We start from the raw sequence: 71,525 nt of genomic DNA on the forward strand, positions 1-71,525 counted from the left end.
GTTTAAATTGAGGGATTTACTCGAAAGGGTAAAGTTTATTGTAAAGGAAAACGGCAAACAGTTTTTTCTCCCACCAAACACAGTAATTTGCATCCACACTTGAGAAAATTTTCGCTGATTGGTAAACACAAGTTTGATTTTGCGTTCTGACCTCAGTCGTTAATGAGCCTATTACAACTAGAATAATAGAGGGATTACATTTATCGAAATAAAATTGCCTTATTTTTGGCCACATAACAAAGTATTTAACTAAATGACTAAAACGGTAAGAAATAATAGCAATGAGATGTCGCCAGGTGGTGAAAACAGTTATAAGCAAAAAACACACTTTGTAAGAACACAGTTTTCAGCTGACAGGAGAGAGAAAGCTTCGCTGAATTCTACAGCTCAGTAAGATTAATCCAAAAAGAGAAGCGATGAACGCGACAAGGAGCCAGCCAGGCCAAGAGATGATTCCACCCGCATGCAGCTTGTACATTTCATTGGGAGGTATGTTGCCACCGTCTGCCACTGAAGCTAGAGCCTTTCTTATCTTCCTTGCAGTGATCAACATTGTCACATCTCCTTTCACCGCTGCCTTGAACGCGTTGGTAATAATGGCTGTGAAAACGAAAGCCCGACTCAGAGCCAACAAGCCTAACATACTACTGGCGTGTCTGGCCACGACTGATTTGATGGTGGGTGTGATTGTTCAACCCCTGTTTGCAGCGTTACTAATAACTGTCGCTCTCGGTGAGACAACGGCTGGATCGTGTGCATTACAAAATGTCACAACTTACGTTTCGATGATTTTGTGTGATGCATCCCTTATCCACCTGGCGTTAATAAGTGGGGAACGATATCTAGCCATGAAGCACGCTTTCGCGTACAGTACTGGACTTGTCACCGAAGCTCGTTTGCTAACTGGTTCTGCTCTAGCGTGGCTATTTTCCCTTATTTTGTTTATTCCTCTTTTTGTTAACATGACTGTATTTATTGTCCTCATTAACACATTTATTAGTGTGTCTCTTGCCATGATCACTTTCTGCCAAATCACGGTTTACAGTGAGGTTCGCCGACACGAAAAGGAAATTGCAACTCAGCAAGTTACAGAAGAGGCAAGGCAGAAATTTTTGAAAGACAAAAAGGCCTTTAAACTGACTGCTATCGTAGTTTCAGTGTTATTTCTATGTTATGGACCTATTATCGTTTTAAGACTCGTTTTTATAACATATCGGAGTTACATGTCAATACAAACAGCTTATGCATGTTTATTGTCAACTGTATTTGTGACAATATTGAATTCGTTTCTAAATCCACTTATCCACTCGGTAAGAATGAGACAGTTTCGCGTAGCGTTTATTGAGTTAACTTGTAGAACTGCAAACATTGCTGAAGCCGAAGAAATTGAGGCACGAGTGTTTGGATCGCCAAACAATGTGGTCAGATTTGAAGCAGGGCAGGGACAGCAAGAAGATAAACAAAACGTGGAGCAGGCAACTGCGAATAACACTAACAATGATAACAATGAGATGCTGACTCAGCAAGAAAATCATATCGAACAGCTAAATTTGAACTGTACATCGGCGCCTTAGTACATAAAAAACACCACTCAATTTTGAACTCAATTTGTAAATATCACGTTGGCATTGAAGAATTCTGCATTCAGGAAAATAAATGAATTAAACACTATCTAGTTAAAATTTCAACTCTCTGTTTGTCGAGGGTGGGGAGGCGGACGGGAATTGACAATTGAAATCAATCAAATAAAAATCACGAGACGGAACTCCAGAAACGCATACTTTTTAACGAGGGTGGTAAAGGAGGTGGGGCCCCAGGGGCGGAGGAGCTAGATCACGTGCCATTTCACGATTCACGAGGGGAAAAGGCCTTGGTGAAGTTTGCAGTAAACCTAACACGTCACAGTGATTCTATCGCGTTCTTGGTGAGCGAGGGACGTGTGTATGTCACATCGATTAGATTGGGGCTTGTTTCACAGAAAAACCAATCAAACTGCATTTAAAAAATGGAATAGTATCTGCATTTGTGCAAATATGTTAAATGTGATCTGTCAACGATTTAGGTTACAGTTCTTAACCGTACCAACCAAACTTGTCACCTAAGAATTTTCATTAGCACCTAAAAATTACTATTCTTTTTAACACTGTCAAACATGTGCTAATTCTTGCCCACTACTAAAGTCCATTATCCAACAGTTCGAACAGTTTTTCGTTTGACACCAACTCCCCCGCAAAAACCTCTTGCACGTATTGCGTGCCTATGTTTTGTGCAGTTGACGTGGCTTGATTATGAATTCAATTCTTTGTGTGTCATTTGTAATTTTTTTAAATTTTTTTTGTTCTTTAACCATGTAGCAACTCTGTAAATGTGTGATCAAGATCCCTCATCAGAAAATATGAACATGTTTGAAGTCATAAAAACAGAGTATGAGCTACAAAATGACTACATCACCCAGGGGGCAATAATACGATCTCGTGCCACCTGGTATGAACAAGGTGAAAAAAATAGTAAATATTTCTTAAATTTGGAAAATGCCAGAGGTAAGAAAAGTTCAATTCGGAAATTATTTAAAGATGATGACTCCTTAACTTCAGACCCTCAAGTGATTATGAAAGAACTTCGTTCCTTCTATTCTGATCTTTACCAAAACAAGAAGCTTAAGGAAGCTTAAAACTGGGCGGGAAATGACGTCTACATTAGAGATATCATATTGTTTGTGTTGAAATGAATTGGCCTTTCAGTGTATCGGTTTGAGACACTTTGAAAGATAATTGTAAAGGTGTAATTGTGATTTTTCTGAATGCTTTCGTGTTCGTCCTGAGGCGAAATTTTGATGATATTAGTTACCTTTAGTCTGAAAAGGCGATTCTTTTTGGACGGAGGTCATTTCGTATATTTTTGTATAGAAAGGACGTTTCGGTTGCCGGTAAGGTGCGGTTAGAGAAAGTTTGAAAAAGGGTTTTAAATTTTCTAAGTCATTTTCATCGACGCTTTGTCAAGTTATTCATGACGTCGTGAAGTTCTTAGTGTATTATACAGGTCTATATATACATGTATGTCGGTACAACGTGAAAATGGTAGGTTTTTGGCCGTGGTTATTCTGTATATTCGATTAATATAAGGAGTTGTTTCAAAGGAGTAAAGTCAGTTGTGCAAGTCATACAGAAGAAATGGAAAAGTTACTTTTGGTTTGCTTGATGGTGAGTGTGGTTGCGAGCTTTATGTAGGTAATCGTTGGCTGGTTTAGACGAGGGACAAAACGTGCGGTTGTGTGACTTGCTGGGAGAGAGACGCTTTTTTTTAGGTTTGTAAAAAATTTATGGGGAAGATGGATTATTGTCATGGATTGTTGTCAGGCACAGTTAATGGCTAGAGTGTGAAATATTATGGAAATAGCAATATATAAGTAATATATTATATATAGAGTACAATCATTGCTTTTCATTGTAATCACCAGCTGTGAGTACAGTTCATTGAGATTTTTCATTTTAAATAAATAAAAAGTGTATTTCATTATGTAAGTCGAGTGACGTTTGGGCCGTGACGTTGTTAGACAAATCACATGGCTTTAGTTAACTTCAAGTGAGTTGCAGAATTTACAAACTGAAGACTTTTATCCCTGAAACAGAAGTACGCGATTGCGTATAGTTCGTGTGTCGATTAAGAACATTTTTATTTTAAAGCAGAAGGCAAATGGAATGAAGCAAGAAGTGTAATTCCTCTACAGATTTTGTTTACTTTGTTTTATATTTTAGTTGCTTCGCGAGTGTGATGCATTACTCTGTAGAGGTGAAACGTCAAATCAGCTGATAAAGTTGAGTCAGAATCCATGAGTTTTGTTTGAACTATAATCCTTCTTGATAATTGTGAGATGGTTCTTTCTTGTGGATCCATTTCGTTAGTTGTTGCCTTTAATTCTTGTGTACTTGACTTGTTGTGAACCATGTATTTTCTTGCTCTGCAACTGAATAAAATGAGAGAAAGATCCTTTTAAGTTTTAGAACGAAGATAAGTTGAGTTTGTAGGAGGCTAGTAAATTTCTTTAAGATGAAACCGGCTGACATTTAATATTTTGGTTATCAAGGACTGGATAGCAAATTGATTTTGTTAACAATAGTTAAGTGTCTGAGAATTATGTTGGAGATATAGAGACCTAGAGTTAAGGAATGGAATGGTGTTGTTGAAGGATAACTGCGTTAGAGTATTCCAAATATGTGAGGCAGCGGGGTATGCGAGGCGAGGCAGTGAGGCATGGGAGGCGTGTAATCCCAATAAAAGGTACAGTAAAATAGAATAAAAAAGGGGACCAACACAAAAATCAAATAAAATGCGCAACAAAGCACCTGTCCATATATGTGTCCGATAAAAGAGTGTGTACTGTAAAGCAACATTTACTGTCATCTACCATAGGGGGGGGGGGGGGGGGGGGCTTATATCCGGATGTTTTTTTTGTTTCCATGTAGATGAGCTTATAACTAGACACGTTATAAGCAGGAGCACTTATAACCCTGATTTTTCGGTATGCGTTGATACTGTTGCATACACTGGTGCATCTAATATTAAGTTCCCAAGAAATTGTCAATTTACCACAAAGCTTCCCATACCTTTCACATCCTGATTGATATGCACGTAGCCACTAGTACTATCATCAGGTTACGGTATTTATTCGAATAAGCGCGGCGCTGTTTATTATATTTTTTTGCGCCTCAGATGCAGCGCTTATTGGATCGCGAGTGTGGCGCTTATTAAAAAATTGGATGCGCTATCTGTGGTGGTGTCACCATTCGTCTACTCCCGGCACTTCCACAAAATGCCACTAAAATTGTAAGTAAGGCCTTCACAACGGAACTATGTATTGCAAGAATTCTGAATAGAGACCTTAAGGTAATTCCCTTGAAATAGAACTGCTCATAGATTTCCAACCAAACTTTGCCAGTTGGTTGTTTACCTTAAGGGAAGTTAAATTTTGAAATAAATCAAAGATCTCTTCGAGATATCGACTTTTTTGCATGAAGTTAGTATGAGTAGAAGGTTTATCCTGGGCATTGTTGTTCGAACATATCATGGAAGAATGCAAACGTCTTTCAGTTCAAGCACTTTTTTTTATTTTCGCGGAGGAAATGCTGTATTTGTCAGTCGCGACGGCTTGGCACTTTGCAACTTTGGCTTAGTTAAAAATGGTAAACTGACGTTTGCCTTTAATCGAAATAGCCTTTGGGGATTTACAAACAAGAGGAAAACATAACTGGCAACACGTGAACAAAAGCAGATTTTAGCGAACAGATGAAATGCTTCCACACACAACAAGAAAAATTTTGTTCGAAACAACACAATGTGCTGTCCCCCTCCCCTCCATGGGTGGCCCCCATAGTAACAAAAATATCAATAACTTCGAGTCCAAATCAACATAACTTGATCTATTTATCATGCTGGAGAACACGGTGCAAAAATGTATTTTTCTTGGCGTTTACTGTCTTTTTATACCACAGCTTTGTGCATAACTTAATTCAAATTGCAGATTTTAGGAATGAGAAACTCCGTTAGCCTATAGCCTTCTCAGCCAGCAATCACTACCAAAGAGCTTTATCAATTTCAAGTCTGAAGCAGCTTAACATAAGATTCCAAACAAACCTACAAAAAAATCGCACTTGACATTAGCTTCATACATGTACCTGAAACTTTTCGATATTACTCTGATGCTCTACCATTATCAAAATTATCAAGGCATGCAAAATTATCAATGTTGGTTCAGTGGTATCTAAAAGCATCATACAGTACTGCATTGATAAGACCAGGTTCCAACTTTAAATCCCATCTTGAGCCTAATCCTTTTAGCTTACTATTTTAAAAAGCTAACTTTATAGAATCACTGCAAGTACCCACAATTACTTATACAAATTTTACTCGATATAATGTTCGCTAAGACGTAATTTTTTTTTAAACAAGGTTAAAAGGCTATAATATGTACAAATAAAAACCGAACGTTTTTTTTTTACTATAACGTCTGTTTTCCACTTTTCTATATTAAAAGAATTTTTTGTAACATTTTTATTAATCATTAAGTGAGAAAAAAAGATACAAAATCAAAAATTCTTTATTTTATTGTTGTAGAAGTTGGACCACATCATCCCCGATGTTTGTTGTTGATAATTCATGATTTAGACAAAAAAATCCCTTCTATTACCCCACCAGAGACAACAGGAAACCAAGTGATCTTTGGGAATGGGAAAGGGACACTGTGCATCTTTAGTTCTCAAAGGGCCAATTACTTCAGCACGTACCCTTCAACGGAGTTTACACCCCACCTTACCCACCCCTACACATGGTCTAACAAAGAATTCAAACAATTGTTATCGCTTTTTGCTTCAAGTTGATCATCATATTGTTTTCAGCAGTTAAAAATATTGTCATCTGACGCCCTATTTTTTTTCTATCAGAAAATAATATTTTGCTTAACTGAAGAAAAATGATCCATAACTCCCTCACAGAAGGAATTTTTCCTAAGACCCCCCCCCCCACCCCCACCCCCAACCTAAGGGAACCCTCCGGAAATCCAATTTAGCTTCATACCTTTCCTTACCGTTTTGGCCTTTGAGACCCCTCCCATCACCAGGAATTCCCAATCCCTTCTGTGGAGGAAGTATTGACATTTTCTGTAAACACAATTGAGAAATAAATTATAACATAAAACAGCCTTGCAATTAAATTCGGCACATGTGACCGGGCAAAAAAGCAACAGTTCACGCTGATATACTGCTAAATAAAAGAATGAGTAAAGCACTTTCTCTATGCAACATTTTGGTGTATTAGTTTAGTTCCACACTTCCAGTGGCAGTGAAAAAGCCAAACAATATTGGATACTGTAATGATTCTATTAAGCGCCCTCCTTCCAATAAGCGCCCCCCTTCGAATGTGTTTTTGTCAATAAGCGCCCCTATTCCAATAAGAGCCTCTATTCTAATAAGTGCCCCATTGTTATGAGCCTCTATTCTAATACCCCCCCCCCCCCTGTTGTGGATAACCATCCCTATTGAAGTCATCGATGCATTCTCCTTCCCAAAAGGATTGCAGCCTCTGGGGATGAAAATGTCATCAATGTCGAAAAGATAAACTCACAAACATTCACCGGACCGAACATGTATATATTTACTGCTAAAATAAACAATTCTTTTAAAAGTAACTGAACTTTCAACAATTTGTTACTGACAGTTTCTGTTATTGTTAGTTATTTCAATATATATTTAAGTTTTGTTTTGAACATTTGGTTTTTTCTCAAAAAATTAAATAAGTGCCCTGTCTCAATAAGCGCCCTTCCATGAGGTGCCAAAAGTAAATAAGCCCCCCGGGTGCTAATTAAATCGAATCATTTCGGAAATACTATTAGCTGTGCACTTATGAGTTATGCAGGTGCACTGACATGAAAATTGTATGCCAAAGCATCAACCAATTCATATCTAACCATAAAGTACTGTCGTCAATCTGTAGAAATTGTCCAACAGTTCATCGGATTATTTGAACATAATACATATGGAAAATCTGCCATATAAATGCATTTATTAATCATTATTAGCTGTTTTGTTGTTATCTGCTCACTCACAAGAATTGTGATAGCTGTCATTTGCATACTGTAGTGAAGCAAGTAATTCACTAAGACACCTTTCAATACTAGTAGAGAGGCTAATTTCTGTATTCTGAAGCTTGAATATCAAGTTTATAAATCATTTTAATGATTTATTAACTTGATATTCAATAATTAAAATTTTTAATGACCTTGACAATTGTAGTTAACACACCACAAGGTCAAATTATTTAAACAGCAAAGACACAGAAGCACCATTTATCCCATTGACCTCAATAAAAAAAATAAAATTCAGTAAATTATTTATAAGGTGGTCAAGGCATATCATTATCAACTTCACTGGTTTTGATCAGACGGACTAACTAATGGTGAACTTCACTTCCATTTCATCTCTCCCTTCAGGATATCACCTCCATATGATTGACAGAAGAAGATATATCATGTTAATTAATAAGTGTTGGATACATGAAAAAGTTAAAAAAAACTTGTATTGAAAATAATTAACTGGTTAGTAACAGCATACAATAACTGCTAGTAACACTTACCTGTCCCTGCCTCCTCCTCAGGCGCCTCGATTTTCTTTCTCCGACAAAGCGAGAACAAGAGAGGCGTCTGGGTACGAGGCCGTACCTGTTCTCCATTTTAAATAACGTTCCGGATAACAACTTTTCCATGGGTATCATGTGGAGCAACATGCCTGTGCTGTAAAGCCAAAATCTCTGTAAGCCATTGCCAACCCATCGCCTTTATCTTCACATAAAAAGCAACCTTTTTCTCCCTTCATGTGAGCTAATACAGCCTTTCCAGATTTAGGTATGCAGATGATAGCAGCAGTGTTCCTTGCACCACTTTGTTCCCATCAGTTGTTGAAACTATTATAACTCCTTAAATAAACAAAAACAAAATTGAGTTATTGAAAAAAACTTTTCAGTAATTTTACTTAATCAAAAAACAATAATAATGGGCCAAGTCCATTACCACCACCCCATTAATACAATCACCTACCTATAATAATTATAAAGCCCCTTCAAGTTGACCTGAGCAAATGCTCAGTACCAGTCATTTTCTTGTTTAAACTGCTAGAACACCTAGCTTTAATATTGTCACCTTGTGGCTCATTGGTGGCCACATGAATGGAATTACAATGTATTTATGATGAATGAGATGACTACATTGAATATATCAAACTCAAATGACAACACTACAGTGTATTGATTCTGTTGTTATCTACTGTAAGACAGCTAATTAATATATCTTTTTTGCCTAATCATGTGGAATTACCACTTCAGATAATATGCGTAGAGACCTAGAATTAGATGGGATTCCAGCTGAGATCCTGCCTAGAACTAGTTAGGATCCCAGGTGGGATCCCCCCTGGGATCAATGCACATGCAGCTAAAATTCCATGTGGAATTAGCAGCAGGTATCTCGAGTGGGATCCCACCTGGAGTAATTAGCAGGATCCTAGGTGACACCCCACCCAGGTCATTTTAGAATCCTTTAGGCAGCATCCCACGTGGGATGAACATACAGCAACCCAAGAAGGACTCACACAATCTCACCTTGCATTTTTACGTGAGTTCACCTGTCAAATATTCTTTTTAAATTTTCACAAGTCCAAATAACACCTTTAAAAAAACAAACGATTAAGTATAGTAAATATCTTGAAAGCACCACAATTGAGAAGGTAAGATAAAGAATTCATTTCACAGCTACCAACAATGTTATCATCCCTTATCCAGGGCTGTCATTAAGGGCTGTAACCCGTAACACCTGTTACGGCTGATCATGAGCTCACTCAATGTTACAGGTAAACATTTTGATTGGTGTTACTTTACAAGTTGCATTCAGAATGAAATGCTACGGGTGATAACTTCAATGTTTGGCTGCATAAAAACTTAATGACAGTCCTGCAAGTTATTGTCATCCACCTTTACACTTGATTGGTATTATAAGTATTTTACAAAGGAGTTCCATGGTGGGAGAACATAAGAGGCAGGGGAGTCCCCCCACTCACTTTTCTCCCAGGTACCTGGGATTTTACTTTCTTTCACTTGCATAACAAGTGAATGGCCTGCTAATGCCTGAGGGGAAGGGAGGAAAAAAAATCACTGGTCACAGTGCGTACAAACAAAACAACACTAAACAAATAACCCACTAAATGCAGTGAATTTTTCCACACACGAGTACTATGTATACACATGAACACAACACCAAAAAACCTTGCTGTAGTGATCTACAATTTACAGTTCTGTGATATCCATATTTTGAATGACGACTTCCACCGGGTTAGTAAAGACAGTCGATTATAAGGGGTCATACAGCAGGTCGTCACAAAAGTGCGAGGCAGCAAGGTGTGCGATCCATTCTAGTAAGCCAGCTAAATAGCAGATCAGAAAGCTTAAATATAGCACTCCGATTTAAACCTTTTCATTTGGAGTAGGGATTTTTGCCTCATATACCTCGCTGCCATGCCTCACACGCCTTGCTGCTTGCGCATGAGGGCCTATTTACATATAGTTCCAGAATGACTTATATTTCGGAACAAGTTCACAATGAATTTCGTTGACTGCATACATTCCACATGACATAATCGACCAGCTCAACCAAAGTCGTTTTCACGTGCGTAGTTTTCACTCAAGATCAAAACAAGATGGCGCATGTTTTGAGCAAACATGTTACCGGTATTTTTAATGCTCATGATGGCTATATCTGCAATTTTAACAAGCAATTTGACCATAGGGCTGCTTCTTCGGGCTAAACAGTAAACGCTATAATTTACATTTTTTTGCTCTGAGTTCAAACTGTGACCTCTGTATGTGGTTTCACAAGATGCGGTTTCATCTCGGAATCAAATTCATTTAAAAACCGGAATGAACTCATTCGGGAATGACTTGACTTTTGTCTTGGTATCATGTAAACAGATAGAGTGAAATATATCGGGATGGGATTAACTTGTTCCGGAATGAGTCATTCATGTGTCATGTTAACACTGGCCCTAAAACTCTCACACAGCAGCAAACCGCCAGGTTTTTTTCTTTTTAAAGAACAAATTGCTTGTATCGGTGTATGACCAATATTCAATAGGCTATCGGTTTTTAAACAACTTCATTCCATTTCGTAGCAGATCTATATGTGGGTTGTCCTAAAACCCGGAATGCCGGAAACCCGGAATGCCTGAAACCCGGAATGCCGGAAATCCGGATAAGAAAGCCCGGAATCTTAAAACCAAGAATGACCTTTTTGTGTACGCCTTTTTTCAATAAAATACGTGGAAATATGTTATTATTTATTTATTTTTTTTTTTTGGGGGGGGGGGGGATTGGGAAGTTTGTTACGAGTTTCCAATTACGTTGCGAGTTAGCGAATCAAATTGTCAATTTCGATACAAAGTTGCAAACTTCGGCCCGACTGAACTTCGCAATTTAGCTAGTAGAGGAGAAACAAAACATGTTGTTTCAAAGTAATGGCCATATCTGAACTCACTAAACAGTTCAAGTTGTTTTAATAATCGGATCGCCGGTCCAAAATCAAAGCGAAAGCTGGCAATAAAGGTCAATAAACATAGGAACGCGCAAACTACATTCTATTATAAACACATGTCATACCTGAACTCGTCTCTCATTACCGTCTGCCTTCAGTGCACAGCCTAATTCAACCTCCTCTCACAAGAAATTATTCCTGTCATCCTTACAAAATTCCTTTTCGGTTCATTTGGATTCCAAACGCACATTCAGGCGGCGACTCGCCATTCTCGTCCCCAGAGTCCACGATCCCTCTAGTCTCCACCGGTCAAATATGTCCGCTATTATTCAAAATGGCGTTTTTGGCACAACTTTTTTAATCTTTTCGTCTCGAAAACTTCGCATTCACCTGCTTCCTCCCCTGTCATCCAACTCATTCCTAGCGTTCCTCCTAATTCTACACAACATCGCATGACGTCTCTCCTTTTCCTTCAAAATATACGCCAACAACAAAACCTCATTAACGAAACAGCAGGGAGAATGAGGTATAAATTGTATAATGAGCTACCGAATCTATGAACTGGACTAACCGCCCAGTTAATAAGCCCGATGAAAACAGCAACGCCTTGACAGATTCGCTTCTGAGTAAAGTACATATCCCCAAATTAACGGTAGAACAAAGGAACAGATGTGAAGCAAAATTAACGGTAGGGGAATGTTTTAACACTTTAAAAACTTTTCAAAAGAACAAAACCCCAGGGAATGACGGTCTCACGGTAGAATTTTATTTAGTGTTTTGGTCGCTTCTGGGCAAACATCTGATCGATTGTTATAATTATGCACATGAACATGGCGAGCTTTCTAATTCTCAAAAGCAAGCTGTAATTACTTTGTTGGAAAAGAAAGACAAGGATAAAAGGTTGATTAAAAACTGGCGTCCCATTTCACTTATCAATGTTGACACTAAAATTGCTTCCAAAACGTTAGCCAAACGACTGGAACCAATTTTACCTGAGTTAATTCATTACAATCAAAATGCGTACGTGAAAGGAAAGTCGATTTTTGACGCGGTAAGAACCATCAATGATATTTTGGAATACACTAAATATAAGAAAATGTCGAGCATTCTTGTTGCTATTGATTTCGAAAAGGCTTTTGACTCTCTTGATCATACTTATCTTTTAAAAGTTCTGCACGCATTTAATTTTGGGCCATCCTTTATCCAATGGATCCGTACTTTTTACTCAAATATATCAAGTTGCATTATCAATAACGGCTTCACATCAGATTATTTCACAGTTGGTCGCGGTGTGCGGCAGGGAGACCCGTTATCACCTCTTCTCTTTATATTAGGTTTGGAGATTCTTGCATGTAGTATTCGACAAAATGAAAAGATTCAAGGTATTCAAATTGATAATTTTGAGGTTAAAGTGTCACTTTTTGCGGATGACCTGACTTGCTTTCTCCGAAACAGGTCCTCTTATGATTACTTAAAAGTTTGCCTTAGCGCTTTTTCGAAATGTTCTGGTCTTAGAGTTAATGAGGAGAAGACTGAATTTTTCAGTTTAGGCACGAGGAAATTAGAGCGTGAAATGTACCCTAATGAATTCAAAACTTCAATTAAAATTCTTGGTGTGTACTTTGACTACAATAACGTATCGAGGAATAAATCAAACTTTGAGTCTGCCCTTAAATCAATAAAAAAAGTATTAAACATGTGGAAGTGGAGAGGTCTGACACTCATCGGCAGAATTCAAATTGTTAAATCATTTGCCATACCCAAAATTATGTCCAAGGCTGGTCTAATTCGATTGTCAAGGGAATTTATTAAAGAAATTAATAAAGAACTTTACTCTTTTATTTGGAAGGGCAAAGATAAAATTAAACGTTCAGCCTTAATTAATGACATAGAGCATGGAGGTTTGAAAATGCTGGATCTTGAATCTATGATCTCTGCTCAACGAATCATTTGTCTGAAGAAATACACTGAGAATTATGACAGTCCCTGGAAGTATGTTCTGGATTTTTATCTCAAGAAGGTTGGCGGGAAATTTTTATTACATTGCAATTTTGACTGTCGTAAATTGTCCATTTCACTTCCTGACTTTTATAAGGAGTGCTTGCAAGCCTGGTCTTCTAAGGCTAATTATGATTTGACAACCTATAACGGGATAATGAACCAAATTATATGGAACAATAAGTATATTTTGAGTGAGGGAAAATCGATTTTTCAACCGATTTTCTATACGCAAGGAATTTTTAAGGTTGGCGATCTTGTTTCGAAGGAAGGTATTTTTCTCAAAAGTGACAAAATTCTCAGTTCTTCTTTATCTTCTGGTCACATTTTTGCTCTAATGGGGGTTATTGATGCTATCCCAAATGAATGGCGTTCTATAATTAAAACAAACCCTTATTTTGCTCCCTCTCCTTTGGATCAAACTTGTCTTGTATTAACAATTGCTGGTAAAACTATTGACCTTACTAATATCACATCTAAATTGGTTTATAGGGAATTTCGTTCTTTTAAGCAAACTTCACCCACCGCTAAAGCTAGAATTTTGACTAAATATCCGGATCTTTCTATAGACTGGAAAAGACTATATTCTTTGGCTTTTGAAACTACTCTGGATACAAAACTAAGAGAATTTCAATATAAATTATTAAACCTTATAGTTTTCACCAATAAAAAACTTTACCAGTTCAAAATGGTGGAATCCCCCTTATGTGTTTTCTGTAATGAATAAGAGGAATCCCTAGAGAATTTATTGTACTTTTGTAAGTCATCAACATTTTTTTGGAAAGAGCTCTTATCTTGGCTCGCAGATGAAGTCAATATTTTGCTTAATGTCTCTCATTTAGACATTTTGTTTGGAAAATTTGACCTTGACAAAGATTTTCTTTTAGTTAATCATATTATTTTGCTTGCTAAATACTTTATCTATAAATGTAAACTTTCCAAGAACTGTCCATCACTTATAGTTTTCAAAGCTAAGTTAAAAGCAACCTATAAATTGGAATTATATATAGCAAACAAGAATGGAGTTCTAATTAATCATTACAAAAAGTGGGATCATCTTCTCTTTTGGCTTTCTCGATGTTGATATTAACAATAGTTAAGTAAGCCTAAGTTGATGCTTTTGTTTTTGACTTTTTGACCTTAGTTAACAATTTTTCTTTGTTTTTTAATGCAGTTTTTCTTTTCTTTTTTGTCTTATTTTTGCACATAATTTATAACAAATATTTATATACTGTATCTTTTAGTAGTGTAGCTATATTTTGTAAGTAGAGTGGCATTTGTATCAGTATTGTAAGCCGAGCAAGAATATGTAATGTATTGTAATTAGGGTACCTGTATTAGTTCTTTTTTTTTTTGTTGTTGTTGTCTTTTTTGGTTTTTGTTTTTGTAAGCTTTGTGTAAAAATATCAATAAAAATGAAAAAAAAAAAAAACTCTGTAATGGTCCCAGGAAGATTTGCTTAGGGGTGGTGGGAGGGTAAACTTCTTGGAACCGTTACGTCGAGATTTGCAAATCATGCACTCCTACTCGAATGAACAGTTTCAACAAGTTTCCCTTCTCACCTCCCCTTAGGCGACGCTGGCAATTCCCCATCCTTCAGCTCACTTATGCAATTTTTTCCTACTCGAATTTTTCTCTCATAAGGTGCGTTCTTTGCCAACGCGTTTTTCCTTTGTTGCCCATTTTGCCACCTTCAATTTATTTTGCTTTATGCTCATTCTATAAGTGACTCAAAAGACGAGTCAAACTGAAAATAAAAACCTTCATGCATCCATTGAAATTTGTCTCCAGTTACGATCTGCTGGGGTTTTTTCGGAGTCGTGAACGAGAAATAGCCACTATGGTCTTCATCGCTTTCCTCATTGGCCTACAAATCGAAACATGGCGTTGTAAAAAGTCAAAATTCGATAATTTTCACTGATCTTCACTACAGATGCATACAACAACCGTAAAATAGCCACGTTGAGGACCCGTTGGGTTTGTTGGTGCTGTTTTTTTAGCCTGCGAATACGTAGTAGCGCGAGCGAATGAGAGGCGGCTGTATTCGCAGGCTACTGTTTTTTTTTTTTGAAGAAAATTTCTGTCTTTTTAATCGATTTTAACTCCATTAAAAAAGCGTGTGACCTTTAGAAGGAAACAGTTTCTTTAATTTATTTTCGACACGAATAATGTCTGATAACGGAAGATTTTGAAAAGCATTTCAGAATAAATGCTAACGCTATAGAAACATAATGTTTCGGCGACGACATGTCAACATTATCAAATACAAATTTTACAAGGTACGTAACGATATTTTAAGAAAAAAAAGTGTGAAATAAAACTACATTACAATAAATGAGGCGTGGAAAACAGAAAATAGTACATAACTAAGTAAACAACCGTTTAACTGGAATGGAGTCAGTTTGAATGTTAAAAGATGATTTCTTTTTCCTAATTAGGATCATTTCGTAAATTAAGCACTCAAACTTTCCACGTCATTTCTTTAGGATGGCAAATTGGTTGTGAAGATTGGTTGGCTTTTGATTGTGTTTTATTTCAATAATTGGTCTGCTTTGAACTTGCAAAAATAGAGTGAGTTGGTTTCTAAAACGGTTGTCAAATTTCAGAAATTTTGAGACGCCAGATTGCGAAATTAAAATCCGCAAACTGATCCTTTCGTTTTTCATCCTTCACTTGAATTGTTTATCAAAACGAAAACTGTTAATTTAAATGATCTGAAAATGCCTTACAGATGTCAGGTTCGCGCGGGATCACTTTACCTGTTAGCAGTTGTTGAAAATTTTCAACTTACAATTATATGACAAAAGAAACAAGTATAAAGCGGTTTTCAATTGAGTGTCGAAAGTAATCCGCGTTTGCTCTTTTTTGGTAGAGATTGTTATTACTGTTAACATAGAAAGGACTGGGAGGGGTAGGCTAGGGGAATGTTCTATTGCATTACTGCGCTTAGTGATTGGTTCCCAAAATCCGCGCCACTTTCACAACCAATCAGAAGTAAAACCAAAACCAATCGTGACTCGTTCGCGCACGTTTTTTCGCGCTTCGTGCCGGTTACATGCATTTGCTTCGCGTTTTGATTGGTTCACTGTCGATCACTGGATTGCCTGCGTCCTTTGTCATTGGCCAGAGTGATTACTTTAGCTTTCAGAAAGCTTAAATTTTCGAAAGTTATTTTCTCCATGCAATCTTCTATACAAGGATAGAGAAGAAAAACTTCACATGTGTAAAATGATTTCGGCTTGCTAGCTGTTGCTTGTTTATTTCTAATGCTTGTTGTGCAATCAGTGAGTTTTCTCAAAATCAGTTACCTGATCTTATTCGTTTTAACTTCTTCGCTTGTTGATTAGAACAAGACTAAATAGGCTAAAAATAACTTAGAAATGCCTTGTTCGCGCAGCTGCTGAAAAGCGGCAACTAAATTATAGGACTAAAGAAAGAAGTGTATATTCTGACACTATATTCTTACACCTTTGATCTGAATTTCTACTCGCGCTATTTTTCGCTTCAAGCTCGAAGGACTACGAAAAAGAGAAACTTCTCGTAGTCTATATATGTCTCGTTCGCGGAAAAAAGTTCAGTTGTTTTAAGCTGTTGAATAGTGGCAACTAATTAATTTTATAGGAGAAAAGAACAGTTTACCCATCTTAAATTGAAGGATTTACTCGAGAGTGTCCATTTGTTATAAAAGCAGAAAGAAAACGCCCACAGTTGAGTACCTTTTCGCTGATTGGCCAAAACAAGTTTGATTTTGCGTTCCGACTTTATTCGTTACTGAGCTTAATCAGCTTATTAAAACTGGAACAATGGAGAGGATTGCATTACCGAAAGAAAGTTGCCTTACCTTTCGGCCCAAAGAACAGAGTATTATACTGAATTACCTACTTCTATAAAGAATAGCCATAAAATAATTCTAAAATGCAAATGAGAGAACGATAAATCAAAACATGAGTTAACATGAAAAATGCCAGGTGGTTAAAAGAGTTATAAGCAAAAACCGCACTTTGTAAGAACACAGTTTTCAGCAGACAGGAGAGAGAAAGCTTCACTGAATTCAACAGCTCAGTAAGAATAATCGAAAAAATAAAGCGATGAACACGAACGGAAGCCAGCCAAGCCAAGAGGTGATACCATCCGCGTGCCAAGTCTATCAGATCTTATTGGGAGGAATGTTGCCGCCTTCTGCCATTGAAGCTAGAGCCTTTCTTATCTTCCTCGCAGTTATCAACATTGTCACATCTCCTTTCACTGCTGCCTTGAACACGTTGGTGATAATAGCTGTGAAAATGAAAGCCCGACTTAGAGCCAACAAGTCTAACATACTACTGGCGTGTCTGGCCACGACTGATTTGATGGTGGGTGTGATTGTTCAACCCTTGGTTGCAGCGTTACTGATAACCTTCGTTCTCGGTGAAACAACGGCTGGATCGTGTGCATTACAAAATGTCGCACAATTTTTGTCCATTACTTTGTGTAACAATTCCCTTATCCACCTGGCGTTAATAAGTGGGGAAAGATATCTCGCCATGAAGCACACTTTCGCGTACAGTACCGGACTTGTCACGGAAGCTCGTTTGCTAATTGGTTCTGCTCTGGCGTGGTTCTTTTCCCTTATTTTGCACATTCCTCTTTTCTTCGACAAGACTGTATTTTTCTTCAGCAGTAACATATTTATAACCGTGTCTCTTGTCATAATCTTCTTCTGCCAAATCACGGTCTATAGTGAAGTTCGCCGACACGAAAAGGAAATTTCAACTCAGCAAGTTACAGAAGAGGCAAGGCAGAAATTTTTGAAAGACAAAAAGGCCTTTAAACTGACAACTATTATCGTTTCAGTGCTAATTCTTTGTTTTATACCTCTTTGCGTTTTTAGACTTCTTTTAATAAACTATCAAAACATGTCTATTCAAACACGGTATGCAGGTATGTTCTCAGCTGTGTTTATATTAATTTCGAACTCGTTGCTTAATCCACTTATCTACTCGGTCAGAATGAGACAGTTTCGCGTAGCCTTTATTGAGTTAACTTTCAGAACTACAAACATTGCCGAAGCCGAAGAAATTGAGGCGCGAGTGTTTGGATCGCCCAACAATGTGGTCAGACTTGAAGCAGAACAAAGAGAGGAAGAAAATTTGGATGACCAACAAAACGCGGAACAAGCAAATGTAAACAGCATTAACAATGATAATAAGATTCTGCCTCAGCACGAAAACCATATCGAACAACTGAACTGGAACCAGATCATGAAACCTTTACAGCGCCGCCATAGTACATAAAATGCCCACTAAACATTGAAGTCAATTTGTAAATATCATGAGCAGCATTTAAACGTTGGCGTTATAAAAATAATTCTGCTTTTGCATTATTAAGTCTATTAAAAATAAAAATAAAATGGTATTCCACCGTACCGAAAAAAATGTCGACTGGTACATCTACCCTATAATTCGTAGCGCGCGAAAACGCTAAAAACGCCCATAAAAACGCACAGAAAAGCTCTAAAAAATTCTAACGCTGTATGGACAACGTCGTTACTACAAGAAAGAATTTCACAGAAACGTGACTGTCTTTTTGCCCTATTTGCTGTGTAAGGTTTGCAAGGAATTGTGGTAAAATGTATAAAAATGTAAAATGCCGTCTGCTCTCTTGCCATCTTTTTCCGTATGGTAGATTGAACGCTATTTATTTATGAAATAATTTCTGCAATACTTCGAAAAAATGGGGAAATCCTCTGCATGCGTTTGTTTTTTTTTTCCGGCTGATTCTCGCATGACCTTTTGGTTAATAATGAACTCTATGATTAGTGGGGCGGATGAGGGTTACTAGTCCATCACCCACCAGAATTTGGAAATTGAAATCAGTTAGATAATGGAACAAACTCCAAAACGCAAACTCTTTAACTCGAGGCCGGTGTTTATGTCCAGTTTCATTAACATGAAGCGACTAATGTAAATCCTGACGATTGAGGGAGTAAACTGGCTTCCAAGAACACAACACACTTAGCACAGTGACCCAGGCCAGGACTCGATCCCAGTCCGATTGATCCGGAGTCCAGATCACTATCCACACACTAGCAGTTAGCCATCGCTGTGAAACAGCTCCCCACCCCCACCTCCTAAATAAAAAGGTCCTTTTAAACTCCTGAATGACAGCTTTCCGTATCCTTTTGTATACTCCGCTTTCAATTCAACCAAAAATTCAGGAATAGGACGGATATATCCTGGATTGAAAATTTCTAGAAAATCGGAACAACCGGAAAATACCGTTCCATTTGACCATTCTCAGTTTTTTCGAGCCGAAATAGAACGTTTACGCTTAGTCAAGGGCGATTTCCATTCGACCAAAGTGAGCTCCAACCGAAAAAAAACTGTTCCATTCGCCACACGGAATAGTCCCCGGAGTCTTCGCCGGAATTTTAATCGAATGGAAAGCGCCCAAGATGTTTTGGCCAGCGGTTACTAAAAACGAAAGGGTAGGTACTTCATATATGGTAAAGTAGGAAAAATGGCGCCGAAGAAGCAGACTTTTAGGCATATCACAGACTTTTAGGTCGTTATACTTGGCCCATTGTTGACATTCACAGGCAAAAAAGGCTAAATATGCTCTGAATGGAAGAAACGCTTATTTATGATGTCAGAAACAGCTGTAATGTCGTTCGAAGACGATAAATTTCGTTGGAAGGACGCGGCTCACAGAATCTTGAACCTGCAGCAGTCATCTTCCGGGGGGACATTAAACACAAACTTGAATGTTATACTGGATGAGCTTAATTCTTTAGACTATGCAACAAGTATCGTCGAGAACGAAGAGGTGAGGACACTAAACAATAAGAGTAGTCAGCTTGTTGAATGTTTCACATTTAACCAAGAACACATTTCACCAAAGACCGAATATAATTTTATTTGTGTTGAGCTAGCGAGGCATTCGACATTTTATTATATATGGGTAACTCTTCACCTCAACTGAGGTAAGTTTAAGGTCAAATTCCCGCCTAATGGAAATCAAGTCTCCTCCTACGGTCCCCTTGCCTCCTAAAATAATATGTTTTAGGACAGGGGTATTTTGCCAGGTTGCAGAATGCAGAACGCTTAACACAGAATAATGGTGACGGAACGGCAGTAGTATAACGTTCTGCGACATTTGCAGACTGCAGAATAAGAGAATATATTGTGTTACCATTACCATTATTAAAAGCTTACCATAAACAGGCTAACCGAAGTGCTATTCAGGCTAACTGGAGTGAATAGTAGGCTAACCGGAGTGCTAAGTAGGCTAACCTGAGTGAAAAATCTGCATTCTGCAGCCTGCAAATGTCAGACACCGATTGTATAATGTCCTAACTGACAAATACATGTAAAAGCTAACCTCGAGCAAACTGGAGTGAAAGCTAACCAAACCACAAGCAAACTGGGGGAAGCTAACCGCATGCAAACCGGAGTGAAGCTAACTGCAAGCAAACCGGAGTGATGGGGGTGAATAGGTTCCTGGATCATTGGATTTGGCCTCAAAATGCACCCAGAATGCGTGGACTCGCAGACTTCAAAAATACAGCAGATTGGGGATTAGCTGAGATCATTGGCAGATTCTGGACTCTTCATGACAGCAAGCTCTGATTGTGGACTCCAAAATGAAGTTCGGATCACTTTGGTCCATCTTCGTCAGGATTTGTTGCAAAAACAAGCAATAAAACGAAATATCTTAAAAAATTGGCATAAAAACAGCATCTATCCTCAGTAGCAGGCAAACTATACCCCACATAGTTTTCAAGTAATGTGGATTCAGATTTGAATGACAGTAGTGGTGGATTTACAGATTTGGCAACAGATCAGCAGATTTGCCTATCCTACTCACCCCCCTTCATAAAGACACTATCAAAAAACAACATGACAATCTTTTTTTTAAATCCTCAGGATGCTTTACATGTGTTGTCTAAGTGTTGCACACTTGTTCACTCCAGTGGAAATGACGATTTCCTAGTCACCAAGTTATGTCAGCTTATAGTCAATGTAATAGCAAAACAAAAGGTATGTCAACTCTCCCAGATCCGGACCAAATCTCCTGGTCTCTAGTCTTGTAAAGTAAGTACATGTAAGTAGAGTCTCTGTTCGAGCTTAGTGGCCCATCAGGCTGGAGCTTTTCCCGGTTTCAGTAGCGTGAAGCGATAAGGAGTATTTCTAATCCCCCCTGATTGGGATGCTAGTCCCTCTCAGGGTTACCCTCCAGCATTAAATTCCATATACACCTGGGTGGAGAGAGGCACTATGAGAGTTAAGTGTCTTGCCCAAGAACACAACACAGTGACCCTGGCCAGGGCTCAAACCAGGACTGTTTAATCCAGTCTCCTGTACAGGTCACTCAATCTCTCTGACATTCAGGTTTTTGAGCCACAGATGGCAACCTGAAGGCAGCTATTATTGTTTTTGGCATGTTCTCACCTCCGACAAATGAGTTGGAAAGCCCCGGTTTTAGCATTCATAACATGATGTTATGGACAATAAGTCAATAATACACACCAAAGAAGAGATAAGTTGACTTCCAGTTGCTGCCTGTTGCTCAAAAACAACTGCCTAGTTCCCTAGTTCTGATCCCTGTTAACACACAGGTTAGTTTGATTGAAGAGAGGTCTGAAATTCAACCAGAAAAGTTTGTGCTTATGACATAGGGTGCTTTCCATTAAGCCAAATATTTTGGAAATTTCAGTCAGAAGTCAAATGGGAAGGTTTGTTTTGGTTTCAGTCTGACCTGAATATTCGTGACCACCACCTCTGGACGTGGTCCACTTTGACCGGTCGGCCCAAAATTTACTGTTCCATTTTGACAATCTGTTCAGTTGTCTTACATTAGTTCAGTAGCTTCTCACAGATGCGGGGAACTGGGAAAGGAATGCAAAATGGAAAGGACCGTTCCACTCGGTTGGCATAGATAAGGCAGATGTTGAACATTCCATATTTTAACAGTCAGTTCCTATTGGTTGGACCGGTCACACTATCCATCCAGTCTTGAATTGGTTGTTACTTGCAGATGACAAATTAAAAATGGACACTAACCAATCAGTTCACTTTTTATAGTGCCTCTCTACACCCAGGTGTATAAACGGGTACGAGCAAATTTAATGCTGGAGGTAACCCTGCAGTGGACTAGCATCCCATCAGTAGAACTACTTCTTATCACTTAATGTTACAGAAAGTGGGATAATAAAGTCCGGCTGATGGGCCACTAGGCTTGAATACAGACTTTATGTTCACATATTCCATCAGTGTAAATTTTTGGGTTGAATTCCATACATCTCTTAAGTGAGGTAATAATTGATTGCATAACAAGAGACACCTGTTTGCTCAGGTCATTCACAGTTGACACTTGACTTTATTACAGGTCACACTTAACCAAGAAACACTGAATGACCTTGTGAGCTTCCTTGTAAACTGTATCAAGACATGTAAAAAGTGGACACTATTGAACATTACAAGGGCTTTAGGAACTACTCTCTATGAAAAAGGATGTCTGTGTGAACAGGTACGTATTATTTTACATTTTACATGTTGTAGTTCAATTTTAACCTCTGGTTTATTTTATTTTTTCAAACCAGTTCATTTTTTTAACCAGCTTATTTATCAGCTGTCTGAAAAGGGCTTTTATATTTTGGTGTGTGGTGAAAAAAAAATGGGGTGGGGAGAGGGGGGTGAAAGGGTATGTTGTAAGTCTACCATGAGCTCTGAGTGGAGATGTAGACTACATATCTGTCTAAAATCAGGTGGTTGTTGTCAGCATTTAATTTTTTTTGTCCAAAAAAGGCATAAACCCTAAACTGTGTGGTCATTTGACTTACTTGTAATCATATGATAATTCAATATGCCAACAGCAAACAATTTTTTTTTCTTTCTTTAGTTTGGTGACAGCCTATTGGGTACAGATGGTGTCCTGGTAAGGCTGTGCAGGGATAAGTCACAGGATACTGATGTTCTATGCAGTGCTATCCAGTGTGTTGCAAATGTTTGCATGAGGTACATGTCATAAACATGTTGTGGTGTTAATTTATCTTTGGTTTAAAATTAATAATTAAAACCAGTTATTTCTTGTTAATTATTTATTAACATTATCTGAAGCAAAAGGAAATAAAGAAAGAAAATTTAAACCAAAGAAACATTTCAACCACAACATAGTGACTGCTTATGTCGTGCAGTCTTGACAAGCCAGTGATTTCTGAACTCAATGTCCATGGTCAAGTAGGGTATTCTTGTACTGAATTCCGTTTCTTAATGTAACCGTCTGAATTGATTCATTTAAGTACTCAGGAGTGTATTTGTCCGCTGCGTAACATATTACGGTATATTTTGATCGCTTGATAAAGCAAATCAGTTCAGATTAAATAATTCCATAAAAATATAGCTTGCAGTTGCAGTCTCATTAATTGAGTTATTTTTTCAAAATAGCTCTTTAGTCGGCGCGATGTTCCGTGACTCAGTGGGTCAGTGAAGTACGTTTGTTTGTCACACCAAATGAATCAGATTTCAGGTACTATCAGAACCAATCAAATTGCAGTTTATAAAGGCGAAGTAATCTGACGAAATTATGTGTCGCAGCGTGTCGCAGTTCGTTTTCGTTGAAAGATTAATTGGCGAGTTCTGAATTATCATGGATTTGAAACGTATTCGTAGTTTGCGAATCAAATTGTGAGCTTCGATACAAAGTTCCCAACTTCGGCCCGAATCCTTCTGTAGTTATGTTATCAAAAAGGGCTTTGCTACGCTAAACTGTTGGAAACAAATGTCATAAAAATAAAAAACTTTTATGTTCAGCGAGCCGTAAACATGTTGTCTCGAACAAATTAGTCTTCCCTGTCGCGTCGCGTCGCCTTCGATTAAAATCAATTTTACATATGGTTAAACCATCCAGTTTCATCCGGTTTACAAACGCAGAAGACTTGAAATTGAAGACAGTGAAGATTATGCCTCACAGAAATCGTTAAATATGTGTTTTCATACAAAAAAGTTAAAATTTGACCAAATTTCTACATGCATGATATTTATTTATCGGCAAATCACTTGCGTGATCGCTGATGCGAAACGTTGTCTTGCACTTCAAGCTACTTTCCTTGACAAGTTCTAAAATCTTTGAGTTCAGAAATCGCCATGACTTTCGAGCAACATGTCTTGTTTCTCCTCAACTACCAAACTTGGAAAGTTCAGTCGGGCCGAAGTCGGGAAATTTGTATCGATGTTTGCAATTTGATTCGCAAACTCGCACCGTAATTGGCAACTTTATTACAAAGTTTTCAATTTCCCAACAAACTTCGCAAAGCGGGCGGCCAAAGTAAAATGAAATCAACTGTAAAACATTTCGTTCAAACATTTAACATTTAACATTTCGTTCAAACATTGAACCGGTACAAGTAACTTTACTGTTAAAAGCAACTACGATCGATAGCAAAAACAGAATAAGAGCGTGTCATTTCGTGACAACTTGATAACTCAATTAGTTCTTGTTTGTTGAATAGAATTTACGTTGTGAATGAACAAAAATCTTTGTTGAACAGTTTTGACAGGAAACAAATACTCCAGGTGTACTGCGCTTTAAAGAACTTTTCCGAAGAGAGTGATTTTTTATTTGATTCGTTTATTACTTCGTTTATTATAGTACTTTTCGTTCAATGTCTATATGGAGACGTGGCTTTTTCGAGAAAAACAAGGGTATCGTGTTACGTTCGTTTTAAAAAAAACAAAGGTATCATGTTACAAAAGTGAGAAAAACAACGGTATCATGTTACAGTGTTTGGCAAAAAGCCAAAAGTATTCCGTAACAAACAAAAGTAACCCGTTACGGTTGCTAAAAAGCTAGCAACAAAATAACCGCTTTAAACAGAATAAGAATGTGCCATTTTGTGACATTTTGACAATTGAATTAGTTTTGTTTTTTAATTAAATGATGAAAATTAACGAATTAAATAAAACAGTTCTGAAGTATCAAAATGCATGTAAAAATTATTTTGTTTGCAAGCAAACTTTGTGCAAAAAAGTGACTCCGTAGGGCGCCATACACAAATAGCTCAACCCATGGCATAAACCATCCCAATCACCCAGTTTCACCCCAAGCCAACCCATAAATTGAAAAAATAACTCCTGCACGCTTAGCGTGCCTATGTTTTCTCTCAAGCTTTCAATAGTTTACTATTAAAATTATACAATTTTATAACCTGTAATCCTTTATTGAAGTGATTTTTCTCTCACAAAGTCATGGTAGTAATATCTTTTTTAGTAATATTTTTAGTTTACCGGGTAATACCTGAACCTGACCCCACAAGCATTGTGCTTAAAACCCTTATCATGTTTAAATAAAGGAGATGAAGATGGCCTCAACAGAAACCTTTTCCCATGAATTAAACCAAAGAGTAGTGATAACACCAGACAGCAGTAGCGGCAGATTTTTTAGACATCCTTTCTGGAAGCATGTGACCAGAGAGGGATGTCTGAAATTCAGGCTAATGAAAACCATCATAGCAGCTATCACAAATATGGTCTATTACACTGCTCACTCTTGGTTTGTATCGGCTTTTGATAGTTGGTGAGGGGCTTTTCGCACCAACTATAACCTGATGGAGACCTCAAGTTTGCTGTCTAATATTGTTAGTTAGAACTTGAAAATTGATCCAAGAAACATTAACTTCCATTTGCTTTTATGTGCACATGTAACATTAGGTCATCTGATGGATTGTGCCTGGAAGACAACTTTATTACCAGTGCATTCAACCTTCTTTTGGACCTGTTGCAAGTCTCATCTCCAAAACATTGTGGAACAGAGATTGACCATTTTAGGGTTAGTATTATATACTTTTTTCATTTAAGAATATAAGCCAAATAGTAATAATTAAAATTTCTGTGGAGAGATTTAGATGAGAGGCAAATCTGTTACCTGAAATTACTGTATTTAAAACTAAGCCTTGATTGGTTTAGTTGTTTGGTACAGAAATGTGGAACTACAGTGTAGCTTTCAGAAAATCTATTAAAAAAGATATTTCACAATTCAATTCTTCAGTATCATTTATCTTTCAACGTACTTATCTTTCAACGTACTATTTTATCCTGTTAGGATAAAAAAGTAGTCAATCAGTGGTAATAACTTACACATACATGTAATAAATCCAAAAAGATTGTCAAAAGTCTAGTCTAGTCCACTAGTAGTCTAGTCTACTAGTCTAGTCTAGTCTAGTATTTGCAGTGGAAATGATTATGAGAGGTTGATTGTGAACAATAGGTGCAGTTGTCTTTGCTGTTTTTTATCAGCAAAGAGCATGTGAGAAATTTTTTTCCAACAGGCGCTTCGCTGATAAAAATCTGCACTTGTATGTCCTGCTGCAACTTTTAGAGACAATAGTGACTGTTTTGTGGTCTGTTAGGATATAAATTAGTAGTTCTGTGGTAATAACTTACACGTAATAAAGCCAAAAGCCAAAAGGACGTCTAGTCCTCTATTACAGTAGTAGTCTAGTCTAGTCTAGTCTAGTCTAGTCTAGTCTAGTCTAGTCTAGTCTAGTCTAGTGAGTGTAGTCTAGTCTAGTCTACTAGTAGCTTAGTTTAGTGTAGTATAGTCTAGTCTACTAGTAGTCTAGTCTAGTCTACTTGTAGTGTAGTCTAGTGTAGTCTAGTCTAGTCTACTAGTAGTCTAGTCTAGTCTACTTGTAGTGTAGTCTAGTGTAGTCTAGTCTAGTCTACTAGTAGTCTAGTCTAGTCTAGTATTTGCAGTGGAAATGATTATACAATGACAAATAGTAATAACTAATAGTGGTTCTGTGGTAAAAACTTACATGTAATAAAGCCACAAGCCACAAGGATGATTAATAAAAGACCTTATATATAAACAATTCACCTTGTAAAAATAAAAAATACATTTAAAAAAGATAAACAACTACACCTGAACCACTGTTTGTGACCTTCTTAAGGAAAACGTACATGTACATTAAGTAAATTATGCTTATTCATTAAACTGGTAAAAACTAATGCCTAATGAACGGGTAACTGGTGACTTTTCAGAACGTCTGAAAGATTTGGTGAACGCTTTTGAACAAATCAGGGAAGAATGCTTTAGTGAAAATTTCTAACAACTTGCAAAATCCTTCTAACAGGTAGCCTTGATTTTCCAAACGATTTGTTTAAATGTTTTCAATGAGTAGCTCAACGGTTGTGGTAAACAAGTAGTATCTAACGGTATACTAAATCGTTTATAAGTAAAATATCTACCGGTAATGTCTTGATGTTTATTTTCACTCTCATTTGGCAAACATTGAAATATATATGCCCTTTCTTTCAGCTTGTCAACACAGTTCTACGTGTTTTTCCACATGTCCTTATACTTGGTTGTTCAGGCCAGAATCAAAATCTTGGGCCTCTTTTGGCTGCACTGAAGGTAACTACACTACAACAGTCACTGTAATTTATACCTTCAGCATTGTTATTCTCATTGTACTTCAGAAGAGCTATTAACTAGAAAGGATTTTTTTCAAAATTAGTGAGGATTTTCATTATTTTTTTATCCCCAAAGATCTTCACAGTTCTTAGAATATCTTGCACTTATTCTTAAAGTTCCTGTAAGGATCTTGTGTGATCCTTGCAAAGATCTTGGTAGAGATCTTTGCTAAGATTGATCTTTGAAAAGGGGAGTTGGCAAATCATTGTAAGATCTAAAGCTGGGTTAACATGGGAAATTTTTATGTGAAAAATGTATTTGATTGTGTAGATGACACAACAATTATTTGTCAACAGTTCAAAGTTTAGTGCGCCTGTTATGACCTTGGACAGTAGAGATACGCAAAGAGATATGCATGCGCAGTGTTCAGTGGGAGTTTAGGAGATTGGGGACCGCACATGCCAATGCAATATTTGCCACATTTTAGTATGTGATGAGTCATCTAGACACAATAATTTTTGTTTGTGACAACTTTTATTTGTCACATTTAAACTAACTCACCAGCTTGTCAACAAATAATTTATATTTGCCACGTGAAAATTGACCAATTTTTCTCATCTACAGGAGCAAATGAAAGTTGTTACAAAAATTGACATAAAAATTGCTTGTGTAAACTGGACTTGAGGTTTTTGCCAGAGAAGTCTGTTGCATTCTGTATTTTAATAATATTTTGAAGATTTCTGACCCCAATTACATTTTTGGGGCTCTCCTTTTTTGGTTGCTTCTTGTGATGATTCTTCTTAAGGGTAATTGGCACACTGCAGTGGGCAATTGCAAGGTAGAAGCTAGCGTTAAATTAAGTGACAGTTGTGGTTTATCTGTTCTGTTGAGTTAAAACTCTCCTATTGCTTTGTTTAGAACTTTATGTTTTGTGGAATGCCTGGCTACAAACCAGTGTATAGTGAGAAGAGCTGCCAGCAATTAGAGGACAAATCAGGTAGAACTGCTTGTTTATTTTTAAGTGTGTGTCTTCCATTTAATAGAGCTTCCATTTAGTACAACCCTAGTACATAGGAGTGTGGAGACGCGGTGGCCTAATGGTTAGGGTGCTCGACTCTGAGTCGAACGGCCCGGGTTCGAGGCCTGGCCGGGGCGCTGCGTTGTGTTCTTGGGCAAGACACTACTCTCACAGTGCCTCTCTCCACCCAGGTGTATAAATGGGTACCGGCGAACTTACTGCTGGGGGGTAACCCTGCGATGGACTAGCATCCCATCCAGGGGGGAGTAGCAATACTCCTAGTCGCTTAATGCTACGGAAACCGGGATAAGCTCCGGCTCTATGGGCCACTTAGGCTCAGACAGACTTTACTTTTACTTTACTTAGTACATAGGAGAAGTGCGGGGCCTAATGATTAGCACGCCAGACTCTGGATCGAATAATCTGGGTTCGAGCCCTGGCCAGGGTCACTGTGTTGTGTTCTTGGGTAACACACTTTACTCTCACAGTGCCTCTCTCCTCCCAGGTGTATAAATGGGTATCGGCAAGATAATGCTGGGAGGGGGGGGGGTACCGAAACTGGGTATCAAAACTGGGATAAGCTCTAGCGGTATGGGCCACTTGGCTCGAGGCTTAACTTTAGTACATAAGGGTGCACAAAATAAGCATAAACACAGGTTAACCATTTTGCTGAAAATGGAATAAAAATTAATAAAGAAGAATGTCAGCTGAAATATTTCATTATATGAAACACATTTATTATGTACCATCCAGAATTTTGCCAAGTTACCTGAACAGTTCAGAAAGAGGGTATTTGTCTTGATTAAGAACACAGCACAGTGACTCACCTGATCAAGAGTCCAGCATGCTAACCATTAGGCCACCATGCTGCCTACAAGCTACGGGCAAAAGTCTTTGTCTGGGCCTAAAGACTCGCCAGACCGTAGACTATCCCAGTTTCTATAGCCTTATGGAGTACACTATCTACCAGATAAATCCCTATCCGATGGATAACGAAGTTTGTTTTGTAAGCACTTATCCACTGGATAGCGATTTATCCAGAAGAAGAAATATCGTTTATTATTAAAAAACTTTTACACTTGGCAGTCCCTAGACTGAATTACGTGTAAATGAATAAAAACTATATATATTACAAGATTTAAAAAATATTAAAAGCTATTTACATTAAAATAGCATTATCCACCTTTAGAACAACTGAGCCCTGGGTCGAGAGAAACACTATGAGAGTAAAATTTTGTTGCCTAAGAACCCGACCAGGGCTCAACCTAGACTCGCCTTCGTCCCCCCTCGTTTTTTTCTCGCTCGCCCGCGTTTTTGCGCTTTCCCCTTCAACTACCGAGAGCCTGGAACAGGCTAGGCTCAACCAAGACTGTCTAATCTGGAGTCTAATGCATTAATCATAAGGCTACTGTGCCACAAGCTGTGGAAAGCAAGTCTTTTTATTCTGATTTGTCTTCTTTCCTACAGGAATAGAGCCTGATGATTTATCTTCAGTCCACCTAAACACAATACCTCAAAGGGATCGCCAATACTCTATTCTCAGCAAGAAGAAAAAGAGACGGACGAACAAAAAATCTAAACAGACTACAGCACCTTTAACACCAAAGCAAATTAATGTTGGAAGCTCCTCTATGGATGCTCTGACGCCAACGTTTGCGGCATATAACTTAAATTACACTGTCCCAAAAGTATCTCCATGTAATGAAAATCAGTCAGTCAGTCTGAGACCAAGAAACCTGCCAAATGCAAGACTTACAACTTATCATACAGGAAGCAATGTTACTCAAAAGAGAGACAGTGCAGCAACAAATGCCAACCATTTTGATGGATCAGGTGCCGAGTCATCAGGTTATCACAGTGCGTCAAGCTTGTCCACTGCAAGTTCTGACTCAGAGCATTCTGATAGTGAAGCAGGGCAGACTGCAAGGCTAAGGTATTGTACATAAGTTCTTTGTAATTAGCACCTAATCATTCTAAAAGAATTGATCCATAGTATAGTGCTTACATTCTATTGGCCAGTTTACCAAGGAGTTCAAATTAATCTAGGGCCAGTCTCTTGCAGCCCTTAGTAAAATGTAAGGTAAAGTCTTCGTCAAGCCTAGTGGCCCATCTTGCTGGAGCATTTCCCAATTTCTGTAACATGAAGCAACTAGGAGTATTTCTACTCCCCCCTGGATGGGAAGCTAGTCCATTTCAGGGTTACCCCCAGCATTTGTTTGCTGATACCCATTTAAACACCTGGGTGGAGTGAGGCACTATGAGAGTTATGTGTCTTGCCCAAGGACACAACACAATGACCCAGGCCAGGGCTCAAACCCGGACTGCTCGATCCTGGGACCAGCACACTAACCATTAGGCCACTAGGCCTCCCATGCAGTCCCCTGTGGAAGGTAAATGTGGGATCTGGCTTCTTATCTCCATCTCTCTCTCTTCCCATTGTTCATCCTCGTTCTCATTTATAGACTTTCTAAAAGGTCTTGAGAACAGCAGACACATAAAGATTTTAAGAAAAACAACAATTTTTTTAAGTTTCAAAGACATGTTTCGACAGAGCATCTGTCATCTTCAGTTAAAAACTTTCTAAAAGTCGTTCACTTCTCGTTTCTGGTTTGGTGGTATCTCATTTAGTTATCTGACACCAATAATGTTTTTTTTTGACTGCATGTTCGTAACATGGGGGTTTTTCTTTCAGATCAATAACGTCAAAAGTTCGGCTTAATGTACTTCTTTGCCTTCAGGCAGTTATTAAGGTAAGTACCATTTATGACACAGACATTTTTGTCATTGAATATATGTGGCAATTTAATATTTTTCACCATTTTACATTAGATGTACATGTAAGAATACTGTATTATAAAATTCTCTACAACAAAGCACAAAATCATGCTATGCAGTTGTTTAAAGATGAATTCCAGTCCGTACTGCGCAATCTTGGTTGCAATTTTTATGTGAGCCTCACACGCAGGAATGTTTACAAGCAAAACTAAAAATTCCACGACAAACTTACCTCTTTCTTCATTATTAGCACCAGATATCCTTGCAGAACAAATAATAACCAGTAGAAGAACCTGATGCTATTCAAATGACGTTTCAGCTCACGGAAATCTTGAACAAAACAAACTGTAATGGCGGACTAAAAAACTCATGTATGCTGTCACCGAAGTGTAACGTTTCAACGAATTCAAAACAAAAACGAAAACAAACGCCGAGTCTGCGCAGTACGGACTGGAAATCAGCTTTAATGGACACCAAACTTTACTGAACTCATTGTACAATAAAAAAAAATAAGTATATTATCCTTACCTAAAAACATTTTTTTTGGCACATAGGTATTTTGAACAGACTTCTAGCTCATAAGACGCGACGTGGATAAATAAATAATTGATTGACTGACTGAGATTGTTGGGCTTACAGTGTACGTCCGTTGGGGATATGGGGTGGGGGTGGGGCAACTTATTAGTAGAGTCGGTGGGCCGCAGTAATTTTGAGGGTTTTTCTTTTTTGAATTGCATTGGAATGCAATTGAAAGGTAAAGCTCACTTAGGGGTCTCAAGATTCAAACAAAGAAGGGGAAATGTATCTCTTGTGCTTGGGAATAAGGCGGTAGTCTGATCCATGAATTACTGATATCTTTCTTCTTACAATATACAGTCAACTCTCTCTTAACTGACACCATCTATCAAGATGGACACCTCTTCAAGACGGACACCTCGGGTGATTTGGTCCCGTCCCTGCCATTTTTCAGTCATTTCTACTAAGTAACTTAAACTCCCAGTGGTAAGATCTAGGACACCTCTCTAAGATGGACAGTTTTGCGTGAAGTCCTTAGGGTCGCGATGGTGTCCGTTTTAGAGAGAGTTGACTGTAATTTCAAGAAGATAGGTGATAAGTATAAAGAAAATCAGATACCATCCACATACACAGAACTAACATGAAAAGAAATGTAGCTCAAGAATATTGATTCTCGCAATATTATTTTGTTTTGTTAGAGCACAGACAAGAAGGTTCTGTTTGGTTATTGGTCGTCGTTTGTTCCTGATAATACAGTGTCATCATCTTGGTCTCTATTTACTACAATTCTGAAGGACCCTACTCCTAAGGTCGGTGGAACTTGGTTTCTACAATCTTGAAATACCCTTAAATTTCAGCTTCTTTCTTGAAAAATCCTTGAATTTTGTTTGCCTAAAATTTGTGTGAACCAGGTGGAAGGTATTTATTGTATTTTCCCCCCGGCATTTATTTCAAACTTAGCCTGGTGGACCTGGCGTTTATTTGACTCCTGCAGTTTATTCAAGCCCGATTTTCATTAAGCAACGGGTTTTAATTCAACTTTTTTTTTGACAAAAATGTTTCTTGCTAGTATATCTACAGCTTTTTATACCTCAAATAAATACCTATTTTCAACTTCACCTTGGAGAGCCCGCGTTTATTCTGTACCTGGCATTTAATCAAGAAAATATGGTAACCCTTGTGATTTCTGAGAGTAATATTTAACATAAAATAAATTTTCCCTTACAATTTGTCTCTCTGAAATTCAGAAGCATAGTGGTTCCAAGTATGCAAACATAACCACACATGTCACTGTAGCGTTAATTAAATATGAAAATACCAAATACGGGTATTGAGAGGTCCCCTGTTTTAGGAGTCAATTGATTTTTGTTTTGTTATGTTATAGTATGGTCAGTGTTTTTCACAAAGTGGATTTTTTTATTTTTTTTTTATAATATTTTACTTTCTTTTTTTTTTTTTTTTTTTTTTTTTTGGTTTTCCTTTTTTTTTTGGTCCTTTTTTGTTTTTTTTTTTTTTTTTTTTGTTTTTTTTTTTTTTTTTTTTTATAAAAAAAATTGTTTTCTTACTGATATCCATGATGAATTCATCAGGGCCGTGCTGGTGGTGTAGCAGTTCTGATGGACTTGCTGGATGGCTCAAGACAATTCTTAGTGGCTGCTGAAGACAGGTATGGATAGGAATGGAACAAATAAAGCTTAACAGTAGTCAAGGTTTACATGCACTTTATCGATGGTGAGAACAATAGCAAAATGGAAACCCTCACAGAGCGTGCCATAATGACTGTTAATAAGAAACAGTTTATCTTGTTGATAGTTTGCCGTTTCATTTGCTTTCGTCAACAATGCCCCCTTCTGTAGTGTGGTCTGACACTCTAAATGGTGTGCATGTAATTATGTAATCTCATTGCCATGATAAGGCCTGATGTTGAACTGTCAGTTATGGTGCTGGTACTTTTCCTTGAAACTGACAGTCCTGCCAGGTTTAAATTCAAATGGTGCACGTTGAATTTTGTTTCTTGTTTTGGATTATTGGAACTAAATACTGCTGACAGCGTACTGACCTGAGACCAAAGCTAAGCCACACACAGATTTACCAGCACTGTGGTGAGTTCCTTATGGAACTCATGTGATCCGAGAGCAGCATATTGACCTCGTTCTGAATTATTCATTCTTACTTGTGTGGTGACTTCCTTATGGAACTCATGTTATCTGAAAGCAGCATATTGACCTCGTTCTGAATTATTCATTCTTACTTGTGTGGTGAGTTCCTTATGGAACTCATGTTATCGTTATCTGAAAGCAGCATATTGACCTCGTTCTGAATTATTTATTCTTACTTGTGTGGCGAGTTCCTTATGGAACTCATGTTATCTGAAAGCAGCATATTGACCTTGTTCTGAATTATTCATTCTTACTTGTGTGGTGAGTTCCTTATGGAACTCATGTTATCTGAGAGCAGCATATTCCTCTTCTGTATTTTTCTTTCTTTTTTTTGTGGTGTTTTTTTTTATTCTCTTGTTATCTGAAAGCAGCATATTGACCTCGTTCTGAATTATTCATTCTTACTTGTGTGGTGAGTTCCTTATGGAACTCATGTTATCTGAGAGCAGCATATTGACCTTGTTCTAGAATTATTCATTCTTACTTGTGTGGTGAGTTCCTTATGGAACTCATGTTATCTGAGAGCAGCATATTGACCTCATTCTAGATTATCCATTCTTACTTGGGTGGTGAGTTCCTTATGGAACTCATGTTATCTGAGAGCAGCATATTGACCTCGTGCTGGATTATTCTTTCTTACTTGAGTGGTGAGTTCCTTATGGAACTCATGTTATCGGAGGACAGCATATTGACCTCGTTCTAAATTATTCATTCTTACTTGAGTGGTGAGTTCCTTATGGAACTCATGTTATAGCTGAGAGCAGCATATTGACCTCGTGCTGGGTTATTTATTCTTACTTGAGCGGTGAGTTCCTTATGGAACTCATGTTACAGGAGGGCAGCATATTGACCTCGCGCTGGATTATTCATTCTTACTTGAGTGGTGAGTTCCTTATGGAACTCATGTTATCAGAGAGCAGCATATTGACCTCGTGCTATTAACATTGTGCGAGTCATATATTTCTAGTAAAGTGACTGTATAGTTGATGTTTTAAGTTGATTTCTTGTTTCAGAGAGCAACATAGCTCGTCGCCATCAGCACGTCCTTATACCTCATTCTCTGTAAAACTGAGTGGAATTGTTCACGAGCTTCACAGATGTCTCTTACAAGCTTTAATGGCTGAGACATCTTCCACCACCAAGGCTCAGTTACTCAAGGTATATTTCAAACTTGCATTTGTACTTTTAACTGCCTGGAACTCTTAAAAATGTATGGAAATCGGCAAACTAATTTTACAGACCTGGAAAAGTTTGGAAAAGAAAGATAAGGTCTGGAGAAAATGGACAAAAGTCTGTTTTACCGGCTGCTCGAATTTTATGTAAATATCGTCTTAACCAAAAAACAGATCGAACTAAGTTGTTTCTCAGGACAAGTATGAATTCTTCAGTTGTTGAGAATTAGCAGACACGTTCTAGCCAATCAAAATGCATACCGTACAATTCCGGTTATAAGCCTTGGGCTTATACAACTTCGTAAGGGGTTTTGGATGGCTTATAAGCGGAGGGGCTTATATCGAGGGGGCTTATAAGCAGAATAAAAAGACCGTTTCAAAATGAGCTACAGCAACGTTGATTGAAATACGTTTTCCATTGACTAGTTTTGAATTAAGCTTTAAAAACTCATATATGAATCAAATTCATTTCAGTACTTGGGGGGCTTTTATCTGGGGAGGGAGTGGGGTGGGGATTAAAATGGGATGTTTTTTTGCCTACAGGTAGTTGGGCCTATAACCGGGGGGGGGGGAGTGCTAAAAAGCAGAATTTTACGGTTTATTGCAAACTAGTATTCTGTGTAACTGTTCTATTGTCTAATCGCAGTGCCTGTCCCTACTGGTACTTAACTCACCATACAACAGACTAAAGGAAGGACTTTTAAGCAAAATTGTCAGACAACTCAGACCTTTACTGGCTATCAAAGGTAAGGTTAGGATACTGAGAACAGCATTTCCTGCAAAATATTCTTCTAAGTACTAACCCAGCAGCTCGTATTTTTGGTTTCCATAGTGTGAAGGGACTAGGAGTATTCCTCTCCCACCTGCACAGGTGCTAGTCCATGCTCTTCTCACCCCCCCCCCCTCCCGAAAAAAACCCCTCACCAATTCGCTAATATTCCATTTTTATTCTCTTCGGCTGAAAGAGGTGTAAGGTCTCGCCTAAGAACACGACACAATAACACTAAAACGTCAAAACCTTTGCTTCGTAGTTTTCATAGTTTATCTCTACTCAGTAAGAACCCATAATACAGACAGGAAAAGTGTAATGTCCCCTTTGAACACTCCTGCTACTCAACTTATAAAAGTGATGCACTGTCTGTCAGTACGATATAAAGAGTTCCCCATTCCTGAGGCCTTTATCCTGAAGCAGGGTGGCCACAGGTCAGGAAATTGTCAGGGGAAAAAATCTCGAAGGTTAGGGAAAATTCAGGGAATTTTATCATGGGTCAAGAAAATTTGACATTTTGAAAAAAAGTCAGGGAAAATTAGGATTATAACACCTCTGATTTAATACCATTGAAGGCTGAAAAAAAAATAGTTTTAGGTTACTGTGATCTCAGCAATGTTTTTTTTTTGTTGGGGGGGGGGGGGGGTGAAAAGCTGGAGGTCGCCACTATGTCTAACATTTTGTATTCATTTGGCCCGGGAAATTTTATTTTTATCAGGGAAAAGTCAGAAAATTTTAAAAACTGAGACCTGTGGCAACCATGTGAAGACTAACTGACAAATAGAGTACGAGGATTCTTGGGGTCATTTGAGTTGGCGAACACGCAAATGTACGAGAATATTGCTTTGCCCTTGTGCGTCGCGTCTTCTCATGTGAAGAGATTTTCTTGTGCACTTGCATGACCTCCCTCTCGAGTGACCCTGTGGAAAATCAAGGACTAACTAGCAAATGACCTTTGTTTTTCTTGCATACAGACCCAAACTTGCAAACAGCCATATTGTCCTGTCTAAGAATGGTAGTGTGCGTACACACACCTCTGCAAGAAGTAGTTGAAATTATGAAGCCAACCACAGCAGAAATCAACACAGGAAACAGAAGCGTGGCACAAACCAACAGCATTACGACTGAAAACAGCAGTAGCAGCGCTGTAGTGCTGATTGCTGACTTACAGGTTCCTCCTGAGTCGCCATGGGTGATTCATTGGAGTGCCCATGCTATAAACCGACGAGAGAATTCACTTGTTATACGGCTGGAAGCCTTGCAGTTTTTAGGATCGTTTGTGAAGAGCTATGTTTTCTTATTAAGGTATGTGTGCTATTATAATGTTGACAATATTCTTTATCACCACCGGGTTGCCGTCTTGACTGGTGAACACAGGTTTTGGAGAATATAATCCAACTGGTCAAATTGAGCGACCTTCAATTAAGTGTCGTAAAACCAAAACCAAAGTAATCACTCGGACCAATCACAATGGACACAGACAATCCAGTAAACCAAACAAAACTTGAAGCGAATCATGTTGCCGGCAGGAAGCGCGGGAAAACGTGCGCGAGCGAGGCATGATTGGTTTTGGTTTTATTTCTGATTAGTCGAGAAAGTGGCGTGAGATTTGTTCAACCAATCACTAAGCGAAGTAAAGCAAAACCAAACAAACGCGAATCACATTCGACACTCGAGTGAAACCCGCTCTACTTGCCGTATCGTGATCCACTTCCATCTTCACCAATGCTAGTCATCCTCAATTCCCAAAATGTCCCCTTCATTTGTCGAGTAATGTTTTGCAAAATTAAACTATAATTGATGGAATTGCTCTGTTCTTATTGTGCTTTGTCCGGCCTCAAGAGTCCTCATGGGCCCGACGAGGATAAGCCTAAGCCTATTGTGCTTTGAACTTCTCAATCTTCAATTAATCAAATGTGCTGAACTAGATGGCTGTCCCTTGACGACCTTTTCTTGGTATCGTGGATGATATGATAACCAAATGGTATAAAACAAAAAATCTAAAAGACAATTAACACACTACCCGAACCACTGGACAACAGCTAAAAAACCATAGTTTCCGCAAGCTTAACCTAAATTGGTTAGCTGTATTACTCTAGAGTGCATCTGTATTTTTCTGTAAGGTTTGAAGTGTCTTCTAAGTTAGTATTACGTTTTGTCTTGTTGCAGCTCCGAAGTGGTGGAATGTCTCAGGAACCTGGCGTGTTTATGTTTTAAGGATGCGGATGTACAATTTACACTGTCTGCAATAAAGGTTCAAACAATTTTTCTTAGTTTTCTAGTCAGTTACGTGAAGATTGAAAGATGCGATTCCATTTATTATCAGCACACCTCCTCTGTAATATTTAAAATTTTCCTCCATTTCTAGGGTGATGGTAAATGGAGATGTTTCCTTTTTTGAACCAAATCTGCTTTGTAATACAAAGAAGGACAAATTTCAAAACTTTCCAACTTTTCCAAATTCAGTCAAACAACTCTCTGTAATTCAATATGCATTTGAAATAACCTCTGTTAATGTGAACAGTTGAAATACATTAATATCCGAGTGGAAAAAAAAGGAGTTTGGATATTTTGTTTGAATTTGTGTGCAAAGGAAGTCTAGAGTATGGAAGGCACGACAACCCTTGGAACGCTGAAAACAAAATCAGAAGGCGAAACTTACTTTCCGTAAAGAGATATTTTTTTGACAATATATATATATTTTTTCATTTGGTCAATAGGCTTCTTCCGATGTATTAAAATTCAGCTTGGTAGCGAGGCCTAGAGGACACACAAAAGAAATTAATAAACATGCTTGTTAAATTTCTTTTGTTTCTAGGCCTCGCTACCAAGTTGAATTTTAATATATCAAAAGAAGCCATTTAAATTAATATGTAACGGTTCTTTTGTAGCTACTGGAAGAACTGGCTCGTGCAATGTACAATGAATTTTCAAACAACCACAGTGGCAGAAATGCAGTTTCTAAAGAACAGGTAATCTCGGGCAGGTGTTGTTTTATATGCCGTGATTTAAGATTGATGCCTGCGAAAAAGTGTCGCAGACGAGCAATCACTTTTATAAAAAGTCTCTATTAAGCTTCCCCCCCCCCCCGCTCTAATAGGTCCCCCCTCTAAAAAGTACACGTTTTTAATAAGGCCCCTCCCCTCCTCCCGCCTAATGGTAACTCATGACAATAATTGTTTATGAAGGTAGCTAGGCTCTTACCGAAAGTGCTAGCACTTTTTTTGGCATTATTTAGCTTCGCGAGCATTTTTTTTACATTTTATCCCAAAAAGCACTGCTAGCATTATTTTGGATTTTCGACTGACTATTTGTCTAATTTTGTGTTAAAAAGCACAATCTGACTTTATTTATGGCGTCCAAAGATGCAGTAGCCCTCATTTTAGTCAAAGGAGCCGTGGAGGCCTGGGGAATAGGTTTGATACGTCAGTGGTTGCCTTCTAGAAACCCAGTCCATCACACTCGTTCCAAGATGACGTCATCCACGTTGTCATCGAGGAACAATTAGCCATGTTCATAACGAGCAGGGGACCGGGTACGAATATTCAATATCGATTGCACTGAAAAACTGGGCCCGTCATCTGAAAGAGCATCCAAAAATTAGTAACTCAACCAAATTTGAGAGTTATTGGTTTAAACGCAAAGGCATGGAACTCTTTTAAAAATCGTTAAAATAAGAGAGCTTAGTATGGCTGGATGGACAGCTGTCCCTCCAATCCATACTAAGCTCTCTTATTTTAGCAATTTCTAAAAGTGAACCATACCTATGCGTTTAAACCAATAACTCTCAAATTTGGTTGAGTTACTAATTTTTGGATGCTCTTTCAGATGACGGGCCCAGTTTTTCAGTGCAATCGATATTGAATATTCGTACCCAGTCCCCTGCTCGTTTTTAACATGGCTAATGTTAGTCAGCCAGCCAAGGCAGAGATAGCTCGAGAGGGTACTCTGACATCAAACATTGATCGTTACATTTTATTGTTAAAAAATGTAACTGAAAATCTGAAAAATTTAATATTCTATGTTTAAAAAAATCGGGAAAAAGTGAGCATTTTTATGTTACCCACGAGCACTTTTTAAAAAAATTAGCATTATTTTAGCACTTTTTGGCAAAAAACGAGCACTTCTTTTAGCATTTAATGCTTTTTTTACGAGCACTTTCGGTACAAGCCTAAAGGTAGCATGGAAACATGGTAACTTTTCGCTCTTGGAGGATTTACACCACATTTTAACTTATCATTGTCGCTATTTTGTAAAAATGTGTCACCAAACAGCACTAAAACTTTAAAAAGTCCACTTTTTCTTTTGTATTTACCCTAACTGATATACGATTTGAAATAGCCCCCCTTCCAGGCTCAAATATGCCCCCTCTCTATTATGCCACACCCCCTCAAAAGATCCTAAAAAGAGGGGACATTCAATGGGGTTTGCGGTAGTGCGATATTCTTTAAACCTGCGGGATGCGTTTTCATGGCGTTTTGGTTGACGATAGTCAGTATTAAAACTTTTAATTTTTTTTTCAGAACATTTCTAGCCGTTTCTGGTCCTTTCGGAAGCAAGCTGAAACAGCCTAACTTTGGGCTTAATAGAACTTTTAATATGTTATTTCATTGGCATGAAATGTGTATTATAATATGGTGTTTCTTTTCCACTGTATTTGGTTAGATTTTACAGTTCTGGCTGAAGCTGTTAGATGGTCCACTAATCAACATGATACAAGAAGGAAGCTCTGTGTGTGCGCCATCATGCAGTGCTGCTGTTGACTGTCTGTCGAACATTGGAGCTGTTATCTTTGAAGAACTACCTGTGAGTCTGTTGTTAACTTGTAATTGTCTCATCCCACGTACCTTATCGAAAGTAAATCAATCAATCAGTCAATCAATCAATCAATCAATCAATCAATCAATCAATCAATCCGTCAGTCAGTCAGTCAGTCAGTCAGTCAGTCAGTCAAACAAGCAAACAAACAAACAATCAATCAATCAGTTAGTCAGTCAGTCGGTCAGCCAGCCAGTCAGTCAATCACTCAATCAATCAATCAAACAACGGACAAACCTGTGGCCCTTGGATTCCAAGGCCAGGGGGGAGCGGGGGAGTGCAATGGATGCGTCCGCACAGCCCCATGGGCCACAAAGGTCAACCTAATAGGTGGAGTACAGAAAATGTGGGCTTCGATGTGTGCAGAAAATTTCGACTTCAATAACTTAATTTTTAAGGGGAGAATACCCCCTGCTTACGGCCCTAGATTCCCAATGGAATTGAAATGTAAAAAGGTTGGTCTTTTGGAGGGAGGATAACCAGAGAAACGAAACAAGGGCCAGAACCAACTAAAAACTCAACTCAAGTAATGATAAACTGGGTCCAGGTTTCAAACCTGTGCACATTGGTGGGGGGCAGGCACTTTCACTACTGCGCCATCCATGCATTCCCTGAACAGCAGTCGCCATCACTGTCGTGCTTGTTTGCTCCTATTTATCTGTTTCGTTGTTTTTCAGCTGCACAAGCGTATTCTTTGCATCACTGTTCTGCTTGGTTTGTCAAATGACGAAGACAAGAATGTCAAGGTAAACTTCTCAAGTTGATCTTTATCTCCGTTGTTGAACTTGAACTTCGTGTTTACGCGCAACGTTTACTGAACGCACCAAGGCAAAACTATAAGGGGTTTTACGTCAATTCCTACGCCACTACATGTGAATTAGAGCAGTTTTCAATTGAGTGTCGTAAAACCAAAACCAAAGTAATTACTCCGGCCAATCACAAAGGACACAGACAATCCAGTGAACCAATCAAAACCACGAAGCAAATACATGTAGCTGACGTGAAGCGCGGGAAAACGTGCGCGAGCGAGTCACGATTGGTTTTAGTTTTACGCCTGATTGGTTGAGAAAGTGGGGTTTTTTTTTTAGCCAATCACTAAGCGTAGTAATGCAAAACCAAAGCAAACGCAATTTACTTTCGACACTCAAGTGAAAACCGCTCTATCAGGCACTCCACCATGTTGCTGACTTGAGTGAACAAGTGGCGTGGATTAGCCACAACAACATTTTATTTTGTCAGAAAAAACAAAGAGTATAGTACAGCATAAACAAATAACGTAAATATAAAGCAAAAAAAATACTCTGCTAGAATTTCATCTTCGAAAATAACAACATTACATGTTAATATCTCTTTATTAACGTGTAATTTGACACTTTTATAGCTACGCGTTTTTATAAGCCCCTCAAGAAGTAAACTCCTCTAGGAACTTATCACAAACTTTTAGGGTATTTGCTAATGCTGCTAAAGAAGTATATCTTGATTCTAGTTTAGTAGGTTTTGTGTGCGCTTTGTGTAGCTTTGTGTGTTTCTGAGGACTTTTCATGCGGTGACAAACTGCCTCAGTCGATGTAGAGTCGATGTAGAGTACTAAAGCACCTATTTAACTTACTTTGTTTGCTACTACATCAAGGCTTCGTCCGTCCGTGCGCTGGGCGTGTTTGTGCAGTACCCGTGCCTCAGAGATGACGTGCTTTTTGTAGCGGACACTGCTAATGCCGTTCTCACCGCCATGACGGACGACAAGATTATGGTCAGGATGAAGGCTGCGTGGTCTCTTGGGAATCTTAGCGACTCCTTGGTGAACAATATGTAAGTGAAGAAACAGTGCCTTGCATCTGACTTAACAGTCAACAGGTCATCACACGCCCCAAAAACACGAAACGCGAAATTGCGCGCAGACAACGGGACCGCACTCCTAGTTCAACATTCGTGTAAAAATTTCTAATGTATCAAGCAATTTGTGATGTTAACAAGTAGAATTAGGGGCATTGTTCAGTGCTTTTTCTCTTAAATTAAAAGCAGGTCTTTTTTCGGTTAGACATTGACATTTAATAGCTAGATGGCTGATAATTACACCACGCCATGATAGTGGACACGCGTTGAAATTTCACGCATTGTGGTTTACCCTGGGATTTCAGAGTAGCTTGTACAGCTGATATCTCCGAGCATTTCAACAGTACACAGCATGATGGGCTGGGCAAAGACCAGGCACCAACACCGGGAACTTCATGCCCTACTAGTACTCTTTACGATGAGTGTGTGGGTTCTTTTACGTCCCCTGCTGACCATAACACTGAAGATGCAGGAGACGGGGCCTACGGTTTATCTTCCTTTTCCGTCATTGCAAAGGCAGCATATTCTCTCCTGTTAGTTTAAGATTCTGAGTGTTGGTCGGGTCTGGGACTTGAACCCATGCAAGACCTCCCGCATGGTAGTCCGGCGCTCTACCAACTGAGCTAACTGGTCGGCAGTTAAATTCTGCCCCCTCGTTTTATATTTATAATTTTATACAATATATTTATAATTTCCTTTTTTCATATTTTTTGTTTTTTTAAGTATTTAGTATGAGAATTGGCTGAGTGCCCTTATGCTAAATAACAGTGGCTCACCTAAGGCCACACAAGACTTGGAGTACTTGCGTGTACTCCTGTGTTTTGATAAGGCGGTGATTTAATAGTCGGAAAGTGCTGATCGAGTCAGTTCAACACTTCAAAGAAACAATTTGAAGTCTATCTTCGAAAATCGACTTAACGACACTGTTAGTGTGTTACTTTATTATTTGACAAGACTTACTTTTGAGTGATGTTCCATTGTGCAGGTCCTGTGAAGACTCGGGTTTTATGGAGGATTTTTCAGACATGTTGCTGCTCAAGCTGTTGCATACTTCCATTACAGCTGCCGACGATAACGAAAAGGTTTGTGCTTTATACGGTGACTCAGACACGATTGAGGTCTCTTGTTTGTTGTTTGGTATTCGTATGAGGGATTTTCGTACAAACGTTTTGTGCTTCAACCATTTCTGTTCCTGTAACACGTCCTACTCATATTTTAATTTGATACTCTATTCTGTCTTCACTGAGCTACTTTTGATAGTAGTCAGTGGATTATTCCATCTGATTAAATTTATGGACTAAACATTTCAGGTGAAGTCAAATGCAGTAAGAGCCTTGGGTAATTTTCTACGCTACACAAGAACGTCCACCTTAGGTAAGGATATAGAGCGGTTTTCACTTGAGTGTCGAAAGTTATATTAGTAATTCGCGTTTGCATTGGTTTTGCATTACTACGCTAAGTGATTGGTTTAAAAATCTCGCGCCTCTTTGTTAGCCAATCACAACTAAAGCCAAAACTATTTGTGAGTTTACTCGCTCACGTTTTCCCGCGCTTCGTGCCTGCGACATGTATTTTGCTTCGAGTTTTAATTGGTTAACGGGATTGTCTGTGTACTTTGTGATTGGCCAAATAACGTGCTTTTGGAATTACGACCGACACTCATTTTAAAACTGCTCTATCAGCGGGTACATTTGCATAAAAGATGTCTGCGATTCTTTTTTTGTTTTATTAATAATTAAATTTCCGTTAGAGAGAGTTTCAATTGAGTGTCGTAAAACCAAGACTTAAGTCATCACTATGGCCTATCACAATGGACAATCCAGTGAACCAATCAAAACTCGAAGCAAATGCATGTAGTCGACACGAAGCGCGGGAAAACGTGCGCGAGCAAGTCACGGTCGGTTTTGGTTTTACTTCTGATTGGTTGAGAAAGTGGCGCGAGTTTTTTAAACCAATCACTGTGCGTAGCAATGCAAACCTAAAGCAAATGTGAATTACTCTCGACACTCAAGTGAAAATCACTCTTTTGCTGGTTTGATAATTCGCGAGGGCTTATTGACAAAATGTTAAAGGCTGTCATGTTGTTTTCTTGTTCCAGAAAAAGCAGGTTTTATGGAAGCGGTGGAAAACGCTGTTCAGGCACTGGTAAGGAACGTCGGTTCTGGTCTTATGAAGGTGAGGGTCTGGTTGAGTTAGAGAAAGAAGAAATGAATTCAAGTTCTCAATAAATTAACTGAGTTTGCAGGTGACTTCTATTACAAGTGGAGGCTCATGGAGTTTTCCTTCTCCCCCCTGGATGGGATGCCAGTCCATCGCAGGATTACCCCCAGCATTAAATTTGCCAGTAACCATTTATACACCTGGGTGGAGAGAGACACTCGTACTACGAGAGTAAAGTGCCTTGCCCAATAACACAACACAATGACCCCGGCCAGGGCTCAAACCCGGACCGTTCGAACCGGAGTCCAGCACACTAACCATTACTAGTAGGCCATCGCGATCAGTACAGACACTTGTATTGATTCTCAGCTCGTTTTTTTCTTTGCTTTTTGTATTCCGAATGTCTTAACACTTTCTTTGTGTCCTTTGTTTGACAGGTTCGTTGGAACGCTTGTTACGCGTTCGGCAACGTGTTTCGTAATCCTTTCTTGCCAATTGGCACAGCACCTTGGACGGTTAGTATTGATTATTTGTCTAGATCTGTTTTCTCCTTACAGTATCCATAGGAAATATATAACAATAGATACACCTTATTCGATGGTTTAACATATAATACGCGCGGATATTTTGCGAGTTGCGTAGTATTTTTCCGAGCCCCGTAGGGGCGAGGAAGAATACGAGCAATGAGCAAAATGTCAGCTCGTATTATATGTTAAACCATCGAATAAGGGATTTATTATTCCACTTATTTTTCCACTTTGTTTGGGCCAGTATTCCGTAAATTTGTCCACACGTATTTTTGCCCTGTTCTACTGTGTAATAACGTGGCATATTTTGCGCGTTCTTTTGCCCTAATATGGTAAAATGGCGCAATAGTGGAATAATAATTAAGGAGTATTTAAATATTTCGAAAAAGGCGAGATCAAGGAGAATGAAGTAATGCCATGCTGCTACCAAGTCCTTTCTGATTTGATTATTGAGAAATCCGCAACGTGCATATTCGTTGGTTGATTGGTTTATTACATTAATAAGGGGGGGGGGGGGGGGGAAGGGTTAACTTAAGTCTACGTTCGAGCCTATTGGCTTATCGGACCGGAGCTTATCCGATTTCAGTAGCATGAAGCGACTAGGAGTATTTTTACTCCCCCTGGATGGGTTGCTAGTCCATTGCAGGGTTAACCCCCCCCCCCCTTCAGTATTGAATTTGCCGGTCCGGTACCCATTTATAAGCCTGGGTGTTTTTGTTTACAATCTACCTTAGGAGAACAATGTTTCACGCATGTGAAAAGAAAATTTAGCTTAGCTTGCTTTTTTTTCTTCTTTGTAGGCTGATATTTACAACGGGTTGGAAAACGTCATTCGTGATTGTAAAAACTTCAAGGTGAGTTTAAGTGAATTTTTGGTAATTGGTTAAGTTAAATAACATTAAAAAACAATGCCAACACGGAGTTCTCTCAACAAGAGTGGAACCTATGACCTTTTGCATACCGGTCGGACGCTCTACCACTGAGCTACAGGAGACCCGTGGGAGCTACAATCTTGGACAAAACTAGTTGAGACAAACGCATTGCACACATTTGCGCGATTGCCTTGACTTGCCAGCGGGCTAGCTTTGCAATTCACCCGGCTTGGTTTTTATAACACGACAACATTGACAACATTAAAATGGGAGAGGGGGGTGTGGAAAAAAATGAACTGTGGTACAAAAATTAGTGAAAATTAGCAACGTGTTTGAACAGTTTTGTCTGGGAATGCAGGCCATATAACTAGGTTCAAATGTGACGAACGTCCCGCGTTTTGCCAGGAATAGTATTGTCGAAGAATGAGATCTGTATGGAGATAAAGAATTCGACTCCATTTAGGAGAACTCGGAAGTTTTTCCATGTAGCCTATGTCACTCACTGAATATCTTTCTCCTTGTCTTTTTCCAAGCTTAAGGTTTGGCCATACGGAGACGCAAGGAGACGGACGTTTTTTCTTGCGTGCACTTACGTTGAGTTGCGATGACTTGCGTTCACTTTGGTCGAGATAAAATTGTCAACGCAAGTTTTTCACCGTTTGGCCAACCAACGCAGGTCAACGTAAGTCTTGCTTTCCGCAAAGGTCGTGGGTTCGACTCCCGCTCAGGGCCTGAAATTTTTTTTTCAGGTCTTCATTAGTGTAAGGACGCATTTGCATTTATCATATATATATTTCATTGCTACTGCTGGACACACATTCATGTAAGTCTTGCTGTTTACTTCAAGTACTGAATTGCAGCGCGCGCAGTAGCACTGGAATGGCTTTTTTGACAACTTGCGTGCACTTGCGAGTAAACTTGCGAGTCGTTTGGCCAGCCAACGCAAGTCTGTACGCAAGTTCAACTTGCGACTACCTGCGTCCACTTGCGTTGCCGTTTGGCCAGGGCTTTAAAATATACCATCCTTTATTTCAATAAATACCAACACTTTAACAAACTGATAACACTTGTGTTTTACTCCAGGTGCGGATAAATGCCGTAATCCCCTTGTCAGTTCCCCCCGAGAGGCGTTACTATGGCGACGTCACTCTATTCAGTCACGTGTACGCAACATTGATTGACACCTTGAAAGGCACTGAGACCATTACTGAGTTCTGTGAATTCAAATACAGAGATACTCTGAAGCAGCAGGTAGGACACGATGCTACTTGGATTGTGCTTATTACAATGACGTCAAATACCGGTCATAAGCTTTCTAACTGTCAGCTAAGGAAAAAGATACCGTAAAACCTTGAATCCGTCTACCCGTTTCATACCCAACAATGCAGAAAGTTATTACCGTTCCACGGTGTTTCATCAACGCCATATCCTAAAAACTCTTTTATCACATTGCGCACAGTCGCAGGTCCTCAATGTAGGATTGAGACATCACATGTTCTGTACTTTAAATACAATTCATTTATTATTTCCCAGACTATTGCCGCGTACGCTTTTAAAGGGACATGGTCAGCGTTCACGTTTTGATAAAAGTCCACCTTAACCCGAAATCAAAATACGCGTAGAGAACCTTCAGTAATCGGCTTCAATCTTCTCAGTGTTTTTTTTTTTTCGTCTAAATTTTCCCATTTAGTGAAACACTGAGAAGATTGATGCAGATTTCTGATGGCTCATTTTGAAAAAAGTCCACAGTGGTCTTTTTTCAAAACGTGAAAACTAGTGTCCAGGTCAGTGCTAATGGGGTTCCTAGAGTGGCTTATATTCAGAAGGATAGCAGGCTTTATATGTCTTGTCACTGTTTATGTTACTGACTTAATTTCTTTTGACAGCTTTGCAATTCATTGTGTCACATGACGTCCTTGATGACAGCAGAAGACGCTGTTTCTCTTGGCACTGTGTTGGAGGAAAACCACGACACTTACAAAGGATACATCACAGATTATATACGACAACTCCACACTCGTGTAAGAAGTGACTCTTTCCATTTTCTACACCTCTTCCCTAAGTCCCTACCCCCCCCCCCTTTACAAGGGAGTGACAGGACCTTCATCCTTGCTCCCTCCCCTCCCCCCGTCCTTTGCTGTATGTCTTTGCTGCTATCAGAAGCAAGATTCCGCCACCCCCCCCCCCACCCAATTGTTTTTCGACCCCTCCTGCCCCTTTACTTACCTGCCTCCCCACAGTTCAGTCAATCCAAATAGCTTATTTTTGATCAGAGTGTTAACTCGAGGCTTATTCAAGAGTTATTTTGTTGCCAAACAACTTAAAGTTCTATCTTTGACTGTTTTACTCCAGACATTCCGATGTTGATGTAAAAGAAACATTCACCTTGTAAACTCGATAGTTGCGAAGACCATAACCCTTTGTTCTCTCACTGTCATCAATTTCTCACTGAGATTGAGGTGTCTGATCATCTAAGGATCATCTTACCAAAGACTGAATTCTCTAAAAGAATTACAGTGTATATCAAATATGGGAAAACTGTTGGGGGAGTTTTGCTGCTCAACTAAAGATCAGGAGGTTTAACTTATTGTGGTTTTAAACCATAGGATTCGCCGGTGGAAGATCAAACGGAAGAGAAATCAACAACTGAAAAATGTAAGGAAATGTGTTGTTTAATTAAGATCTCAACAACGTTGTAGTAAGGAGTAAGTAAGACTTTACTTCACGAGGGTGACATTTGACAGTAATTTAACTGATAACCTTATGCCCCTCAAAATAAACAATATTCAAATTGAGAATAACAAAATAAAACACTACGTACATCCATAAAAACACTATATAACATCCAGTCGGCGAACAAGTGTTTTTTGTGCAAATCTAATTGGTGTTACACCGTCCATTTCCTCATGCAATTGCACGTGCGTCCCCGTGCGTAATATCCAATCAAAAATTAGTACAAGCACTTGTGAGTACTTCAAAAACATTCATGCAAACAGATTACGTCATGTTGCTAAGCAACGTCAATGACGAAAGCCACAATCTCAGTCCAAGCACGGAGACAGGAAGTCGTCATAAACTGGTACTTATTCCCCTGAGTGTTTTGTCGTTCGTGTGTTGGTCTTCTTTTTATAATTACGTTATAATTCAAGTCGGCTTACACACAGTTCCGTCTGTCCTTGTTTAGTATCCGCTGTCCGTGGGGCTCACAGACGAGTGCATGAGGAGCTCGAGCCTTGCAACACCGCTGTCAATATCTTGCAGGATGTTTTTGGAGAATTGCCTAAGAATACAGAATGTGAAGATGAAACTGGGAAAACGGAACTTGAACAGTCTGATGTAAAACATTCTACTTTGCCAGATTAGGTCGACTGCTCGTCTTTTGGTGCAAATTTTCAGAGAAAAGACATGGGATTTGCGATGAGAAAAGAAAAAATCAAAGGAAGGATGAAAGTGTCACTCAGAAACTTTTTTAAAGAAGGCAGAGATCGTTAATAAAAAACATATTGCCTTCAAAGTGTGCCTGGTCGAGAATGATATTAATAACTCTTCCATAAAAGAAGTTTATTTATTGACTTGAACTGTATTGAGGTGTAAACGAATTGAAATACAAAACACTGAAGCGTCGATTTACTCTTAATCAGCTATTAGTGTTTATTGTCTTAAAAGAACGGGCGCCTTTGACTCGAATCGTATCAATTTTGTGTTCTTTTCTCAGCGTAGCTTGGAAAGTTTAACCGATAGACCATATCTTTTTCGTTAGCTGGACGTTTATGCACTGTGAATTATCATCTTGTTGCAAATTAGAATTAACTTATCGTTTAGATTTCACCACACACCTTGTGTTTGGAGACAATGAGTTTATTCTCTGACTGCAAACCTGCGTTGCAAATTTACCTTCGGTTCCTTCCATGTCACTTCGTTACCTTACGTGAGGTCTTAAAATAAACACAACTGTACGAAGTTCAAAACAGCATCTGTTTTTCACTTCGAAACGAACGCATGAAAATTTTGAATGAAATTGAAGTAGGCTTAACCAAACTTGAATGCGTGAATATTTCAACTAGGTTTGTTGGCTTTGTGAGAATCGTTTGGTAGTCGGAAAAATGACTATAAATTGGAAATATGAATGAAATGGTATCTTCGTTTATTTACGAAGAAGCTGCCAAAGAAAAGAATAAACTAAACTTTCACTTTTAATACCGATGTTGCGTGTTTGTAACTGCCGTATTAAACGGCAGCGAGTATTGTAAGTCATGTGTTCGTTTTTAATGCTATATTCTAAACCCACTAGATGATGGTTTCCTATGTCCTATAAGAAAATCAGTAATGCACTTTTGAGGTCTAGAAAAGCAGCTGAATGTCCTCGCCTAACGGCTCGGGCATCCACTAGCAGCTTTTTTAGACCTCAAACATGCATTGCTTATTTTCTTATAGAACATGGAATACCATCTTGTAGTAGATAAATAAAGAACAAATTTTGTAGCACCATACAGCTACGATTTTAATAGAGGGTCCCGAATGGAGGGGGGAGGTATAATTCCCATTTTCAAAGCCCAGATTTTGTCCAAATCCCATTTTCCAGCCTATTATTTTACCAAATTTTCAAAATCCTAGTCCCAGTTCTATTGTTTTTCTGTCTGTGATTCCTATTCCCAGTACCTTATTCTTACTTATTTTCGCGCGTACTTAATTTCGCGAAAATTCAGGAGCCGAATTTCGCGAGTATTAATTTTCGCGATTGTAAGAAAATTTAGAGGAAAAGTGTATTAAATTTCGCGATTTTGTCAGTGTCAATTGTACGGATCAGGCGTCAAAGACTAAGGAACTACTGCAAATGTACATAGGACATGGCTTAGAGTAACTGCGAGAAGCCTGCTAACGGAAAATATGTTGACTGTACTGATGAGGTATTGGTCAATTTACAAGCTGAAGAAAACAGTTATCAGAGGCTAGGAAGGCTGCTAGTCGAAAACAAGAAGAAAATTATTTTTATGAGTAGATAATTGCAGTTCCAAACATTTAATTTTCTCTAATTGTTTTTGATATGTAATATGGTATTAATTTTCGCGTGTTTAAATTTTGTGCAATGTTTTTTTCGCGCGTATTTAATTTCGCGATAATTTTCAAATCGCGAAAATTAGTACTCGCAAAAATTAGTAAGAATAAGGTAACCCAAACACCATTTCCCCAATGAAAATTTGCCCAAACCCCAGTTCCCAGTTTCCTGCGACACAAATATAAATTTTGGCTGTTCAAAAATTTGGTAAATTCCGTGACATAGTCCCTTTTAACGTTATACCACAAATGACGCTTTGTGCTCCTGGGGATATCCTGTTGGTCTCCATTTCCAAATATTTTGTATCGCTGTTTAACGTCACCGATTAATTCAAGCAAAATCACGTCTTTGTCGGAACCTAGTGTGACAAGAGGTTTTTCTTTGCTTTGTGTGTTTGAACCGACTTTTGAACTGTATGGGAAATGCGCTGTAACTACACTGAAATATGACTAAAATATGACTCAAATACGAGAAACTTAACTCGGTAAAGCACTCACTGCTGCGGAAACGGAGTCTCGTCACAAACTGCTAGGTACACGGCGATCTAACTTCGAGGATCTTCAGTACTACAGACTGAGACAGAAGGCTGAGACAGAAGTTGGGTCCAACAGTAGTTTATTCTTACGTAGCATGTAATCAACGAACGTTTTCAACGTCGCTTGCTTATATATCATTCTAAGCGAGTATCTATTGTTAAGATTTTACAACGTGGAAAAGCTATAACAATGCAGCCATGTGTAGGCAACAAAAAGAACGGAAAATAATAGTTTACAGTATTTTTCTACTTCCTAAATTTCCTTTGTTACACTAAATGATTGATAGCAGAGAGAAACTCCTCTTGAATAGAACGAACGTAGGACATCCGCAACGCGAATCTCCAACAAAGAAATTATGGAAGAACAGATGTATAAAAGTACACAGTTCAGTACAACGAATATCTTAAGGACAGCTGCACAAAAATACAAGTTGTCCCTGAATAAAATAAGATAGATTTCACAAGCGTTTGGTTTTTACTTTAAAGCTTCTGTTGGTTTTTTGGAAGTTTTTAAAGTGCTAAATAAGGATAAACACAAATTACTGAAACATGGAAAATTCTCCCGTAACACTATAGCTTCACGGGTTCATTTTTCCAGTTTGTTCTTAACATACTGCAGGAACAGGCATACAGTAAACACCCGCGTGTAAGAACCTACAATTTTCTAAGTTTGGCAAAATAGGTTCTTGTATTTGGGGGTAGTTATTGGTAATTTAGGCTAAGTAGGTTCTTAATAAGGTTCTTAATTTCTAAGGAGGAGCCATAGTTTTTGATTGTACGAGAACAAAAAAATGGGTTTGGCCCTTCATTATGCAGCATTTATTCATAACTGTATTGCTTCAAGCCTCATGCAAGGTCCAAAGAAGACAATTACAGTCTATGTGAATCTGTCTTCTTTTTTTGTAAATACAGTTTGGGATGTTCTGTTAAAAATGTTCATAAAAATTTTCTATAACCCACATATAAGAACCTGCTGAAATTTGCTTGCTAAACAGGTTCTTATATTTTGGGGTATTAAAATGGCAAATTTCTGCCACCAGGTTCTTAAACCACTAGGTTCTTACACGCGGGTGTTTACTGTAACTGAGAGGCCTTCTAAAGCATTCTACAAGCCTAGATAATTCTATCAGTGTCCCCTCTGCGAAGGTTGTCTCTTGTCCAAGTTTTATGTTTGTGACTCGTTGGAGTTTACCCTGGCAATGGCCTCACAATAAGCACAATCAATATCGTCACATTCGCTCGGCCTTGTAACTAATGGACTCGAATCATGCTCGCTTGAGCCAGCCTCCAATAAATTTTCGATCTTTCGAAAATTGCAGGCAAAAATAAACGGATCTAACGCAAACTTGATAAATAAAATATCTTCGGCAACCATATATGCGATGGCTAAATTCTCTTGATATTGAAGAGAAACATCTGTTGCTTTCAACGCAATGTGCATCACGACAGTTGAAGGAAGTGCACAAATGAAGAGAAGGACTGTTAGTGACAAGTTCATTTGTATGAACTGACGCTCGACACATCCCACAGAATAAGGAATTGGTAGAAAGTTCATCGAACCCTCCGAGTTACCTCCGTCAACTTCATTTCGGCGGAAGAGGACAGTTTTGCTTTTGCACATGTGGAGGCAAATGCACGACAACATTAGGAGAAACGGGACGCAGGTCGCGTAGAAGTAAACGTCGATTGCTAGAAGAACGCGCTGTGAAATCCGTGTAAACTGAAGAACTGAGAAACTTGTGATGTACAGAAATATTCCTGCTATCAACACAATCATGCGAACTTTGCTCATGAAGCGTTTGTACAAGTCTGGACGCACTACTGCCATGAATTGACTCCACGTAAGAAACAGCATAATATGGAAGGAAGCGTTCATAACAAGTCTTGGTAAAAACTGGATCAGCTCCATCATTTCTACGCGGCATGTACTCAGGTCGTTGGTCAGGTAACAGATGGAGAATACTGGCTCGATAACTAAGCCGGTCACGACGTCCACAATACCAAGACCAATAATAAAGTACATTGTTGGAGATTTCAGTGGCCGTTTTCTTTTGTTCCAAAGCGTTGTTAAAAAGGCGATGGTCGCGAAAACTGTGATCACTGCCAATATTGCAAGAAATACGCCAGAGGCTTGACGCACATCAAAAAACAACTCAAACGAGGACAAAGAAATATCTGTTGGGTTGGTGTTATCCGTCATGTCCACTGAAGAAAATGATTTGTTCTTTTGGAAAAATCTCGTGGCAACTGAGAGTCCTGCACCTTGTGTTTAAAGCCACAGATCGTGCCGAGAGACACGCAGATCTACTACGCGTAAACAGTGAAATACTAGATGAGATCTAATATATTCAAAACACTGAAGTGCTTGGTACGTAATCAATACTCTGACCACATTGAAATTGCCATTAATTTCAAATGACACCAAGGTTATCATGATAAACACTGCTGATTAGTTGCCCTGACAACGACCGAGAGAACAAAGACAAGTTAACGATGGATGACGCTAGCGTAACCACAGAAATATTAATGCAATGATTACTATACCGTGCTTCAATATCGCTAATAACTATTTTCTATTGCCTTGTGTGGCTTGCGTTGCATTGCAAGTTTTGAAGGAACAAATAGCAGATATAATTTCGGCCTTGTTTCAACAAAAAGGTGCCCAGTAGACTGACAGAAAGGCTTGCAATTCACTGGCACCCACCCTCCCTGGTGGAGTGTCTTGTCATCCCCGGTCGCTGCCAAAAACTGATAATCACGACAGCAATACGATGTCATTCGTGTGACGAACCCCCCCCCCCCTCCCCCCTCTCACTTTTCGCGCGCGGGCGGCCGTTAAGCACGGATCCCGGAGTTCGCCTTTTGTCAAATCAGTGTAGATTTGTTTGATAAGTTATCTGTTTATGCCAATGACCTGCTTTAAAAGTCAAGTTTAAAAGCTTATGGTGATGTTATCATGCCCAATCTTTCTTTCTTATCTTGAATTCCAACAGATCCTCACAATGCTAATTTATGCAATCAGGCTTTTTATGTCAAAAGATGTAAGCTGCAGTTGGATAACAGTCATTTCACGCACAAGTTGTCAGCTACTTTTATTAACGTTAATTTTTTAACAAATTTTGAAAATACCTGAAAATGATTTAAGACCCTCACCCTGCTGTGAAACGTTATCGCTTTTGCATGCATTGCGTTCCATTTATTATTCTCTTTTTTGGCATTATACACAAACCGTGGAGCACTGGGAACTAGACACATTTATGGGAACTACCAAAAACCAAAAACAGACTTCCCCCATGATAAAGTCAGGCCGTGCCTGACGAAATATTGGAAGAAAATATACAAGTTCAATCCGTCTACCGTACGGTCAGCCTTTCTGCTTTTTTTTTTACTTTGTTCGTATTTATACAATTTGCTTATCAGATCCTCCAGGATCCGGTTCTTTGTATTGTCCGTCGGCCCTTTCTCAAGTTAAAAGCGTTTATACACGGATCCAGAGTTTCAGACTTCCGGTCCAAATTCAAAGGAAAAGTGAGCACTCATTAAATCAGACCATTGTTAAACATCGTAAAACACAATAGCCTGACTTAATGAGTGCTCACTTTTCTTTTGAATTTGGACCGGAAGTCTGAAACTCTGGATCCGTGTATTATAGGAGAAAGTAAACTACGCTGGCAAAAAATCAAGTTTTCCAACGAAATAGCTCAGTTTTGGCTTTATGTGGTTTATGCGCCAAAAACATTTTAAAAATTCTTTCTCAAAAACAAATGTAACTAAAGCTGTCTCGAAAAAGCGTGTGCATGCGTGTCACACCCAAAGCTGTGACGTATTTGTCAGCCATTGGCCTCTTCTGTTCGAAATTTTTAACAATATTCATAACAAATTGTAGAATTTACTTCTTTCTCAACAGTTCGTGGCCATGTGAAGACGTAAAACTGTGCTCTTCGAAGTCGCAGAAGAACAGAGTTGAAGAAACCGTAGAAGTACTCCACTCAATCTTAAACTAACTCACAGCAAAGGTAAGCAACGACTTCTTTGCAATTTCGCTTTAAATCTTAAAGGGAAACTAGATTTTAAAGTGCCGTTACAGTAACCACGTGCGTTCGGGGTTTCGTCCGTTTGGGAGTTGACTGACGCTCGATAAATTTCCTTTGCCTGGAATATTGAAACGAAGAGAATTAATGTGAAGTGCGTTTCCTGAGAAAACATTCTGAGCTTCATTTTCTGTCCTTGCTCAAACGATAACACGAATATTTTCCAAGGTATCCACGCGTTTAATTGAGTGGCCGTTTTGACGGTTTAATATCCTAGGGTCGCAAAAGAAAGCAAGGCAAAAGGCTAATCAATAATTTTCTAAAGATTTTTTTGTCTGCATGCCGTTACCTACATTTTAATCATCTTCTCTTCAAAAACGCATTGAATCGAAAGAATTTATTCGCATTTTACCTTCTGACACCACGCGCTATAGATCGCAGGTTTCTTGCATTAGTTTTCAGATTTTCCTGACATGAAGCTAAATGTCTACTTTCCTGTTTTATTTACAGATAGAGCTACAAGAAGAAAGGACAAGAATGGAATCCACAGCCGAAAAATGGATCATCACGCATTGGTAGAGATAAGAATATAAATTTAAAAATGCTTAAATATTCCGACTAAAATGGTGGATAACATTTAGGGTGCGCTAAAATTGGCTAAACCTAGCTGTTTGCGGTAAATTTGTAATGCCAAATTACCGATAAACTAAAGAAAAAAAATTTGTACAGTGCAACAAAAAGGCCATTTTAAATTCGCTGAATTAACGTTGGCGAGTGTCGGGTAAGAACCCACACCTGAATTATCGACTTGACAAATATCTCGCGCTTCACTTTAGAAACTGAAATTGCAATCTAGAGTTTTAAAATGTACTGTCCACCATTTTCTGTCGGATATTAAAGCGATATAAACAAACAAAAAACGTCTTTAAATTTTAACTTTGGGTCAGACCTCACTCTCAATTTGACAGTCGCAAAGGTTTGTTTTTCTTTGCCTTTAATTTTTTTTCGTGGACGGGCGAGTAAAATATTATATACTGGTCGAGATAAGGGGGTTTTCAGTTGTTAGAAAATTCGTAAAGCTTCATTAATTTTGAGAGTGTTGTGGTTTGTCCCAAAGTTCTATGCAGTTTTAAAGTGGCACTAGTACTGTAAATTGAAAACTAGATGCGCGCGTTGTAGATGCTCGCAAATAATATGAACTTGAATTTATTCTGTTTCGTCTTGCTGGCCGATTTGTTAACAAAATAGAATCGTTTGCGCTTGCCGTCCTGCGAGTTTGTCAAGTGCTACTTTAAAGTTGCATAACTTTAGTTGCTAAGAACAGAACATAGCTTTGTTTGATGAGGTCGAGCGAAATTGGTTAAAGCGGGGGTTTAGGCAACTTTCTTTGTTTAGTTAAAAGAATACTTCATCTTCAAATAGGGCTCTTTTGGGGCGGGTGATAATTAAAACGTAATTTTATCTACAGTATTAGCTGGATTAGCAGTGAAATTTGTAGTGGATAAATCTTTCAAATAGCTATGTTCTGTTCTCTCAGTATTTTATATTAAGTTTTCAAAACAATGTCTGGTGCAATGGGTTTCGAGGATATGCGCGGCATTTTCGTTGCCATCAGGATTTAGGATTGAGCACAGTCTGATATTAAACCAACCACACAAAACATAAGTTTCGATTTCAAAGTTATTTAATTTCTTTGCTTTCATCTTAAACACGAAGCTACTTTCGACACCATCTGAATTGAATTGTATATTTAACTGAAGTTGAAGTTCAACTTCGACAAAATTCTTGTTTTGGTTTAACAAGTTTGGACTCTTATGCATTTGAAATCTGGACACGTTTCTTTTTCAAGAAGTTTCACAAAGTGCGAATTAATTTTTATCCAGATTTAATATTCGGCCAAAATTCTTTCGTGAATTTTATCCCAGGTTGAATGAATTTGCATTTCGCGGGTTTACAAGCTATTTTGATAATATTGTACCAAAATTCAATCTTTTGTGACTTGCAATTGTACCAAAATATTTTGCGATAATTTTACAAAGAAAAGAGAAAACGTTCTCCAAGTGTACAATAACTGTGAAAGTTGTCAACCTCAAATTTTATTTTTCACTTAATTAATTTGGTCTTACAAAAACTTAATAGCCACTTTGTCTGTATAATGTCATGTAATGTTTAAAGTATATGATGTTTAAAAGTTGACAGCCTCAAATTTTTTTTTTTCACTTGTTTAATTTGCTCTTACAAGCAATTAAACGCTACTTTGAAGTGCCTTCGTGTTTAATTCAATTTGAGTATCTGATTTTTATTTTCAAGCACTAATGTGTTACAAAATCGTTTTTTTTTCTTGAAACCTTTAATTATAATTTGGTCTTTTTAGTATGTTATTTATATTTTCACTTGCTGTAAAGGAGAGTTATTTGTTTAAATTTCAAAGTTATTGAAAAGTTGCAGAAAAAAGGCACTTGTGTTTTTTCGTAGAAATTCTGTAGAAGTTTTAACAGGTCTTTATTGATTGTGTACAAAATACTTCAAATAATATGTTTCCTACACTTGATTAGCGAATTATCGATCAGCATAATTCGTTACTGAAAGAATGATTCTACAGTTTTTCATTAGTTTTGGATTTCTTCAGCATTCATTTTATTTCAATAAACGGGGGAAAATTTTATACATTATCACAGTTTAGAACGTGCAAAGGTCTTGTGGAGGCCGATTAAGCCTTGAGTTGAAACGAAACTGTTTCAAACTTGATTTTTACACATTTGCTGTGGTGTGGTTTAATATTAGCGCAAATTTTGCCAAATCATTTGCGCTCGAGAAGGGAAAGGAGGTTAGTTTTTGAGCGTTAAAACAACTTCTGTTCCAGACATTGTTTTTTTTTTAGAACTGACGGAAACGATATTTGTTAGCTAATAATTGCTACACAGTTTACGTGAAAGGAGCAAGACATCTTTTTGAACCAAAAGCAATGATTTTATTTTGGCAACAATTGACTTAACTAAATTAGAAACTTGATTTGGTGGCTTACACTTGAATTCTTTTGAGCTATTTGGATTTGTTTGGACCGATTCCTGAATTTTTTTGTGGAGTTCAAATTGGATTTGGACAAGTGGGGTGTTTCGCTTCTATCACTTTTATATGGTGTAGCATCTTTTAAAAACAACATGGCAAGTTATGTGCAAATCTGAGGTTAAAATAAAATCAGAAATAAGTCTATTTGGTGATATTTAATTGAAAAGTACGGAAACAGAACAGATCAGATTGGCGGAACTTTTAATAATCATTGTTTGTAGCTTGCCATGTCGTTTAAGAGTTAGGCCAGTTCGCGGTTTTCCGCCATTTTGAACGAGTTGTACACATAGCGCGAAATACAATGTTTGTATGGGAATGAGATGTCGAATAATTTCTGAAATATTTGCACGCTGTAGACTTGATATATCCGGCAGGAGATTTTACTGATTAAGTTTGAGGGATGTTAATTTGTCGGGAAGCGTGTAGTGGCGTTTTCATTAAAGCATTTGTTTGTAAAATTTGCCGTTAATTTTGATTTTTGTCTTGATAAAAAAAACGTTTAGAAAACTGAAAACGCAACTACACGCTTTTCAGCAAAACTACATCGTTTAAATTTGATTAGAAAAACCCTCTGTCGGTTATCTTAAGTTTGTAGCTGTTGATATTTCAGAAATGAAATTATATAGCGATTATTTGACATAGTATTCCCATACAGACCTTGAATTTTGTGTTATGTTTATATCTCGCACAAAATGGCTGGAGAAATTGCAAGCTTGTTTTCTTGACGTAACCTCGTACAAAATCTAGTCGGTAAAAATTGACCACAATTTGTGTGATATGAAATTGGACTTTCGATCAAAATTTTTTTCTGTAAGTTTTTGTACGAGGTTATGTTCACTTATTTTTTGGCGGGAAATTTCAAGGGAAGCCATTTTGAATTTTTTGTGAAAAAAGCTGTCAGGGGAAACGCTGTGCAAATTTTTCCAAATTTTCCCGCCAAAAGACTTAGTATATAGAGGGAAGGTTTTTCCTTCTCACCTTTTTAATGAATTTAATGGATTTTCAATTAACTAATTAAGGAATATTTGAGAATAATAAAAGTAATTGAAAAACACACTTGTGTTTATTTATTGAGTTGTTCAATAAAGGTAATAAAGAAAACATAACGACAACTTTTGTATTTTATTTTATTGACTTAAATAGATAGAAACTACATCAAACATAGTCGGGAAGAAAATTAAATTTATAATAATTGAAAGAAATTACAAAGTATACAAGACTTTTAAAATAAAGTAGTTCGAAAATTTAAAAAAAAAATTGGCGCATGCGTATTTTGAACGCCGTATTTTCTAAGTTTTTTGGCGGGAAAATTAAGAATTTTTAAACAGATGTTACTTACAGAAATTTTTCTTGGAAAAAACGGCGCATGCGTATTTTAAGCGCCCGTATTTTTCTAAGTCTTTTGGCGGGAAAATTTAAAAATTTTGAACAGCGTTCTAGAAGACAATAAGTGTGTCAAAAAATTATTTTAAGACTTTAATGTAACAAAAGATATGGTAAAAATCTTACAAAAAGCCTTAGAGATTATTCTTGAAGGAAAAAGAAAACTAAAAAAATATTGGCTAAAAGGACTTGCTGTTAGTCGATTTTTTACAAACTCGTGACAAATTTTAGACAATTAGATATACCAATTCCATGGTTTTAGCTCGATACATTTTGAAAAAAAACTAGCTATTGAATTTTGCTTCACGGGTTTTCCGAAATAAACGCCTCTCCTAAGTTTCAAGAAAAGAAAGGTCTTTACACGAAGGTGCACTATAAACATTGCTGGTAATGTAATAAAGTTGAATTCTTATTTCATTTTCAAAAGAAATCTAGGCAGAACGCGTGTATTTGTTTAAATAAACTATTGCTCCTCTATTTTGTGCTAGTTTTAGTGATTGCATTTGATTTAAAATTTGAAAAATTGAGCGGTTAAAATTCAACAAGCATGAAAACCGAGAAATCAAATTCTGAGTAAATGTATTTTGTTTGTTAAATAATGTCATCGACAAACGACTTGCGGGAAAAAATTTTATACGAATTTTCGTTTAATGGTATATGGTAAATAATGTTTACATTTCACAACGCGCTAAATTCCCGTGCGAGAACACAAACGGCAACATTAAATTCGTTGTTTTGAACGTTATTTACATAATACCAAGCACAAAATTTATTGCCAAAAGGTCTAAACAGTCAGAAAGTCACAATTAGTTTCAGATACAAGAGAACAAGAGAACAATTTAACAATTTTATAAACACGGTATCGGCAGAAACTTCAGTCTTCTTCAATGTGTTTTACAGGAGACGCAACTTTGAATGTAAATAGCTAGAAAATGCTAATGATACTAGTACCAGTACATACAGAAAATGCTTTGCATATACCCTGTGAGAAAACGCTTCCCTTCATCGACAACTTCAACACGGTTATTTAGCCTATCTTGTTATCTGTGCTTTGTAATCTGCTATCTTTGTAATATTTGCGCTTTGTAATTACGGTTTTTTCTGAATGTACTAGTTCTCATTAGCATTTTCTCACTATTCATGTTCAAAATTGCATCTCCTGTAACACACACTAAAGAAGGTAGAAGTTTTTGCCGAAACATGTTTGCGAAATTTAAAATAGTCGTTTTGTATCTGAAACTTGTTTTCACAAATTTACTTTTTCATTAACAAGCCCGACATAATAAGTCTAATAACATCTCCTTTACTGACTATCATACACGAATTTCGTTCTTAGTTTGGAGAATTTAGTACCACATCAAGACCATATATTTTATTTTAGTTGATGATTTTCCCTATTCTCATTACTCGTCCGCTTGATAATGTATAAACAATATAAGGAGAAAATTGGTGTTGATCACTGTCGATTCAGCCTGAATATTCAGAAATCAAATTTGACGGAAATTTTTTGATCTCTAATTGCAATGCAAATTCTGCATTTAGCACCACGTTTCGCGATTTTTTGACTGAAAGACCGCCTTATTTCCCTTTTATTACCTACATTAAGTTGGAATTGGTTGCTAAAAAATTCAGAAATGTAAACAAATGCAAACTGGATCAAAACTAGCCTTTTGTCATGGAAACGTTCAAACAATTTCATTATTTGATTTTAGAAGCTGGCAGATAAAAGTTTTCTGCTTGCTGTGCGTGCTGCTACATTGGATAGTGCATTGCCCGCGTGACCATTTAATTTTAAAATTGTGAAAAACGAAATGAAACGAGTTGAAGCCAATCTTTGCTTATCTTCGTTGTAATTTTGCGCCCTAACAATGTCAAATTTGTTTGGTTTCTTCGACAGCGAATTTTTGCGTTTATAGTGCACCTTCATATTTAAGAAACCTGACTATTCTACCTTTACAACGAGTAAGCTTGATTTCAGTCCAGTTGCTTGTCCTCTTGGCTTGCCAGTAGAACGAGTTGATGATGAATAAGAAACTGCAACAAAGCATCCTGAGGAATGGAAGAAAATTGAACAGATTAGTCTTTTATACTATTATACACTGTACAAATAAACTGAACTAAGACCCGTGTTTACTGTAGCGGTTATTACTTTAATGTGCCATTTTGGTTAAGATGACTGTTAATAGTTTCCAGGAACTTCATGATACTTTGATGGGTCGATACCACGACTGTTAATCCTTTAATGCAAAAATAATGGTATAAAACGAGTATCTAATTATTGGTTATAAATGAAATTTGCTTAAAATGCCTGAGAATAGCCTTTCCTATTCGATTTCAGCACAAAAGAAAGTCCCCTTGCTCCCAAGTTAGTTTTTATTTCCATAACCCCCCTACCCTACCCTCGATAAAAATCCCGTTTTCAAACACTCAAGCATATTTTTCGGAATGTTCGAAATTTTTCGTCAAAAACTTAAACTGGGAAACAGTTACTTGTTACAGTTACTTCTCAGCCATTTTGACTCAGAGTCCCACAGTAAAATTTTGTTCGTAAGATTAAAAAAAAATTCTCTTTGAATTGCTTCCAATAAACAACATGTACACATCTGAGAAAACAATTTGTACAAAACATCCTGCAAACACATTGACAGCACTTGAGCAACATTCACAAACAGATTCAAATTAGTCATTCGTTAGTTCTAAGTTTTGAAATTCAGTGGAGACAAGCTAAATGAATTTTCATTGAAAATTTTTTAAAAAAGTTTCTCAAGGGTCCTCATATTTTTGGCATGAACTAACTTCTACAGCAGTCAAACGTTTGATAATTACCTTCGTAAGCAGTAGTGAAATCACAAAGTCCTCCATCATGGTTTCACCAACTCAACACGTGGTTCAATCTTCGCTTCGGAGCAAAGCTTTTGCACGAGTTACCATCGGCGGGCTTCGTAGTAAACTTCACGGAAATAACGATTCCCTCACCAAAAGTTATCGGCGTTTGCTCCAAAAGCAAGTAGAAAGAGTTTTCCAGTTGTATAATAAAACATTTTGGTTTCTTGCTCATCTTTGTGCGTGCGAAGGTGATGGTTAAACATGAATAATGAGGTGAAATAATTTGCAATTTAGATTGGAAAACGATCGACCAATGACTTCACTTGTCTAAAATGATCGCGGGAAAAATGCAATCTGTTTTTTTTGTTTTCGTAAAATGACGACCTAACTTGTTGTAGCTGTTCACAACGGTGTTGCGAGACAGTTTCTCAATAATTTCATCGAGCAAGGCCTCTCAGTTTTCCCCTTTTGTTCAGAGACAGGCGACGTCCGAATTGAAGATAATGGCGGGTGGATTATTTATTGACGCAGTTTCAAATGATCCCTCCTCATTGTTTAAAAGTTTGGACTTGTCTCTTAAACTACTCGGTCATTCTCTTGACTCTGTACATGCAGGCGTCTTTCTTCTTGTTTCCTTATGGTGTCACTACATGGTTTACGATATTGCTCAAGATTTGCAAGAAAAAGCCCTCGATGCTTTCCTGGATTTGTAATTAAGAAGTACCCCCCCCCCCCCACCCCCTTAAATTTAGTGGTTCATGCAGTCGGCTCGATACTTTAAGTCATTGTTAAAAACACACCTTTTTAGAAAAGCTTTTAATTAGATTTTATTTAATTTCATATTTGTTTTCTTGTTAAATATTCTTATTTTTATATACTTTTTTTTAGCTATTTAATAGATTTTAAAGTACATATTGTAATTTTTAGCATTTTGTTAAATTTGTGATGCGCATTTGACCATTTTTTACATGTATAATTTGCGCACTATAAATATTAAATTATTATTATTATTGTTATTATTATTATTATTATTATTATTATGATACTACAGCTTATGAAACCTCTATCAGTGCTGCGGGTTCTCCGCGTAATTTTTTTATAAAGTGCGGTCTTTGTAATGACGTCGTGAAATAAAATCAACATGAGAGCCAACCACAACGGAATATGGGCAAACCAATCAGAACTTAGAATAGAAAACACGTGACTGGCAGCATGCGTTAGAAGAGACCAGAAATGATCAGGAAACAAATTCACAACCAAAGCAAATTGCCTCAACGTTTACTAGTTATTGCCAAGACAACACATTCCGCCCTGAGGTCTTATTTTCGATAACAGGGATTCATCACATGAAAAAAACAGTAGACTCTTTATGCTACAAAACTAAAACTTTTATTTGATATTGTTCTTAAAGTCACTAGTTGCTTTGTTACCATGCATATGCCGTCGTTTAACTTAAACTTTGGTTTAAAAATTTTTTAAACCAGTTTGATTTTTTCTTTTCGTTTCAGATTACAATAATTTTCAAATTTTTAACCAAATATGGAAAAAACCCGCAACACGTACATTTGCCAGAAGGAAATTTAATTTCACTTAAATTTTTTTCGAAAATGTAAATAAGAGACCGTGAAAATTCTTTACTTTTCCTTTAGGGATCGAAGTGAGAGAAGAATAGCCGCGCGGAGACTGGACAAGAGACTCGCTCCAACTTCAGCGCAGCCATTTGTATCTCTCGATTCAAGGGATTTTAAAGAAGGAATGCTCGCGGTCTTTGTAAATATAGATTAAGCTTCCTTGCAGAATTTATGCTGTATGAAATATATTCTAAATTCCAATTCAAACTGGAACAGTGGACTATGAGTTATTCTATGAATGCACCACTGAAAATTCCTAAGTATTATGTTCATTTAATTAATTTGGAATCGAAACTAGCTATTCATTTAAATTTCTATAAAATACCTTTTTTAATAAAATATATATCGTCTTCCATTTTCGGTAAAGGTAACATATCCGATCCGATCGACGCGTCGGCCGACAGTTGGGTTAAGAATTTCATGCTCAACCCTTGAATAAGTGATCAAAATGTAATTTTACCTAACAATAATATAATAACATTGTTCTAAGAGCTAATATTAAAAGAAATCTATTACAATACCGGTAAAGAATACGAATGGTTTGAGGTGGGAAGTGAAAGGTTTTAAATCAACGACAGTTTCCTGGGGCCTGTTTTTCGAAAGCCCCGGAAACTTTTCGGGCCCGTAAAGCCATTTTAAGTTTTCTGTATCTTAAAAACCGAGAAAGTTTAGGCCAGAAACTTTGTATGAAGGGAAAAGTTGTTCATATTAAAAATATTATGGAATAAAACTGCTCTGTAATCATAAGGCTTGAGATTTTGCTATGGCTTTCCGGGTGCGAAAAGTTTTCCGGACCTTCGAGAAACGTGCCCCTGGTCAAGATTATTTTCACCAAAAAGAAATTGATGCTTTGTTACGCCTAAAATATTTTTTTTAGTTCTAACGAAACAATTTGCGCGTTTTTTCAACTCTCGTTCATAAATAGGCAATTACATAACAGAATTGTTAGCAACGGCGAAAAATACGTTCACTGATGTAAGACATTAACTTCGATTACTAAAGCTTGTTCTTGGCGTCTCTATCTTGGCTCCTGTTAAAATTAGGTTTGGTTGTAAGGATGGAGTTGTTGATAAAGTATGCTAGATTCTTATCCTCTTCGTCATTTCTTATCCTCCGTGTAGAGCAAATGTCCTTTCTACAGAATAATAATACAGTTACACATGGTTAATACGGTAACGCAAAACTGTATTTTTTTCAAGGCCTTTCAAAGGAGAATTCACACTTTTAAAAGAAAAACGTAATTCAGTTCGAGGACTTTTCAATTCAGTTTGAACGACATAATGCCAATGCAACTTTCCTCAAACAAAAGACAAATCTTCACAAAGAACTCTCAAGTTCACTGTAAATAGTAAAGGGCTGGGAAGGGTAGTCTCTTCACAGCCGTTACTGGGTCAGTGACAAGCCAAAAATAAAAAAAAAAGGCACGCATTTTCGACCTGCCCCTCCCTTCAAGAAAAGAACCATCTTTATCGTTCTATTCCTCACATCAAAGTCTTAATCTTTTAGGAATATTTTGTAAATGCAAATATCTTTTTCTCTTCAACCCATGTTTTGTAGAAAGGTCTGCTGGTTTGTAAAAACAGTCACAAACATAAATTTGTTGTATTTCAAACCCTTGACAGTAAAACGCATTTCAATTACTTGATCAGTTACCTCTTCATCCGGGTCATTCACATACTGATACTTTTTCTGTCTGTAATATGACTTCCGTTTAACCACGTACAACACAACCACGTCACACAACACTGTTGCCTACAAAGGAAAGTGGACAGGTGCCTTTTCAATACTGTCACGCAATACCGCAAGAGTGACGATTACAAAAAGCGAGTGTCCAGCGAACGTCACGGAAGGCGCATCTCTACAAAAATTGTTTTCGGTATATCAATACTGAGTCATTACTTTCTTGGCGATTTTCCACCTTACAAAACTACTATTTTGAGGTTTTCCGTTTAAAAAAAATATTAAATCTAAAAACTGACGTAACATATCATGACGTAGTCTCCTTCGCAGCCGTTATTTGGCTTGGGTCGTCACGCAATGCTTTTTGGTGGGAGAGGGAGCGTTGCATGACGAGTTCAAAAAACGGCTGTTGTAAATGTAAGCTTACAACCGTCAGTTGTAAGAACTTAGTGGTATATACGACAATATTTCTAACTTAACGATTTCTTTATTACCATAACCTGAAGGTCTTTTCGACAATGTATCGAAATTGAAAGAAGAATTACTAAGCTGCCACAAAATCACCAACTTACAATTCCCAGAAGAGCTAGACCAGAGCCTATATTGACAAACAATGGGACGACGTTGAATTTACCACCCTAAAAGAAACACAACTGACGTTAATGAGGGCTAATAACGGTTTTCTAAAGACTGCAGTCTTAAATGACTCTCGTAAAACCAAATTTAACACTGTACTCTAATAAAGGAACTAGCATAATGGTTTGTAAGTGTCTTTCAGGAACCTTAACTATCAGTAACATATAGGAAACGTATAGAAAAAGAATATAACACTCTTTTTTTAGCCCTTCTAAACTATGTTGAAATGTTGGGATTTCAACACTTATGAAGGGGTAGGCCCGAAACATTTGTACCTTACGGGTTTTTGCAGTGGCAGATCCAGAGATTTAGGTAAGTGGGGCCCCCGATCATCCAGACACTGAAATAAGGAGGGGCCCGCTCTTAAAAATTTTTCTCGGCTCTTTGGGCCTTGGTTTGGCCTAAAAATAAGGTGGGGGCCCTTGCTCCTTAGGCTCCTCCCCTAGATCTGCCACTGTTTTGAAACTAGAAAGAGTTTTATATTCTGTTTTCTATGTTTTCAAGTGTTACGCATCATAAAATTTAATTTATTCTATCAATAACATATGCTTTTATTTTCAGATACCATAGGCTGCACATATATCTAATTAATTCATAGGACAAGAGGACAAACGCTTTGGGACAAATAAACTGTCCATAATATGGAAATGTCAGTGCCCATACATTGATAATTCTAGTCGGAGCGAGGCACAGCAAAAGTAGTGTCTGGTCAACGCCCAAAGCCAGACCGTTCCATTGCACGTTCCTATACTAGATATGTGTTGTCTGTAAGATGGGGTCCACTATATAATTAGTAGCTAAGCACCTTACTAACTTACCTGGCCATATACTAATACCATGAAACGGATACCATAGGCTTTGAACAAGGTTCTGTGCAATTTTCCATCCTTCTCATAATATCTGGAAAATCTAGTTGAGCAAAGAAAGAAATTTATCAAGGATCACTGCGGCAATGCTAAACATGTCTTTTTAGAATCAATCAATCAATCAATAAAATTTATTTACCCTCGGAGCTGACGGGGGCTGGCTAGGCCCCTAGCAAAACATATGCTAATATGCCGAGAAAATAAATTACAAAAAAGGAGGTTTTGGGTGAATCAAAGAGTTGGAGGAGTGCAAGACCTGTTTAAGACACATACACTAACCAATATCTTTAAACATGTTGTTTTTCCTGGCAACCAGGCGCTTAACCCAGATCAATCATGACTGTAAAAAATTGCACATATTTTTATGCACTTGACAACCGTTTTGACAAATGTTTTCTCAAACTCATTAATACTTCATCAAGTTAAAACAAAGAAATCATAACCGTGAAAAAGGTTTGGATATACGGTCTTAATTAGCATAGATTTTTACGATTTTATTTCTCTGTTTACTCCGTAGTTTTTGTTTCAATTGAGAAGATATATCAAACACTCAAGACAGTGTTTCATCAACTATCCAAACACCTCGAATGTCGTCAAAAATACCACGCTGCGCATTGTAATTTCAACTCTGTTCTTCGTGTTTGGATATCCCGATGAAACACTGTCTCTTCTGTTTGATATACTTCTTCCCACACTTGGTTCGGTTACATATTTTTCCATGCTTGGCACTGGTTACACATTTTCTTGCACTTGGCACCTGTGGCAAGCTTTTATTTCAGCTAGCACAAATAATCACTTACTCATTATGTCATCAGGCAGGCATTGTCCAGATGTGATAACATTGGGTTTGGTTTTATGACAGGTAGGTCTAGTTATGAAATAACAGTTACTAGGGATAACAAGGTTTCACACACACGTGAATGGTTAGCCATTATTTTGACTAAAATCTTGTTGAAGTTACCTGAAATTATATCCTGGGGCAATTGGAGATTCAGCATCGTCTAATCTGAAAAAAGAATTAACTGCATCAATACAAGAAATTCAGTCTATTTTTAAACAAATTAATGTTGTCTATAATGTCCAGAGAAACAGTTTCTTCTTTAATGTTTTAATCTACCTTAGAAAATTATTGTTCTGAGGTTTCCTTTAGTTTGAAAGTCAGAAAAATTAACCTAAAATATTGTGTTACAGCTTGGCCTTTAAGAGTGTGTCCATAAGAGGACCAGGCAACATGTGATACAGCTCATATCACCGATTTCGCCCAAACTTAGCATAAATGCTGGGTATGGTTAGCTATTTACTGTGACAAAACATCAGCTTAAAATAATTTATTCCCTTCAAGTTATGGCACCTTTTGCAAAAATGGCCATTTTTCACTAATTTATGCATATTTAATTAGCTGACTTTGATTGACCAGTTCCACAAGAAAAAAAGACTTCTGAAAATAAAATTCACTGCATTATATTCTGTGGTTATTAGGCTTTAAGTACAATAATTCACTTCAACCGTCTGATTTGATTTCTTCTCCTCAAACGGTCTTTTGGAAGGTACAAATTTCGTACTGTTGGAAATAGCCTTTAACTAGTGCCCAATATCTCCCATGAGCAACAACTTATACACATTATTCTTACATGGGTAATGAAATCCATCTCTAAACTTCACAAAAATGCCACAAAATGTCTGGGGACTTCAATATTTTATTAGTATTGAGGAACTAAACACACGTGACTTAACGATTTCTTGCTATTTCATCAAAATTCACCGAAACACAGAAGCCATTTATTTGCCTCAATTTGGCATAATATCGGTACGAAATAGCTAATCAAGCATAAATCTATAGATAACAATCAAAATATTGGCGAAGAAAAGGCAGTTAGGACATTTTTGGGAGCGTGTTCAGAGCCGATATAATTCGGCAATGTTGTGATAGCAAATGTAATAATAGCAGCGAAAGATTTTCTTCAAAAGCTCGCTCAATTCAACATTTAGGCACATCAAAGTTAAGAAACAAGAAAGTAATACTACATACATGCCACTTATCGACATACAGATGCTTTCTTTTGAAGGATTTGTTCTTCCTCGCTGCACTTCGATCCTTCGAACGATCTCAATTGACATGTACTGTTGCTTTGAGGCGCGATGAACTTAGCCAATACATCGTGGTTCATTCTTCGTGAAAGGTGTAAACAGGTTGTCAATAAAGTCATTCAAAGAGCTGTTCAAAGTTCACGGAAGGACACTTCTCTCAGCCAGTTTGAATGAAATAAATTTAACTGGAAAATAAACAGCCGCCATGTTGTATTTCTACCTTTGAGCCTGCCGTTTCAGTCAGCGGTATGGCCGTTCACTGGGGCAAGTACATAGTGTAGTCATCATATAGTAGTTGTTTGACTAAATCCTATACTGTATATAGGGATATTCATAGAGGGGATACATAGCCTAGCCCTACACAGCTATACACACCTATACATAGCTTAACACAGCTATACACACGCGTGTTCATTTGCTTTTCCTCCGCAAATGTTTGTTTTCGTTGGAATAAGTAGCGGATGGCGTTATCTACCCTCTGAACAACCGGGGCTTGATCTTAGCCTTATAAGTAGTGTGCGTTTCTTGTAAAAGTGAGAATTTTTTTTAACTTCTCCATTGAATTTTTTTGATAAATAGTTGATGAGAAATACACTGGATGCAGTGTAATGTATGTGATGCAATCGGTTTTGATGCTCTGAAATTGAGCTCTGAAATGTCGGAAACCATTAAATAATCAGAGCAAGTTTTTTCCATCTTATATCAGGTTAAAACTAGTATGTTTATTGTTATTTTGTTGTTTCTTTCTTTTTGGGAGGTGGGGGAGGGGGTGAATATGGACATTCGAAGAAATGGCGGTCAGGTTGTCCGCCTGGCCTGTGTACATCTATTCCTTCTGTTCAAATCGTCTATATTATATTACACCTTGGCAGCTAGGAGACTGAATTTGTACCCACTCTCTTTTTCGGGATCCCACAAAGTTCTCCATCTGTCCATTTACCGATAAACGTCATTACTGCAGTTTTGTTTTAGAAAAGGGCTTTTATGGGGACAAATTTTTCCTCCTGAATGCCCACATTGCAAGTGACGAATTGCGGCTTCAAATGATAATGTTCTTCATCACCGACTCAATTTAAGTGGCTATGTGAGTTACAAAGACGCGAATGCAGACTTTTGTAAAGAGCTTAAACCCCGCATTAACACTAAACAAATTTATTGCAAGACTAGGACTACGCAAGACAGCAAAACTTATTAGCTAATGTTTCAACCAGCACAGGTAGTCTTCTGCCTTCTTCGAGGTCAACGCGAGGGAAACCCGTTTTATTTTTTGTTGCTTTCTCTCTCTACATTCACACCTTTATAGATATATGTATATATTTGCTGCGCCATATAGACTGCGTCGCTAAAGGCATTTCGTACGTGAATACTTTGTTCAGTTCAGCACAGACGCTCCCCCAACTAAAGCACTTGCGCAAGAAAGACCACCTGCGACGATTACAAAACCTACCTCGCTATCCACCGGATAGTGATTTATCCCGTGGTAAACGTTATTCTCCAATTTTGCTGAGTTCTTCATTTTTTTCCATTTATGCCCCGAGGGTTGGGGAATTTGGTCAAAAAATGTAATCGTTATGCGCGGTATTAATCACTATTTCCGCCAGGGGAGGGGAATTTGAGCAAGCAATAAAAAATGCAAATGTCTGGAAAGTAACTG

The 71,525-nt window shown here is 37.9% G+C and overlaps 5 protein-coding genes across 12 annotated transcripts in view; 3 read left to right on the forward strand and 2 right to left on the reverse strand.

The window, feature by feature from the left end:
• The first annotated feature begins 416 nt into the window (after positions 1–416).
• LOC144645909 (uncharacterized) lies at positions 417–1,574 on the forward strand. Its single transcript, XM_078505430.1, has one exon. It carries the CDS (start codon positions 417–419, stop codon positions 1,572–1,574), a length of 1,158 nt encoding a protein of 385 aa, XP_078361556.1.
• Positions 1,575–3,426: 1,852 nt separating this feature from the next.
• On the reverse strand, positions 3,427–11,304 carry LOC144647087 (uncharacterized). Of its 8 annotated transcripts, none has more exons than XM_078506832.1 (5): positions 11,188–11,304; positions 9,142–9,207; positions 8,125–8,463; positions 6,571–6,653; positions 3,427–3,964 (listed from the first exon to the last, which is right to left on the reverse strand). In XM_078506832.1, the coding sequence occupies exons 3-5, from the start codon at positions 8,272–8,274 to the stop codon at positions 3,745–3,747; spliced, it is 453 nt and encodes a 150-aa protein (XP_078362958.1). In that variant the 5' UTR covers positions 8,275–8,463; positions 9,142–9,207; positions 11,188–11,304; the 3' UTR covers positions 3,427–3,744. The 8 variants fall into 8 exon arrangements, 5 of the variants coding, with proteins under 5 accessions (XP_078362958.1, XP_078362959.1, XP_078362960.1 ...); XM_078506833.1 differs by lacking the exon at positions 11,188–11,304 and adding an exon at positions 9,544–10,136; XM_078506834.1 differs by lacking the exon at positions 11,188–11,304 and adding an exon at positions 9,597–10,135.
• A 5,751-nt stretch (positions 11,305–17,055) lies between these two features.
• On the forward strand, positions 17,056–18,333 carry LOC144645910 (adenosine receptor A1-like). Its single transcript, XM_078505431.1, has one exon. It carries the CDS (start codon positions 17,149–17,151, stop codon positions 18,331–18,333), a length of 1,185 nt encoding a protein of 394 aa, XP_078361557.1. The 5' UTR covers positions 17,056–17,148.
• A 1,185-nt stretch (positions 18,334–19,518) lies between these two features.
• Positions 19,519–50,267, forward strand: LOC144647104 (HEAT repeat-containing protein 6-like). The gene is made up of 28 exons (XM_078506859.1): positions 19,519–19,864; positions 20,965–21,078; positions 22,427–22,567; positions 22,940–23,055; positions 25,747–25,864; positions 27,356–27,451; positions 28,370–28,448; positions 29,937–30,402; positions 31,162–31,219; positions 32,459–32,569; positions 33,350–33,426; positions 34,933–35,077; positions 35,738–35,837; positions 36,835–37,165; positions 38,030–38,114; positions 38,752–38,832; positions 40,526–40,666; positions 41,356–41,424; positions 42,309–42,487; positions 43,497–43,593; positions 43,822–43,885; positions 44,610–44,686; positions 45,109–45,186; positions 45,999–46,052; positions 47,154–47,321; positions 47,957–48,091; positions 48,677–48,725; positions 49,255–50,267. The coding sequence occupies exons 1-28, from the start codon at positions 19,682–19,684 to the stop codon at positions 49,431–49,433; spliced, it is 3,591 nt and encodes a 1,196-aa protein (XP_078362985.1). The 5' UTR covers positions 19,519–19,681; the 3' UTR covers positions 49,434–50,267.
• A 13,709-nt stretch (positions 50,268–63,976) lies between these two features.
• LOC144647088 (P2X purinoceptor 4-like) overlaps positions 63,977–71,525 on the reverse strand; it is an 18,668-nt gene continuing 11,119 nt past the window's right edge. Inside the window, exons 8-12 of the mRNA XM_078506837.1 lie at positions 68,745–68,789; positions 67,736–67,826; positions 66,854–66,919; positions 66,255–66,353; positions 63,977–65,736 (exon numbers count right to left, since the gene is read on the reverse strand). Coding sequence (XP_078362963.1) covers positions 65,701–65,736; positions 66,255–66,353; positions 66,854–66,919; positions 67,736–67,826; positions 68,745–68,789 — 337 coding nt within the window. The 3' untranslated portion in view covers positions 63,977–65,700. The remainder of the gene's footprint in view (positions 65,737–66,254; positions 66,354–66,853; positions 66,920–67,735; positions 67,827–68,744; positions 68,790–71,525) is intronic.

This window comes from Oculina patagonica, chromosome 3 (assembly GCF_052425735.1).
Source record: "Oculina patagonica isolate OP01 chromosome 3, crgOcupat, whole genome shotgun sequence".
Lineage (NCBI taxonomy): Eukaryota > Metazoa > Cnidaria > Anthozoa > Scleractinia > Oculinidae > Oculina > Oculina patagonica.

What these genes read in the sequence shown, in the direction of transcription:
- LOC144645909 (XM_078505430.1), top strand. Translation starts at nt 417, where the DNA reads ATGAACGCGACAAGGAGCCAGCCAGGCCAAGAGATGATTCCACCCGCA.
- LOC144647087 (XM_078506832.1), bottom strand. Translation starts at nt 8,274, where the DNA reads ATGTTGCTCCACATGATACCCATGGAAAAGTTGTTATCCGGAACGTTA. An exon ending in TGAGGAGGAGGCAGGGACAG is followed by an intron (nt 6,654 to 8,124) that starts GTAAGTGTTACT and finishes TTGTGTTTACAG; the next exon opens with AAAATGTCAATACTTCCTCC. An exon ending in GGCCAAAACGGTAAGGAAAG is followed by an intron (nt 3,965 to 6,570) that starts GTATGAAGCTAA and finishes CATTTTATTCAG; the next exon opens with TTGCAGAGCAAGAAAATACA.
- LOC144645910 (XM_078505431.1), top strand. Translation starts at nt 17,149, where the DNA reads ATGAACACGAACGGAAGCCAGCCAAGCCAAGAGGTGATACCATCCGCG.
- LOC144647104 (XM_078506859.1), top strand. Translation starts at nt 19,682, where the DNA reads ATGATGTCAGAAACAGCTGTAATGTCGTTCGAAGACGATAAATTTCGT. An exon ending in CTCTTTTGGCTGCACTGAAG is followed by an intron (nt 27,452 to 28,369) that starts GTAACTACACTA and finishes TGCTTTGTTTAG; the next exon opens with AACTTTATGTTTTGTGGAAT. An exon ending in AGCTATGTTTTCTTATTAAG is followed by an intron (nt 37,166 to 38,029) that starts GTATGTGTGCTA and finishes GTCTTGTTGCAG; the next exon opens with CTCCGAAGTGGTGGAATGTC.